Below are 72089 nucleotides of genomic sequence, written 5' to 3' on the forward strand. Positions count from 1 at the left end.
AGTTCAAATCTCACTAACGGCTCAGAGTTGACTCAGCCTTCCATCCTTCCGAGGTGGGTAAAACGAGGACCCAGATTGTTGGGGGCAGGAGGCTGATTCTGTTAAACCACTTAGAGAGGGCTCTAAAAGCACTATGAAACAGTATATAAGTCTAAATGCTATTGCTGTTCATCTGGCTAGTATCCTTAGCCTGGTCAGCTTCGTTCGCTTGCTGGTTTTGGGGTTGGGAGTGATTGGGGCTATGCTTCTAAAGCACAGCTAATTATCGGCGGGAGCAGCAATTTGCACAAAAGGTCATTTAGCTCATCTGAAAAACAGCTTCAAAAGCACAACTGATCCTTGGAGGGAGTTCCAGGGACTAAAGTAGGCAAAGCATGTGTTCTGTCGGGCTCTCTGGTAGAATCCTCCCCAAAATTCACAGGTACAAATTTCAGACACACACACGTTTGAAAATTCAAAACAATGTTCTTTATAATGAAAATTCACTTAAACTAAGCCCTCTTTTTGTATAGCAAAGAGCCCTCGTCTCCAAACAAACTGGTAATTTGTACAAGTCCCTTATCAGTTCTGAGATACTTAGCTTGCAGCTGGGAGGCAATTCACAGTCCTTGTTCTTTCACAAAGTGAAACACACTTTGCTCTGGTTTAGTTTCAAAGCAGGGAAAAATCAGCACATAAAAGGTCAAAGTCAGTAAAGCAGGCACGAAACACAACGATCAGATAATCCTCCACAATGGCCAAACCCACAGGCTGCTATTTATAGCAGCCTCACTAATGACCACAGCCCCACCCAACCACAGGTGGCCTCATTTTCTTTGATAATAATCTCTCAGTTGTTGCTGCCTATACATCGCTCTCCGCATGCGTGGCTGTATCATGAACTCTTGTTCTGAATCCAAGGAGGATCTAGATAATTGATCTCCTTCTGAGCTGTCTGCCACACTCTCCTCCTCCCTGTCACTCATGTCTTCTTGGTCAGAGGAGCCTTCATCAGCAGATTCCACCGGGGGCAAAACAGGCCTGCAGCATGTGGATGTCTCCCCCACATCCACAGTCCTTGGGGCAGGAGCTGGGCCAGAGCTAACCACAACAGCGTGGAAGTGGTAAGAGAAGGCAGCAGCTGTTCAGGGTAGCCATTTGGGGCACTGCGTGTCAAGCATTTTGGAGGCTGAAAATGCAACGTGCAGAGCCCCAAAACACAAACCCTTGTCGGTGGCAATCTCTGCAGCCAGGAAGAGGACAGGCAGAAGCCAAAGGATAGGGCCCAGCAAGTGGGCGGGGCTACATTCAGAGTATAGGATGCACCCAAATTTCCAGCCTCTTTTAGGAGGGAAAAAAGTCTGAAAAATATGGGAACTCTCGGCTGCCATCTGTCCTTGGTTCTGCAGGGAAGAGTGAGAAAAATGGTCAGAATCTCAACTAGAAAATCTCTTGAACCTACCGAAAAGGAATTGCTTCTGCCAAGCCATTGACCCAAAAGATATTGAAACATCTGCACTGTTGTGTTAATTGCTTTCTTATTTAGGATCTGCCAACAATTGCACATCTTTTTAAATTTGCAGAAGGACACAATTTAAGCAGGCTGTTAAGTTAATTTCTATTCTATTGTATCTTTGCCCTTTGACTTCAAGCACTGGCCATTGTTCCCTTTGTATTTTAAAAAGGATAAATGTACAATGCTGCCGAAAGCCTCCGTTTCCTGATGTGTGTCTTGAAAGTAATAGGAGCGGAACCTTCTTAGACCTTTAAGTTTGGAGAAAGAAAGAAGGCTTTAAAGGCCCAGTCTTCCCACCAGAATTAGAAGCAACATGCTGGTTTGAGTTTGCCTTGATGGAGCAAGAGTGGAGTTCTTCTCTGGAAACACACCTGCTGAACCTCAGAGGTGCTGTCCAGGGTGCTACTGGAGCGTTGCTTGGCAGACTCAACATCTCACGGGGTTTAGCCTGCTTCATGCAACCTTCAGACCTTCTGGAAGCCATGATTTCAAAAAGGGGAAGAAGCGGAGAGAACCAGGTCAGAGAAACTACATCTGACTTGGGTCCATTTCCGTTTTATTTCATGGACTTCCTGTTCACTAAATGCATCCAAGTAGGATCATCTCCAATATATTAAAGTTTTATTGGATTTTTATTTTTAAATAGATATCAATGTCAATACATGAAGAGTGTGCCCTCTGGGTATAGTTCATTTTGATACAAGCAGCAATAATGATGATGAAGAAGAAGAAGAGGAGGAGGAAGAGGAAGAAGAAGAAGAAGAAGAAGAAGAAGAAGAAGAAGAAGAAGAAGAAGAAGAAGAAGAAGAAGAAGAAGAAGTTACATTACTCAAATTTATGTTGACTGGTCCCTAATATGATTTGATTGCTTATTTGTACCCAGACTATCATTAAGTGTAGTACCTTATGATTCTTCACAAACATATCTTTATGTGTATTGAGAGCATATGCACCAAGACAAATTCCTTGTGTGTCCAATCACACTTGGCCAATAAAATCCTAGTCATACTTGTCTAATCCTAGTATTGATATACACAGATTAGGCTAGGCTAGGCAACTTTATCATGTGAAGCAACCACACTCCAAGCAACAGCTTCGACAGGCTGGCCAAACCAGGCTGAGAGTAGCCATTGGGTCATTGACCTTCGATGAGATAGGAACTTGTCTATCCGGAGCATGTGAAGGCAGATTCTGCTGGATTGAGAGGATGGAATCTACAATTATAGGACATCGGTCATGAAGGCAGTTTGTGCAAGAGATGAACATGGCAAGACACAAAAGACACCCTGGTCAACCCCTGCGCCCAGACCATTTCCAACTGTCCCGACTATTGTCCTGCTAGTTGGAGCAAGATGGAATCTGGGAAGAGAGAGTGAGGCTGTCTGTGCACACCTCTCTCTCACTTTAATTCAATTCACACGGAAGTCTTGACATGACCCCAACTCCTGTGAAAAGTCCTGTGGTGATGGGTGAGTGACGAAGTAGCAGGTGTGGATACACTAGGAGCTGCAGATCTAAACAAAGGCAACTCAGGTCTAATGGTGGTCTTCTTGCTGATCAAAGCAACAGCTGAATTCAGCATCTACCTAAGAATAGAATAGAATTTTTATTGGCCAAGTGTGATTGGACACACAAGGAATTTGTCTTGGTGCATATGCTCTCAGCGTACATAAAATAAAATATACATTTGTCAAGAATCATGTGGTACGACACTTAATGATTGTCATAGGGGTCAAATAAGCAATGAAGAAGCAATATTAATAAAAATCTTAGGATATAATAGAATAGAATAGAATTTTATTGGCCAAGTGTGATTGGACACACAAGGAATTTGTCTTGGTGCATATGCTCTCAGCGTACATAAAATAAAATATACATTTGTCAAGAATCATGTGGTACAACACTTAATGATTGTCATAGGGGTCAAATAAGCAATGAAGAAGCAATATTAATAAAAATCTTAGGATATAAGCAACAAGTTACAGTCATACAGTCAACATGGGAGGAAATGGGTGAAAGGAATGATGAGAAAAACTAGTAGAATAGAAGTGCAGATTTAGTAGAAAGTCTGACAGTGTTGAGGGAATTATTTGTTCAGTAGAGTGATGGCGTTCGGAAAAAATCTGTTCTTGTGTCTAGTTGTCTTGATGTGCAGCGCTCTGTAGCGACGTTTTGAGGGTAGGAGTTGAAACAATTTGTGTCCAGGATGTGAGGGGTCAGTAAATATTTTCCCCGCCCTCTTTTTGACTTGTGCAGTATACAGGTCCTCAATGGAAGGCAGGTTGGCAGCCATTGTTTTTTCTGCAGTTCTGATTCTCCTCTGAAGTCTGTGTCGGTCCTGTTGGGTTGCAGCACCAAACCAGACAGTTATAGAGGTGCAGATGACAGACTCAATGATTCCTCTGTAGAACTGGATCAGCAGCTCTATTTAGGACCACACTGTTCACCTCCATATTAGATGTCAAGATCCTCTTTGAATTCAATGGATGGACATCACTAGGGTTCCTTAACCTTGCGGACTTCAACTCCCAGAATTCCCCTGGCTTAAGATATGAACTCGGCCTATCTTGAAATCACCAAGGTTGAGAAACACTGCCCCCCAGTGGCAACAAGTCACAAGTTGCCAAGGAAGCAAAACTGCAATCTTACATCAGTCCTGCAGATGTCACTGTTTGCTCATTTTACTTGCTCTGGCCAGACACGGAGCTGCAAACAATGCGATAAGAGGATGTCAAACTGATCTGAAAGCAACTGGAGGATTCTGGGAGGTGTAGTTTTCCTCTTTCCTGTAAGTCCCTGGATAAGGAAGGCGGGTTCAGAAAACATGCAGCCTTTGCTGCAGACATCAAGCCTCCTGTGCTTGAAATCGGACATTGAAAAATACAAGCAGGAGGGCAGAATCTTAAAAATGATTGGGACAATTGCTCAGAGCAGGAATTCAAATTTATGCACCCCGAGATGCAGAATTTGCAGACTTTGGAAAATATCTGAAAAATAACTCACAATTCCAGAGGGGGGCATCATTCAAGGCATTTAGGCTTTGCAAAGTTAACTGAGTTTTATATACAGTATTTGTGCAGCTAGGTACAGAATGAAATCTCACTAGAATGTGAAAGTTAGTGTCTCAAAGGTATTTTTTTTATTCAAAAGGCATTGGAGGGGGGGTTTTTTTCCCTTGAGGAAGAAGAAGATGTTTCGCTTCTCATCCCAGAAGCTTCATTTATTATTTATTTATTAATCAAATTTGTATGCCACCCCTCTCTGCAGACTCAGGCGGCTAACAACTGTAATGAAACCCCAATTTAAGAGACCAATCATACATACAGACATACCATGCATACATTTTTTATAAGCCATGGGGAAGGGAATATCTCAATTCCCCCATGCCTGACGACAAGAGGTGGGTTTTAAGGAGCTTAAAAAAGGCAAGGAGGGTGGGGGCAACTCTGATACTGTATCTGGGGGGAGTTGGTTCCAGAGGGCCGGGGCCGCCATAGAGAAGGCTCTTCCCCTGGGTCCCGCCAAATGGCATTGTTTAGTCGACGGGACCCAGAGAAGGCCAGCTCTGTGGGACCTAACCGGTCGCTGGGATTCGTGCGACAGAAGACGGTCCCGGAGATATTCTGGTCCGATGCCATGAAGGGCTTTATAGGTCATAACCAACACATTGAATTGTGACCGGAAACCGATCAGCAACCAATGCAGACTGCGGAGTGTTGGTGTGACATGGGCATATTTAGGAAGGCCCATAATTGCTCTCGCAGCTGCATTCTGCACGATCTGGAGTTTCCAAACACTTTTCAAAGGTAGCCCCATGTAGAGAGCGTTACAGTAGTCGAGCCTTGAGGTGATGAGGGCATGAGTGACTGTGAGCAGTGAGTCCTGGTCCAAATAGGGCCGCAACTGGTGCACCAGGTTCACCTGGGCAAATGCCCCCCTCGCCACAGCTGAAAGATGGTTCTCTAATGTGAGCTGTGGGTCGAGGAGGACGCCCAAGTTGCGGACCCTCTCCGAGGGGGTCAGTGACTCCTCCCCAGGGTAATGGACGGACAGATGGAATTGTCCTTGGGAGGCAAAACCCAAAGCCTCTCCATCTTATCAGGGTTGAGTTTGAGTCTGTTGACACCCATCCAGACCCCAACACTTCCACTGCTTCACTGACTGGACATTCATTACTTCTGATGGATAGCCTTCCAATCCCCTCACTAGCAGAACGGATGAATCTTCTAGGATGAGAAGTGAAACATCTTCTTCCTCAAAGAAAAAGAGTCAAGTTGGCTTTTTTTAGGGGGGGGGAGTAGGGAAACACCCTTATGACAACTATGACCTGGGATGCCTGGGAATCTTCACAGGTGTCAAAGTGGGTGATTTTTGTTTCACAATTCTGGATGTTTAATTGCACTTGTAGCTTTTGCTCTTATTAATTTCTGTACGCAATCTGAAATTTAAGGACTTACCTACTGCAACAATCCAGAAGATCTGAAATTGCTAAAGAAAGGAGCCACGTAAGTTAAAAAGATGTCTGTCCCATTGCCAAATTCTGGGCCGGAGCATTATTACCATTAATTATTCTTTCAAAGTTGTGGTTGATTCTGGCTCCAGCCATAGGCTCATTGTAGCCAAACAGCTTAGTCATTGCCTGGAATGAGTTGGTTTTCCTCTCCTCTGGAAACACTTCTTTGAGGCATGAAATTGGACAATGAGAAGCCTTTAGGACAATTCCGGGAAACGATGCCCCATTTTATTGGACTTCTTGGAGGAGGGTAGAAAAGTTGATTGTCGGGTTCTTCATCCTGTTCGCCCAGCTTTCTCCTGGCTGGCATGAGTAAAAGGTCAGGGAACATGTCGGGAAAGAATTGGGAATTCGTGGAGAAGAATTTTGCCTTGATGACTGGAAACTTATGTTCAATTAGATCCTGGGGTCTCCAAACTTGTTATCTTTAAGACTTGTGGACTTCAACTCCCAGAATTCCCTGATGTCTGGGGAAGTCTACGGAGAGGGGCGACATACAAATCTAATGAATAAATAAATAAATAAATAATAAATAAATAAATTCTGAGAATTGAAGTCCACAAATCTTAAAGTTGATAAGTTTAGAGATTCCTGACTTAGTTAGATTTCTACTTGGGTGTGCAGTAGGGAAAGCAAGTAGGATGCTTGGCTGCATAGCTAGAGGTATAACAAGCAGGAAGAGGGAGATTCTGATCCCGCTATATAGAGTGCTGGTGAGACCCCATTTGGAATACTGTGTTCAGTTCTGGAGACCTCACCTACAAAAAGATATTGACAAAATTGAACGGGTCCAAAGACGGGCTACAAGAATGGTGGAAGGTCTTAAGCATAAAATGTATCAGGAAAGACTTCATGAACTCAATCTGCATAGTCTGGAGGACAGAAGGAAAAGGGGGGACATGATCGAAACATTTAAATATATTAAAGGGTTAAATAAGGTCCAGGAGGGAAGTGTTTTTAATAGGAAAGTGAACCCAAGAACAAGGGGACACAATCTGAGGTTAGTTGGGGGAAAGATCAAAAGTAACATGACAAAATATTATTTTACTGAAAGAGTAGTAGATCCTTGGAACAAACTTCCAGCCGACTTGGTAGATAAATCCACAGTAACTGAATTTAAACATGCCTGGGATAAACATATATCCATCGTAAGATAAAATACAGAAAATAGTATAAGGGCAGACTAGATGGACCATGAGGTCTTTTTCTGCCGTCAGACTTCTATGTTTCTATGTTTCCTTGACCAAGATTGCCAGGATGCAAAAAGGTTATTGAGACTCTTTTTAAAAAGTGCAGAGAAGAGCAATAAAGATGATTAGGGGACTGGAGGCTAAAACATATGAAGAACAGTTGTAGGATGCTGGGTATGTTCACTTTAATGAAAAGAAGGACCTGGGGAGACATGATAGCAGTCTTCCGATATCTCAGGGGTTTCCACAACGAAGAGGGAGTCAATCTATTCTCCAAAACACCTGAGGGTAGAACAAGAAGCAATGGGTGGAAACTAATCAAAGAGAGAAGCAATTTAGAACTAAGGAGGAATTTCCTGACAGAATCATTGATCAGTGGGACAGCTTGCCTCCACTTGAAGTTGTGAATGCTCCAACACTGGAAGTTTTTAAGAAGATGTTGGATAACCATCTGTCTGAAGTAGTGTAGGGTTTCCAGCCTAAGCAGGGGGTTGGACTAGAAGACCTCCAAGGTCCCTTCCAACTCTGTTATTTTACTCTATTTCCTCTCCTTCTTTCAAAATTAATTAATTGGATTAATTAGATCAATGACTATGTCTTGATTATGGAAAGGATAATCCCCCCCTTTCGATTTATTCCAACATTCACGCTTCTGGCAATAAAATAATAATGCCAACTATAAATAAGATATAATTAAGAGGCCCACAAAAATCAAAGCCAGTGTTAACATCGGTCATTAAGGTAATTAACAATGAAAGGCTTGGCAAAAGAGATGTACTTCGACCAAGTTCATAAATACTGGAAAGCCTTCGGGAGTGATAAAGACCGAGAGCCACACAGGAGAAGGACTGGTTAAACTTCTAGTAATGAGCTGTGAAAAAGTAATCAGGTGAGACTTCTCATCTCCTTACACACTTAGAGCAGTGCATAAAAGATGACGCAGCGACAGGAACAACACTCTTCCCTTCTAAATTAAGACATCAAAGAGGAAACAGATTAATTTGTTGCAATTTCAGTATCCCGGTGACCAGAAGTGGGTTCTTACCAGTTTGGACCAGTTCGTCCAAACCTGTAGCAAACCACTGGTAATGTTACAATGACATCACAGACCCGGTTTGGTTGGCGTTGATCCATGGACACCTCCATTTATTTATTTGTTTAAAATTCTTTCTGTTTTTTATTTTTGAATTTTTTCCCAGGGTTTTTCTTCTGTGCCTGTTTCTGGCACTACACATCAGTCACCATTTCGTTTTCAGCTTTTGGGGGATGTTGTGGTTAGCTCTGGCCCAGCTCCTGCCCCAAGGACTGTGGATGTGGGGGAGACATCCACATGCTGCAGGCCTGTTTTGCCCCTGGTGGAATCTGTAGACGAAGGCTCCTCTGACCAAGAAGACATGAGTGACAGGGAGGAGGAGAGTGTGGCAGACAGCTCAGAAGGAGATCAATTATCTAGCTCCTCCTTGGATTCAGAACAAGAGTTCATGATACAGCCACGCATGCGGAGAGCAATGCATAGGCAACAGCAACAACTGAGAAATTATTATCAAAGAAAATGAGGCCACCTGTGGTTGGGTGGGGCTGTGGTGATTAGTGAGTCTGCTATAAAGAGCAGCCTGTGGGTTCGGCCATTGTGGAGGATTATCTGAACATTGTGTTTCGTGACTGCTTTGCTGACTTTGACCTTTTGTGTGCTGATTTTTCCCTGCTTTGAAACTAAACCAGAGCAAAGTGTGTTTCACTTTGTGAAAGAAGAAGGACTGTGAATTGCCTCACAGCTGCAAACTAAGTATCACAGAACTGATAAGGGACTTGTACAAATCACCAGTTTGGTTGGAGACGAGTGCTCTTTGCTATACCAAAAGAGGGCTTGGTTTAAGTGAATTTTCATTATAAAGAACATTGTTTTGAATTTTCAAACGTGTGTGTGTCTGAAATTTGTACCTGTGAATTTTTGGGAGGAGTCTACCAGAGAGCCCGACAGAACAGGGGAGGGAGGATTTTTGGGGATTTCTTTCCAAGGCGCAGGAAGAAGGAGAAGTACAGTGGTACCTCTACCTAAGAATACCTTTACTTAAGAACTTTTCTACTTAAGAACCTGAGCCTGGAAAAATTTCCCAGGAAATATCAGAGCGGTACGAAGGCCCGGCCAGTTTCCTGCCATTCCCCCTGGGTTTCGCTCTCTGGCTCAGTGTATGGGAGGCAGCCTCGTGCCGGGTGTATGGGAGGCACATGCTCCTCCTCGCCACCTTAGAGTCCCTCTCTTTTTTTTTAAGCCTTAAAGTTTTGGATTTTTTTTATTCCCCTCACCTCACCTTTTTCCTTCGGCAGCGACTGTCCTCCTCCTCTTCCTCCTCCTCCTCCTCCTCCCACCCAAATTCCGAGCTTTTATTTATTTCCTAATGGGTTTGCACGCATTATTTGTTTTTACATTGATTCCTATGGGAAAAATTGCTTCTACTTACAAACTTGGCCTGTATGCACCTTTTCAGGAAGCGGTAAATAAATAAACAGGTGGAACCACTGTCCATCTACCCCATGCCATTATTGCACTTCTCAATTTTTGGAATGATTCATAGGAATAACAGTGTGGAACATTTGCAAGGCTACACCCAGCCCGCACATGGACAAACTCACTTATTTATTCTATCTGCAATCTCAAATGTGTGCCCTTCACACATAATTCTAGTGCTCGGATGACCATTGGCTACCCTTTGCAAGCTCCTCCCAACTCACTCAAGAAACTGGACACACACAAATAAGATCGGTTTTCTTCCTTTATTGGTAACACTGATGTTTGGTATGTACACTTTTCTTTTTCTTAAAAATCCTTTCCTAGGGACATCGCCCTTCCACCAGGGCCTACAGTGGAAGGCTTGCATTGCCTGATGCTTCAAATCTAACCGGGAAGAAATGGGTGGATGAGGAAGAGGAAAGAAGAGGAAGAAAAAAAGGAAGCCATCTCTGTACAACAAAAGAGAAGAAGAATAAAAACAGAAAGCATTCAAACTTGGCCTTATAACACGTCAACTTCAAATTCATCTGTGTTTCTTTTAAGATCTGAAGATGGCAAAGATGGTTTTAAGTAAAGATACGCCTTTCAATTTTTTTAAAGTCCTGGATTCCATTCATTTAGTAACTATTTAGTAACTATGAGAAGCAGGCGAGGGGTTGATGCTCCCAGCTCTACCGGCGCACTGCTGCGCACACAACTCTGTGACTCCGGCATGGGTGCGCACGTCCGCATGGAGCAAAATTTTGTAAGGGGACACACATGTGCGCGAGAGAGATTTTGGTGATTGTTTTGCCCCTGCGCAGGCGCGGAAGTCAAAAATTGCCAAAATCTCATGTGCGCATGTGTTTCTTTGTGGGATTTTGCTACCTGGGCATGCGCAGAAGCAAAATGTCACTTGGACATGTGCAACCATGCCAGAGATGTGCATGCGCTGAAGCAAATAAAAATAGCCAAAATATCATGCGCACACGTGTTTCTTCGTAGGATTTTTCTTCCTGCCCATGCGCAGAAGCAAAATCTCACTTGGACGTGCAGATGTGCGCACCAGAGCACGGAACTGTGCATGCAGCTCAGTTTTTGCTACCCGTACAATGGCGTTGACGGTATCGGTAGGACAGGAAGCTACGAAGGCACTGGAATAAAAAAAGTTTTATGACCCGTTGCAACAATTCCATGATCACGCGGTCCAAATTTGGCTTCATAGCAACTGGCATGTATTTATGACAACTGCAGTGTCCCGGGGTTGTGCGATGGAGTTATGTGACCTTCTGGAAGCCAGATTCATTTTACAACCAAGACTGCCGTGATTCCCTTAACAACAGTGTCAAAAAAGGACATAGAAGGGGAGAAAGCTCACTTCACAACGATCTTGCTTAGCAACGTAAATTTGAGACTTTTGTTCTGGTCATAATTTGAGGGCTACCTGTACTTTTAAAGCAAGTTTCTTCCCTGTGGCTTCATCGTGCTTCAGTGCTTAACATCTCCAGGCAACCTGTGCCTTGCACTGGCCTTTTTTCTGGGTTTTTTTTTTTTTGCAACATCGTGTAAAGAATCAGGAATCAAAAATGAGCCACTCAGGAACGGCAGAGTTTAAAGCTCTTCATGGGAAAAGAGAAGGACCCTTTGGGCGAATCTGAACTGCAACTGATAAGACCCCCAGTCCCCCATCTACAAGGAAACAGTGGAAAGTTCAGAGGGCAAATTTTAGAATATAAAGTTCTCCTTTCCGTAGCTGACTTACAGGTAGGTTGGAAGGCCTGAAGGCTTTTTCAAAGCTTCTGTAAATCGGGACTTTTTTCAAGATTCGGGATGCTGGTATAATTCCATTTCACGTTCCAACCTGGCTCAAAAGAACCAGATATTGTATATTGCTGGATTTGATTCTTCCAGGCAGTAAAATAAAAAAGTCTAAACCCTCAATTTTTCCTCTCTCTAAATTTAGAAGAGTGATGTGTTAAAGCCACCAACTTCCTGGCATGCTAACTTTCTACATGGAGGGGTATATTTTGATCTCCGCGTATGGTTTGCTAATGATTGCTTTCCAAAATGGGAACAAGGTTCCCATTACAGTATCTTAGAAGTAGCTGTGCCAATCTGAAACACCGAGCAATAATATCAGGCCTTTATAGCTTGAATTTTGAAATGATAGGAGAAGGAGATGTCAGATTTGGGGAGGCTTTGAGAAGGAAGGAAAGATTTGTTGGGACTTGCTTCCAAGTCATAGTGCTTTCTCAGATGAAACCGTTGTATCAAGTAGTGGTATTGAATAGGTTGGGCTAGTACCAGACAAGCCCCTGAATTAGGATATAACTCTATTTCTAAGGGCGGGGTAAGGCATAGGACTCTTACACGTCAAAACGGATATAAATGGTGGGTTAGGAAAGGGGGGCGCTTTGCTCAGCAAGCCAGCCAGTCTGTTTTTACATTGCCGACTTTCACAATCTTTAAGCTTTGGTCTTCCAGTTTCAGGTAGTACCAGTCCTTGAAAAAGTAACTGTAACCTGCAAAGAGAAAATAAACCCTTAATAAACATATATAAAAATTGACAGTTCTGGGACTCGCTAGAGCTGTTGTCTATATCAGTGTTTCCCAACCTTGGCAACTTGAAGATATTTGGACTTCAACTCCCAGAATTCCCCAGCCAGCATTCGCTGGCTGTGGAATTCTGGGAGTTGAAGTCCAAATATCTTCAAGTTGCCAAGATTGAGAAACACTGTTCTATATAACCTGGGAGTCAGTTCAGTGGTTGAGTTTGATTGGAGCAACACAAAAACCATCGTTCATGCTACCACCCACCATTCTCATATGTTCATCAAAGCCTGGCACTCCACAAGCATCAACAGATACATTGACCTACAACCAGTTTATGAACCCTCCCCGAATCCAAATCAACCACACAGCCTCAACCAATCCATGCAAATTTCCGCCTCCCAGCAGTTCACCTCCCAATGTAGTTTAAAAAATGCTTTTAAAAAGTTTGAGCAGCTATGCCAACCTTTTGAAAGCATCTTTTTACTACTGGTTTGAGTGAATAGGTAGTTTAAAAAAATGCTTTAAAAGGGGGCTTTTTTTTAATGGTTCTGACAATTGCGGGCATAACTGATTTTCACAGCTGACCATTGGAACTTTAAAAAAACTTTTAAAAAGCATTTTTAAACTATCACTCGGGATTCGAACCACCAAACTGCCGACCTTTTGATCAACAATCTCAGCATCTTAGCCACTGAGCCACAAAAGATATAAAAGCTGCGTCTTTTATTAGTTGTGCCCCAGGGAGGGACAAATGGAAGATTTTTTGCTATGAAGGATGGCTAGGCCACACATAAATCCTTTGGGACCATCTTCTGCCGCACAAATCTCAGCAATCGATAAGGTCCCACAGAGTTGGCCTTCTCCGGGTCCCGTCAACTAAACAATGTCATCTGGCAGGACCCAGGGGAAGAGCCTTCTCTGTGGTGGCCCTGGCCCTCTGGAATCAGCTCCCCCCAGAGATCTGAATTGCCCCCACCCTCCTCAGCTTTTGTAAGTTATTAAAACTCGTCTTTGTAGGCAGGCATGGGGAAACTGACATATCTCCAACTATCTTGTATTGTGCATGGTTTGAATGGATTGTGAGTTGGCCTTCTCCAGGTCCCGTCGACTAAACAATGTTGTTTGGCAGGCCCCAGGGGAAGAGCCTTCTCTGGAACCAACTCCCCCCAGAGATTAGAATTGCCCCCACCTTCCCTGTCTTTCGTAAACTACTCAAGACTCATTTATACCGCCAGGCATGGGGGAGTTGAGATATTCCTTCCCCCTAGGCCATTACAAGTTATGCATGGCACGTTTGCGTGTATGTTTGGTTTTATAATAAGGGTTTTTAGTTGTTTTATTATTGGATTGTCACATGCTATTTTTATCATTGTTGTTAGCCGCCCCGAGTCTACAGAGAGGGGCGGCATACAAATCCAATAAATTATTATTATTATTATTATTATTATTATTATTATTATTATTATTATTAATTATTTTACTATAAGGGTTTTTAAATTGTTTTTTTAAAATATTGGATTTGTAGACTGTTTATTATTGTTGTGAGCCGCCCTGAGTCTTTGGAGAGGGGCGGCATACAAATCTAATAAATTATTATTATTATTATTTATGAATTACTGTATAAATGAAGGTTTAGTCATTGCAACTGTTTTACATTGTATTGTGTTGCTGTGAGCCGCCCCGAGTCTGCGGAGAGGGGCGGCATACAAATCTGATTAAACTCAAACTCAACTCAAAAACTTGACTGAGTGAAGGCTCTTTTTTCAAGAGGCCACTTAGAATCATGTTACTGGAAATATTGGTTTTTTTCTCCTTCCCTTCTCCTTTTTCAAGCAGGCCATTTTTTTAAAAAAGGAAAAGATGGATGGAGACCGAGGGTTAAAAGCTTGAATTTGAGCTTCCATCCTTCTTTCCCAACTCCACCCCTGTGAAAAGTTCTCAGCCTGTTTAGGAGATTCAGTTCAAAGGAGGTTTTTCTCCCCACCCCCCTTAAGGCAGGATTCCTTGAGCAGAATCTGGCCTGCATTAAAAAAAAGAGGGGGGGGCATAGGATTACTTTTCTGGAGACAAGTTATTCAGACAGCCCGGCAAAGTTCAGCAAAGATCACCCTTCCTAAATTTCTTTGCAGCAGTGGGAGGTTTTTACCGAAGAGAGGAATTTACTGTGGTAGCCGGCAGATTGCCAAAGCCGTCGGCCTCTTCACGACATCAGACAACGTCTCCAAAAATAATGCAGTAGCAGGCTGAAGTACAGTAATCAATCTCCCTCCCCCTTCCAGATTATATTTATATATAAATATATAAAATCTTAGAAAACAAATAGCAGCTTACCACTTCCGCTCACTCCCAAGGCAGCGTCTAAATTGTCTGGGACGCCATTCCAAGCATCTGCAATTAATTTAGGGAAACCAGGATCCATTTTCTTCTTCACTTCGTTGTATCTGTAAAATACACAGGAGCAAGAAAGACATATTCCTTCCTCACTTGTCATCCTTCTCAACTTTCCTATTATCTATTTCCTTAGCTTCTCGTGGCTGTCTTTGTTGCTTGTATCTCGTGGTTTGTGTCGATTGCCTTTATTTATTATCCTGTTGTGATTCATGTTTATTTATTTATTTGTCTGACTTGTATGTTGCCCAATTCTTGAAAGACTCTGGGCGGCTTCCAGCAAGCAAAAAACCCCAAACAATATTTTAAAAATTAAAACAATTTAACCCTGCTGTTCTGTTCGGGTCTGTGAGGCCCGAAAGCAAAGTTTGAGACCCTGTAAAAAAATTTCCCTGTATATCTGAAACTTGAAATTTCATGACTTTTCATCATTTCAGGGGTTCTCTATATGAGAATTTTTTGGGGGTGGGGGTGGGGGGTTTCTTTGTTGCTAAAAAAAAAGTCACACTTGTTCTGTTCCCGGGTCACCCTGACCCGGACCGAAAACTCTTCATTTGAAGTGCTTATGTTTGGTCAATTTGAAAACCTTTTTCACTTGGAAAGTAGTCTGAACATTTCTGCACACAATGATATGAAAATTGAACTGAAAAAAATTATGCATATTGCTTTATTTTGATTATAAAAAGCAGACCCCCCGTTTTTGTGATTTTTTTTTCCAATTTATAGATAGTTTAGCTTGCAAAATGTGTTCAATTTTACTAAAGTTGGTGTGGGATTGGTAGTTTGAACATTTCTGAATATAAGAAAAATATAAATGAACTGAAAGAAATGATTCTTATTGGTTTTTAAAAATCAGAAATAAGCCCTCCCCACCCCCCCTTGGCTGCTTGCAAACATTTTAAAATTGTTTTAAAGGCCCTCCTGGTGTTTCGTAAATCTTTGAAAACTCATCTCTGCCGACAGGCTTGGGGCCGTTATCGGTTATCAGCACAGTTAATAACTAGCATCCAAAATAAGATAATAAGTTCAAGTCATTATTTCTCAGGTATTCATAAATGCCTTCAAAAACCAGAATTTCAGGATTGCAGAAGGATTTAAGAGATACTCTTTGGTTGCTAGTTTTCTCTCTCTCCATATAGCAACATTGAACTTCTGCACTTTCCCATAATCCTCCCTTTTATACTATCAGTGATGACAAGCTGTGCATAGAAGTCTTCAATGCCTACTATTTATTTTATTTTATTTGATTTTCTTCTGTACTTACTATTGTGTTTTATTTTTAAAAAGTGGAAATTTAATAAAAATATTTTAAAAAGAAAAGAAGTATTCAATGCCTAGATCTACGTTGCTGGGGATATTCTTTTCTCCCTCGCATTCTTCTTACCCTAGCATCTAATATTGGGTCCACAATATCCCCCTCCTCATCTGATGCAAACATTACCACAGCTGGGGGTTCTGCAGTCTCTGGAGGTTCCCCAGGCCCTAACTCTTCTTCACTCTCTGTTTCCTCTAGTAAACACACTGGCCCATGATACCCATTTGGACGTGGTTCATTCTCCTCAAAGTCTGTGATCAAAGGAGCCAGATGTGAGCCAACCACAACACCTTCGACCTTCTGAACTTATGTGGACATTCCAATGGGGGTTAGGAGTGTGTGAATCCGTGCAAGGTTCCTAACTGTCTAGCACTTGTGGTATACCAACATTGGGGTTGCACAATTCCATACCTCCAAAATTTGTCCCCGGCAAAAATGTAAGTCTTCTTGTTTCTGTTCCAGTTAAATACAGCATTGACCCGTTCCACATCAGGAGGCAGCCCAAGAGTAGTAAGTCTTTTGGGATACCCCCTATCCAAGGTGCTGGCTGAATAACTCCAGTATTCATTTCCTAGGGAAATTAAAACATCAAGTTCTAATGGCCTCTGTTGAAAATTTGTATACAGAGGGCGTTCCAAAAGTAATGCAATTATTTTTTTTTAAAGTAATTTATTGAACAGATTTGCACAAACACTTAAAATTCTTCAAAGTATTGTCCTTGGGCCTCTACACTTTTTTTCCAGCGACTCTGCCATGACCAGTAGGTGCCCTAGAAGGCGTCTTCGGGGACCTCTTGCAAGGTCTTCATCACAGCTAATTGGATATCTTCTATGGATGAAAAAAGTACCTGGCCACAACACGCTATGAGTCTGCAAGTTCCTGGCCAAACACCAGGTGCCAATGCTGCCCCCCTCCCCATATTCCTGACGTCACCCCAGCAGACTTCTTTTTGTTCCCAGCCCTGAAAGGAACCCGTTTTTCATCCATAGAAGAGATCCAATCAGCCGTGATGAAGACCTTGCGAGAGGTCCCCAAAGATGCCTTCCAGGGTACATACTGGTCATGGCAGAGTCACTGGGAAAAATGTGTAGAGGCCCAAGGACAGTACATTTGAAGAATTTTAAGTGTTTGTGCAAATCTGTTCAATAAATTACTTTTTAAAAAACAATTTCATTACTTTTGGAACGCACCCTGTATGTGTGTTTAGATTATTTCAGCCCAAATCTTACCTGAAAAAAATACCGACTTCTCTTCTTGAGGGGCTTCATAGACAGCGTCGATTTTTTCGGGAAGATCAGACCAAAAAACAGCTGTGAGCAAAGGTCCTGTTGGTCGGCTCCGTTCATTAGCTGTTCTCCAGAAGAATCTAGCCGAAAAAAAGACGAGTGATTTTATTGGCAGATGTGTTTGGCAACAATGCTCGCATTCTACTAGTAACATAAACATTAAATTTTGGGTGGCTTGGTTATTACTCAGTGTATCAATCTTTTTATTGGTGGGGGTTGTCCTACATTTTTTTTTTTTTAATGTGTTATGCCCAGACGTTTGCCATTTATAACAATTTTCTCCGGCACTCACATTAATTCTTAGCAAAGAACAACAAATAGAGCAAGGGAAAAAAGACAGAATAGCGGGTGCTTCAATTATCCCAACAAATGAACTGATTTACAAGGCACTTAAAAACTCTTTCAGCCTTCTCTCCTGCGCTGTACGCTGAACAGATGGATACGCGTTCGGCAAAAGCCAACCTTTGTATTGTATTCCATTACTCTGGAAGATTATGATCGCAGCAACTAAACTAAAAAAAAGATCAGATCTAATAATCATCGATCAAACAGCTTGGCTGTAAATGAAACCTGGGAACATTAAAAAGTGTTCATCAGAGGGGAATGAAAGGAGCAATTTGGAAGCTGTTGAGCTAATATCCTCTTTCGATTTATGAACATTGCAAGGGGAAAAAAACAACCCGCACACCGAAAACAGTGGCAGTATGTAGGAAATTATGGGACAGGGTGTTAATAAAAACTTTATTGTGTAATCTTTTTTGCTCCCTCCCTTCCTCTCTGATGAGCAGTTTGTTTTGTTTAAAGAACTGCAAAACTAATAGCTGAAACCAGCTGGCCCATTTTCCCAAGCAACAAGTCTGTATAAACGGCGTATAATAAGACAGACAAGGCTGCCATTTGATGGATGTTGAGCAAATGGCTTGTCAGATTAAGCTTTTTAGTTGCATTATCTTTCTTCCATACACCACCCACCACTTTTTAAATGAGAGATGACTCTCCGGTTGTGTGAAGGGGGAAAAAAACACCACCCAGCTTTATAGCTGGTAACAGGGACACCAGCTCAGTTGTCATTTTCAACCGGTCAATTCACACGTTAAGCTTGGTTGGTTTTTTATGAGGTTTATTTTTTTTGGGGGGGGGGTGTTTCTAGATTCTTAATTAGTAAATTAATGTTTAATTAATTAATTAGTTAATTAATGTTTCCAAATGTAAAATAATGCACTTTGGGAAAAGGAATCCTCAATCTGAGTATTGTATCGGCAATTCTGTGTTAGCAAAAACGGCAGAAGAAAAGGATTTAGGGGTAGTGATTTCTGACAGTCTCAAAATGGGTGAACAGTGCAGTCAGGCGGTAGGGAAAGGAAGCAGGATGCTTGGCTGCATAGCTAGAGGTATAACAAGCAGGAAGAGGGAGATTATGATCCCGCTATATAGAGTGATGGTGAGACCCAATTTGGAATCCTGTGTCCTGTTCTGGAGACCTCACCTATAAAAAGATATTGACAAAATTGAACGGGTCCAAAGACGGGCTACAAGAATGGTGGAAGGTCTTAAGCATAAAACGTATCAGGAAAGACTGAATGAACTCAATCTGTATAGTCTGGAGGACAGAAGGAAAAGGGGGGACATGATCTAAACATTTAAATATGTTCAAGGGTTAAATAATGTCCAGGAGGGAAGTGTTTTTAATAGGAAAGTGAACACAAGAACAAGGGGACACAATCTGAAGTTAGTTGGGGGAAAGATCAAAAGCAACATGAGAAAATATTATTTTACTGAAAGAGTAGCAGATCCTTGGAACAAACTTCCAGCAGACGTGGTAGATAAATCCACAGTCACTGAATTTAAACATGCCTGGGATAAACATATATCCATCCTAAGGTAAAATACAGGAAATAGTATAAGGGCAGACTAGATGGACCATGAGGTCTTTTTCTGCCGTCAGACTTCTATGTTCTATGTTCTATGTTAATTGGATTATATTATGTATGCCATACGTTCACCATCACGGAAATAGACCCTTCTCTACTCACCTGCCTTTGAAGAAAAAGATCTCGCCCCTCATTTGAGCAACAGCATCAAAGACAAGATCTTGGCCACAAAGTTCAGGAGTGACAGGTCCAAGGGTTGGTTTTGGTCCTGGTCCAACATCAGTAGAGCCTCCTAAAAATCAAGAAAAAGTCAACAAAGATCTGGACGTTTTTCTTTGAAACCAGATGTTTGCAAACTTGACAACTTTAAGACTCATGGACTTCAACTCCCAGAATTCTCCACCCAGCATAGCTCTAACTCAGAGGTTTGCAAACTTGGTAACTTTAAGACTCATGGACTTCAATACTGAGAGTTGGAGTCCACAAGTTTTAAATTTGACAAGTTCTGTTTTAAACTATGAAATCAGAAAGAGAAGTAATATCAGAATCCTTCATTCTGCCTTTTCTTTTCCTGGTAATGCAAAAAGAAGTGTTAGATAAAAGAGGAAAAGAAAGTGAACAGGGTATAAGATGCAGCGGAATATAAGACATAATGTCGTTTTGGGGGAGGAAAACAAGGGGAAGAATCTGCCTCCCAGCAATTTGCCAAACAGCAAACAGCACAGAAGATACACACTGTTTGCTGTGTAGTTCTGTGCTTGTGTGTCTGATTCATAGAAATAGCAAAGAATTGGAGAAATGTACAACATGGCAGTACATTAATGCCATAAAGTTTTATTAAATGTAGTCAAACTCCTCCCCATTATTTGAATCAATTTTCTCCAAACATGACTAAATCAGGGTTTAACTCAGCTGCCTTATTTTAATACCAAACAGGACACTGTTACATTTCAGATTATACTTGTACAGATGTTGTTAAAAATTGATGTGGCTTTCTTGAAGTATACATTATTCTCTGCTATTTAAAAGTACAATAGCACTGGGCCTCGTCAGATCAAGCATTTATTTTAAAAAAAGCTTCTTCATTTTGTTAATGAAACAATAATATTATTAATAGAACAATAATAAAGTGGTCTTTAAAAAATAAGTCTAATAATTTGAACATTCTATAAGCATTTATAGTCATTGACTTACCTCCTTGCATCTGGTTTCGGCAACTGATTAGCAGAAGAAAATAAAATTCTGCCTCTGCCTCTACCTCCAGAAATTTGCCCCCTTGCAGATTTAGTTTCACTTTTGTTTTAGCACGTGGGCCTGCCTGCAGCTTCAATCAGCTGCTGGTTGGTAGGCCCATAATCAATTGCTTGTGCTAATCAGGCTCTGCTCTGTTTGCTGCAAGGAGGTAAATTCCTGGGAGGCAGAGACCAAAGGGTAGGGGGTCACTGAGTGAGTAGGGCTACATTCGGTGTATATGACACATCCAAGTTTCACCCTCTTTTTTGGGCAGTGGGGTAAAAAGGTGCATCTTATACTCCAAAAAATATGGTTATAATGATGTGGACTCTGATGTTTGAGATATGTTTGAACCAACTGGAAACTTCACCATAAAGTTCTTGGATCCCTTGAATGTCGTCTTGAGAAAGACGGAAGTGCTTGGTATAGGTGTAGATGGGGGCCATGAGGGCGCCAGGATCTTCTGAATGTTCGAGCCCCATTGCGTGGCCAAATTCATGAGCAGCAACCAAGAAGAGACTGTACCCTGGAAAAAAAACAAATCAGCTTTTTACGGTGGCTCGATAGCATTATTATTATTATTATTATTATTATTATTATTATTATTATTATCATTATCATTATTATTATTATTAATTAGATTTGCATGCTGCCCTTCTCCAAAGACTCGGGGCAGCTCAAGGGGTACAAAAGCCACACAACAACAGATCTGATTAATTAAAAGTTACTACTAAAATCCCATATATAATAAAAACAGTCAATCAATTCATTCACAGCCACACATCTCGTAAACAGAGGAAGGGAGCTTGATCTAATCGCCCCAGGCCTGGCGACATAAATGAATTTTGAGGTTCTTGCGAAAGGCGAGGAGGGTGGGGGCAGTGTGAATCTCTGGAGCTGATTCCAGAGGGCCGGGGCCACCACAGAGAAGGCTCTTCCCCTGGGCCCCGCCAGACGACATTGGTCGACAGGACATGGAAAAGGCCAACTCTGTGGGACCTAACCAGTCACTGGGATTCATGCGGCAGAAGGCAGTCCCGTAAGTAATCTGGTCCGATGCCATGTAGGGCTTTATAGGTCATCACCAACCATATATATCACTGTGTGAAGTCAATCTAACCATGTTACAAAAGCACTTTCTGGGGCTTTGAAGAGATCTACGGCAGAAGAAGTAACAATTAAAGATTCCATTCCATTTTATTCTATAAGCCATAGTTGGCTTGTGTAGAAAGTCACAAGCCTAGACGTGACTAAAGCAGGGTTCATGAAATAAAATGAGCACTGTAAAATCTAAATTAACCACAAAGATAAAAGGCACGTGGTATCTAGTCCTATGGGATTGGGCGGCATAGCAGTCGAATAAACAGAATTAAATTGAATTAAATCTAAACTCTACTTTTCAGTCACATTCAAACAGCCCCGATCCAGCTGTTGGGGAAGTTCAGTGAGAAGGAATGATTTATGGTTAACTTCACAGTTGACTCATTTGTGAGTTTTTCAGGATGTTTTTTGGGAGAGATATTTTTGCAATCATTTCTGGACATCTGATGATCTCATCTATACTTCTGAGAATGGAGGAATCTTGTAAGAGAGATGTTTTGATTCACCAAGGACATCTTGATAATGCAATCTACAACTTTAGCTTATTTTGCTAGCTTTGAAACATGACGGATGCAAAAGTGAGCTGTTTCGTAAGAACAATGTTTTTTAATACTTTGACCTTTATTGTGGTCCATTAAAACCATGGCGTATTCCTGGAAGAAATGCTGCAACATTTACAAGGAGGAGGAGGAGGAAGAAGAGGAGAAAAATCTCTACCTTCATCTGGACAAAATCCCCATTTACGATCTTCATCATAATTACTAGTTGTAGAGCACCACATTTTCCCATCTTGCCGTCCGGAAGTTGTACAAGAATCATACGTATTCCCAAGGAATATAAATGGAAAAACACACGGCTGTCCTTCAGAATTGCCACCCATAGTAGACATTGCTGCATTTGGGGGGGGGGGAAATTAGAATTAGAATAACAGAGTTGGATGGGACCTTGGAAGTCTTCTAGTCCAACCCCCTGCTTAGGCAGAGGACCCTACACCACTTCAGACAATCTCTTGTTAAAAACTTCCAGTGTTGGAACATTCACAACTTCTGAAGGCAAGCTGTTCCACTGATTAATTGTTCTAACTATCTGGAAATTTCTTAGTTCTAAGTTGCTTCTCTCCTTGTTTAGTTTCCACCCATTGCTTCTTGTTCTACCCTCAGGTGCTTTGGATAATAGGTTGATTGCTTCTTCTTTGTGGCAACCCCTGAGATATTGGAAGACTGTGATCCTGTCTCCCCTAGTCCTTCTTTTCAGTAGACTAGACATACCCAGTTCTGCAACTGTTCTTTATATGTTTTAGCCTCCAGTCCCCTAATAATCTTTGTTGCTCTTCTCTGCACTCTTTCTAAATCAATAAAAGCAGGAGCAGTTAATTGTATACTATCAAATTCTCACTTGGTCACTTAGAAGCTTTTTTTTTTGTAATTATCATGAATATCACTTTGATTTCTGGAAGCCTGTAATTTGGGTCTGATGACACTGAAGAAAAAGGTATTAGATGGTTTTTCCTCCAAACAAACCCATGCTGATAGGAGCAGAGATCTTCTTACCTGTCTCTGGACAAAATCCAAATTTCTTATCCCGGTCATAATCTTCAGTAGTGCCACACCATCTATATCCATCTTGTCTTCCTTCTGTTGTGCAGCTGTCGTAGGATTTTTTCTCAAACACGAAGGGGAATTTGCACGGTTGCCCATCGGAGTTACCACCCATGGTGAAAAGAGCTATGGGGTAAGAGGCACACAATTAAAACCTTGGGTGATATTTTTCCAAGTTGGCAACTGGATACTAGAGACAAGACATTTTATGAAGTATAGAAACATAGAAGATTGACGGCAGAAAAAGACCTCATGGTCCATCTAGTCTGCCCTTATACTATTTCCTGTATTTTATCTTACAATGGATATAGGTTTATCCCAGGAATGTTTAAATTCAGTGACTGTGGATTTACCAACCACGTCTGCTGGAAGTTTGTTCCAAGGATCTACTACTCTTTCAGTAAAATAATATTTTCTCATGTTGCTTTTGATCTTTCCCCCAACTAACTTCAGATTGTGTCCCCTTGTTCTTGTATTCACTTTCCTATTAAAAACACTTCCCTCCTGAACCTTATTTAACCCTTTAACATATTTAAATGTTTCGATCATGTCCCCCCTTTTCCTTCTGTCCTCCAGACTATACAGATTGAGTTCATTAAGTCTTTCCTGATACGTTTTATGCTTAAGACCTTCCACCATTCTTGTAGCCCGTCTTTGTCAATATCTTTTTGTCAATTTTGTCAATATCTTTTTGTAGGTGAGGTCTCCAGAACTGAAGTTAAAATGCATGTCTGAATGTCGCCAGCATTGGAGTTCCAAGGCTGCCTTTAAAACACCTTTTCTTTGGAGGACAAAAAAGGGAACAGAGACTGCTAAGACTGACATATGCATTTGCTAAGGGAGGATCTTTCAACTATAAACTCGGCCAGGGTTCGCTTTTAACAACCTATCTTATTAGTTTAACCACTAACAATTTAGGAGGACAAAAAACTAGTATGGAAAGTTGATATAATGTTGCTGGAAATAATCATTGCCTCCATGTCCAATTTTTTTTTTTTTTTTTTTTTGCTTGGTGAGCACAGCCACCAAAAGTTTCCAAATCCTCTAGTGTCCTCCACTCCCCCGATTCTCTTTAGCAGCTTCTGCAGCTTAGATAGCAGAGACAACATTTAGTACTGGAATAACAATAATTAAAAAAGAGAATTCAATAGGGGAAAGCAGGATCCCGAGTCCCCAAAGACAGAGGGCCTCCAGGTTTTGTTTGCAGAATGTCCCTGTTTCTCTGTTCCCAAGGGGCAGCGAGGTTGTTAGGAGGTTCTCCAAAATATTGATCCAGAAAAGAAAAATCTTTTATCTTTCTTCTTTCCCTGCTTAACAATCATTTCTGAGTTTAGTTCTGAAGTAAAGCACACAAAAGGCAGACCATTGCACAGCCACAAGATGTAACACAAAATAGGCAAGGAAAGAACAATACAGATTCAAGTAAGGATTCTTCCTTCCTGGTGAATGTCAAGAGTCCAGGAATCCCCAAACTTAGCAACTTTAAGACTTGTGGACTTTAACTCCCAGAATTCCCCAGCCAGCATAGCTCCACAAGTCTTAAAGTTTCCAACTTTGAAGACCTCTGCTGGCTCGAGAATTCTGGGAGTTGAAGTCCACAAGTCTTAAAATTGCCACTTTCTCAAGGATGTGTGTATTTATAAGATTTGCAGAGAGATAGTTCTTGTTTTCCTTTATGCCAATAACATCTAATTATCTACTTTTACATTCAGCCCAGTTGCTGTTTCCATGTCTTTTATTATATCCCCTTCTCAAGAGCTATGTCAAAAATCGGAGGGAGGTTGGGGAAATATTGGGACACACGGGTTTGTTTTTATATGCGATGGATAGTACTTAAACTCTAGCTGAGACGCTAGAATTGTAACCAGTAATACATTACGAGTGATAACGACACCATCATTCATGTGAATTAACCATGGTAGATGGGACTGGTGAGTGTTGCAGTAGAAAAAAAAAATCTGATTTATTGATACATTTACGGTTTAAAAAAGGAATTGACGAAGAAGGGAAGGGATCACTGAAGATGGGCTGGGTAGGGTAGTATAGGGTATGGAAAGACAGAAAAAGAGGGAAGAAAGAAAGGAGAGATTGAGAGAGAAGGGAGGGAGGGAGGAGGATGAATGGAGGGATGGAGAATAGATAGGGAGGGAGGGACGAAGGAAGGAGGGAGGGGGGAGGGAAGGAAGGAAGGAAGGAAGGCTTCAAATAAAAGAGCACTTCCTGAGGTAGTTTTGGGTTTTACGTCTTCATCAAATCCATATAACCTTGGAGAAGAGAGACTGTATGCAGTGTTGATTACAGATTTTTGGGTGAGAAGAACTAACCCATTGACATTTATAAGACTTGTTCTTGTCTGCTCTCATAACATCTGCATTTATTAGGCAGCTTTTAGGGAACAATGTTTTGGAATAATAATGTGAACAAGGCCACTATTTGTCTAACAAGGACCATCTGTGAGTTTGTTGTTATTCAGTGAGTCTGACAAAAACGAAAGGCATTGCAAAAGCCCTCGAATCTGCTGACAAAATCCCAGCCCTGGTGTTTCTTCGTGAAATGCAAATATCTGCCAAGCCTTGATGCAATCTTCTGATTTTATAAACTCATTGCAAAATATATAATCCTCATTCCCAGCAACAAGGGAAAACCTCTATTTTTAATAGAAAATTGCTCTCATGCTTTGCTCTAGTGTACAGAGGGGGTTAATATTTATTGTTTTTGTGTTTTATCTTGTTGCTTTTACTGATTGTAAGGTTGTTTAGAGTTGCCTTTAGAAAAGGTGGATGGCATATAAGTTTTATTTGGCTTGGCTTGGCTTGGCTTGGCTTGGCTTGGCTTGGCTTGGCTTGGCTTGGCTTGGCTTGGCTTGGCTTGGCTTGGCTTGGCTTGGCTTGGCTTGGCTTGGCTTGGCTTGGCTTGGCTTGGCTTGGCTTGGCTTGGCTTGGCTTGGCTTGGCTTGGCTTGGCTTGCTTAACTCAACTCAGCTCAGCACAGCACAGCTCAGCTCAATTCAGCTCAGCTCAACTCAACTCAACTCAACTCAACTTAACTCACTCAACCAATCAACCAACCAATTGTGTGAGTGTGGAACTATAGTTAAAATAACATTTCTTTCTCTGAGAGTCAAGGTCACTCTACTCTGTACCTGGAGAGGTGTTCATGTGGGGCATCTCCAGTTGGGATGGTGCATTGATTGGACAATATAATGGACATGTGTGTGCTGGGCAAGGATTTGAACTTTCTTTTGGCTGTGGAAAACTGGAAGTTTTCAGATTCGGGTTTTCCCAGATGTGCCAATATGACATCTCTACTAAAATGGAACTTTGAAGAAACTCAAGCCTCAGAGTTTTCTTTCGTTGTGGGTGTTACTTGAAAACCTGACAACTTTGTCCCTTGAGGGATCAAATTAACTTATGGAAACCAGCACACAGATTGAGAAGATTCAATGGTTCACATCTACCCTGTCATGAGACCACAAGCCAATACCCAATTAAAGCAGCCTTCTTAAAGCCCCACAGTCACCCTTCAACTTACATTCATGGGGGCAGAATCCATATTTGCCATCTGTATCAAAGTTGTAGGTGGTTGAACACCACAGAAATCCATCACTTCGTCCTTCATTGGTGCAGGTGTTGTATTCCTTCTCGCCAAACAGGAAGGGGAATTTGCAAAACTCTCCATCTGCGTTGCCATATTTCACCCTGACCACTAGAAGGAGAGGAGAGAAGATTTATTAGCAGAACAAAAATGACCACAGTGGGCAATGAACCTTCAGTAGACTCTGAAGCAAAAGTGATTGTTGGAAATGCAAAAAAAGAGAAGGGCACCTACTTACACATACTGTGGATGTAAAAAATATTGGAGGTAAATTCATAAATGGTTGCAGGAAATGACTGATGCAATAATTGAATATTCACCGAATTTTTGTTATTAGATATTGTAAAGAAATCATACCCCAAAAACATTAAGTACACATAGGGACAGTGGCTAGAATCACCTATGTGCAATGGTGGAAAGATCGCCAGATACCTCTGGAGAAGGAGATTATTTAAATTTATGATTGCGCAGAAATGGACAAGCTAATGATGGAGTTGAACAATCAAATTATTTAAAAAATCTACGATTGCGTGGAAATGGACAAGCTAACGATGGAGTTGAACGATCAAAAAGACTCAGACTGCTATAACATTTGGACTAAATGGTATGAATGGATAAAGACAAAAAGAAAGGCAAAAAAACCAGTAAGAGATGGATGAGAAAAAAGAAAAGACAACAAAAGTAAAATGGAGTATACATTGAACAAATTATACAATGTATTAGCAAATCATGCAAATATGTAGATGTTGATCTACCTCCAAATATTAAGATGTAAAAATAAGAAAATCAATAAAAATTATTGCAAGGGGAAAAAAGAAAGACAATGGGTGTCTTACCTTGGCCTTCACCCAAAGTCCAAAATTCATCATCATCAAAATGAGAATCACCTCCAACCCCGGGTCCAGGAGCAAAAGCATGAGCCAGAAGACCATCCTTGCCATCAAAAGGATACCCATCCCCATGTTCTGCAGAAGAAGGAATGAAAGCAAAATAGCATCAGGACACCTTTGGGGCAGGAGGACCAATTTAAGCATTATTTCCACTGTTGGGTGAAACCTGAGACTTTGATCTGAGTGAGAGAGGAGTAAAATGAAATCTTGCTACCACAAACGGTCATGGATCAGCAATTTATTTATTTATTCATTCATTTGTCCAATACGCAAATACATAGGAAGAAAGATAGACATGTGATAATATAAATGAAGGTGAAAGTGAACTTAGAGGAGAGGATATATGAAAGGAAGAGAATATATAAGATAGGTGAAAGAAAGGAAAGACAATTGGACAGGGGACGAAAGGCACACCAGTGCACTTATGTACGCCCCTTACTGGCCTCTTAGGAACCTGGAGAGGTCAATCGTGGAGAGTCTGAGGGAGAAGTGTTGGGGGTTAGGGGTTGACACAATTGAGTCTGGTAATGAGTTCCACGCTTCGACAACTCGATTGTTGAAATCATATTTTGTACAGTCAAGTTTGGAGCAGTTCGTATTAAGTTTGAATCTGTTACGTGCTCTTGTGTTGTTGCGGTTGAAGCTGAAGTAGTCATTGACTGATAGGACATTGCAGCATATGATTTTATGGGCAATACTCAAATCGTGTTTTAGGCGCCTTAGTTCTAGGCTTTCTAGGCCCAGGATTGTTAGTCTATTTTCGTAGGATATTCTGTTTCGAGTGGAGGAGTGAAGGGCTCTTCTGGTGAAATATCTTTGGACGTTTTCAAGGGTGTTGATGTCTGAGATGTGGTATGGGTTCCAGACAGATGAGCAGTAGTCTAGGATGGGTCTGGCAAAAGTTTTGTAGGCTCTTGTGAGTAGTGTGAGATTGCCTGAGCAGAAGCTGCGTAGGATCAGGTTAACAACTCTAGAAGCTTTTTTGGCGATATTGTTGCAGTGGGCTTTCGCACTTAGGTCATTCGATATTAGTATTCCAAGGTCTTTTACTGAGTGTGGGTTGGCTGTGAGAGTTTGTTTATTCAGTTCGTATGTGCGGTTTGGATCTGCACACTCTGCACAATCTGCACACCCTTGAGCTCTTGAGTAGAAGGGTAAATGTCTATGGAGATTCCCAGGCATTCAATCCATGGTTGTCCCAAAGGAGGTCTTTCAAGAAGCAACTGGACTTTCTGGTTTAGTTTTGAAGACGTTTCACTTCTCATCCTAGAAATTTCTTCAACACTTGCCCTTCATTCAGTCAGAGCTGAAGAAGCTTCTGGGGTGAGAAGCAAAATGTCTTCAAAGAAGAAGAAGAAAATCCCGTTGCTTCTGGGAAAAAAGTAGAAGGAGAAGGTCAGATTTGACAAACTGGATTCGGAAGGATTCGGCCAAATGTCCTTTAAACCAGGCTGAAGTTTAGCTTCCCAAGATCTTAAGCAGGACCTAACAGACTTCCTTATTTTGGATGTTATTTCATTTATTTTTATTTATTTCTTTATTTATTTTGTCCAATACACAATGAGGGTTTTAGTGGGTATATATCTATATACACATAGTGAAATACATGATGAAGGTTATAGAGCAGATACTCATAGTAAAATATATCTAAGAAATAATAGAAAAGAAGGTATAGTAATAGAACATATCAATGAAAGAATAGAAGAAGAAATAGAGGAATAGAGGAAAGGTATAGGAGATATAAGAGAGCAATAGGACAGGGGACGGAAGGCACTCTAGTGCACTTGTACTCGCCCCTTACTGACCTCTTAGGAATCTGGATAGGTCAACCGTAGATAATCTAAGGGTAAAGTGTTGGGGGTTTGGGGATGACACTATGGAGTCCGGTAATGAGTTCCATGCTTCGACAACTCGGTTACTGAAGTCATATATTTTACAGTCAAGTTTGGAGCGGTTAATATTAAGTTTAAATCTGTTGTGTGCTCTTGTGTTGTTGTGGTTGAAGCTGAAGTAGTCGCCGACAGGCAGGACGTTACAGCATATGATCTTGTGGGCAATACTTAGATCTTGTTTAAGGCATCTTAGTTCTAAACTTTCTAGGCCCAGGATTGAAAGTCTAGTCTCGTAGGGTATTTCCTTCTAGGATTAAGAGAAGCCATCCCTTCCTGTGGTTATCGGCGATAAAAGAATCCAGTTGTCAAAAATCTCAATTTCCTCCTTGGACACAGAACCCTTTTTGAGATTTCTTCTATTTTACAGATTCCCCCCCCCCTTTAATAAGAGTGGTCCTCGTAATTTTCACCACTTTTCCATGGCTGTCATGGCTCTTGAGGCTGCCTGTGGCTTTGTTGACACCATCCAAGATTTGATTTGGAGCCATTTGAAACACACATTAGAGGCAATTGCTCTTTATTCTGGGCTTCTTATTCACCATGATAAAACCCAGGTGAAACTCAATCAATTCAACTCAACCAAAAAACCAAAGTAGGAGTCGACATGCCGTATTACAGGCCCCCCCAAACTTGGCAATTTTAAGACTTGTGGACTTCAACTCCTGGCTACGCTGGCTGGAAAAATCCAGGAGTTGAAGTCCACAAGTCTTAAAGTTGCCAGGTTTGAACTCCACCGCCGTATTATTATTATTATGTGCCTACCCCATCGTCCAAAGTTGATCATGATATCTGCCTCTCCATCATGAATTCGGGAGAATTGCAGTGGTGTGACATCACTCCAGACTTTGAAGGCTCTGGCAAACGCCTCATCCACCGTTTCAGAATCCAAATCTGGGGTATAGCCTAGAATTCTGAAGATGAAAATAATGACAGTGATGATTGTCGGCAAAGATATAGAGCTCTGACTCAAGTCTCTCTCATCTGGGCTGGACAAAAAGTGGGACAGCCTCTTGCTTACTATGTCATAGAAACATAGAAGATTGATGGCAGAAAAAGACCTCATGGTCCATCTCGTCTGCCCTTATACTATTTCCTGTATTTTGTCTTAGGATGGATCTATGTTTATACTAGGCATGTTTCAATTCAGTGACTGTGGATTTACCAACCACGTCTGCTGGAAGTTTGTTCCAAGCATCTACTACTCTTTCAGTAAAATAATATTTTCTCACGTTGCTTCTGATCTTTCCCCCAACTCACCTCAGATTGTGCCCATTTTCCTTCCTTCCTTCCCTGCCTCCCTCCCTCCCATCCTCCCCTTCTCTTCTCCATCACCTTTACCTTCACTCTCCTCTTCTCTTCCTTCCTTCCGTCCTTCCTTCCTTGCTTCTTTCCTCCCTTCCTTCGCTTCCTCCCTCCTCCTTCTCTTTTCCATTTCCTTTCCCTTCACTCTTCTCTTCCTTCCTGCCTCCATTTTCCTTCCCCCTTCCTCCCTCCCTTCTTTCCTTCCTTCCATCTTCCTCCTCTCCACCTCTTTTCCCTACTTCCCTTCTTCTCCATTTCCCTTTCCTTCCTTCCTTCCCTCCCACCCACCTTCCCTCCCTCCCTCCCATCTAACTAACTATCTATCTATCTATCTATCTATCTATCTATCTATCTATCTATCTATCTATCTATCTATCTATCTAATTATCTAATTATCTAATTCTATCTATCTATCTATCTATCTATCTAATTATCTAATTCTATCTATCTATCTATCTATCTATCTATCTATCTATCTATCATCTATCCACCTATTTAATTTGACTTCTATGCCACCCAATCCTGAAAGACTCAGGAGGGCGGCTCACAACAGTCCTCCTCCCTTTCTTTGTCTCCTTCCCCTTCACCCCTTCACCCCTTGCTCCTTGTTTTATTCCCTTCTCCTCCTCCCCATTATCTCTCCCCTTTTCCTCCTTATGTTTTACTTTAAAAAAAAAAACTTCCAATGGTCAATGGAATCATTTACCACACTTCCTTTTTGAGAGGGTGGGGAGAGGGGAGAAATTTTTCATTCTTGCAAACTTCTAACTCTCCTATACCTGCGCTTGCAAATTTATCTTGCTGAATCATCCTATCTTGGCTAAGTTCTGCCAAGTTTGACAAGTCAGCTTGGAATAACTTTATGGATCTTAAAATTTAACCCTCTTTTCAAGCCAACGCAGGAAAAACCCTTGCAAAGCCAACCCTTGTTGGCTGTGTGTTATATACGAAACTCCCTTTTGTTGGATTCACTCCCAAACCAGCTAAGCCAATTTGCTTTTGGTTCTGTAGCTAATGCCTGGCCAAGCGAAGTCATCTGAATGAGGTGCAGAAAAGGAGGACGCTTGTAAACAACTAATCTCTGGGCTGAAACCCAGAGATGGGAATTTTAAAAAGAAGAAAGAAAGAAGAAGAAGTATATTTCTTCTGCCTAAATCTTATGCAAGCCACAGTCTACGACGAGCCATTTCAAATCTCGCCTGTCCTAGTCACCCAGTAATTTCTGCCCAGCTTTGTTGCTGTAGACACAACACGGCTGTGGGATTAATATCATCTCCAGCTCAAAGTGCCAAATCAAAAGTGCTGAGAAGAGGAAGGCAGACATGCAGGAGCCTGTGGTGTGTTGTTCCATAGAGTTCCATGGAATGCATGTTTTAGGAGTTTGGCTTGTTTTTTTCCCCCTCTCCTTAAACATAGAAACACAGAAGATTGACGGCAGAAAAAGACCTCATGGTCCATCTCGTCTGCCCTTATACTATTTCCTGTATTTTATCTTAGGATGGATATATGTTTATCCTGGGCATGTTTAAATTCAGTGACTGTGGATTTACCAACCACGTCTGCTGGAAGTTTGTTCCAAGCATCTACTACTCTTTCAGTCAAATAATATTTTCTCATATTGCTTCTGATCTTTCCCCCAACTAACTTCAGATTGTGTCCCCTTGTTCTTGTGTTCAGTTTCCTATTAAAAACACTTCCCTCCTGAACCTTATTTAACCCTTGAACATATTTAAATGTTTCGATCATGTCCCCCCTTCTGTCCTCCAGACGATACAGGTCGAGTTCATGAAGTCTTTCCTGAAACGTTTTATGCTTAAGACCTTCCACCATTCTTGTAGCCCGTCTTTGGACCCATTCAATTTTATCCATCTGCGTGCTATTGCACATGTGTGAGTACCTACACTCATGATTCAATGCCTGGGTAGGGTAAAAATGGCCTCCTCTCCCCCAGAGGTGGGTTTTAAGAAGCTTACAAAAGGCAAGGAGGGTGGGGGCAATTCTAATCTCTGGGGGGAGTTGGTTCCAGAGGGTCGGGGCCGCCACAGAGGAGGCTCTTCCCTTGGGTCCCACCATGTGGCCCCATGGCAAAATTAATTGCCCACCCCTGCTCTAGAGGCTTCCTTGGAGCCTGGAGAAGACAGAAATGCCCCCCCCCCCCATTCCCCTGGAGGTCCTCTATAAGCGAAAATGCCCTACCATAGCCTCTGTTTGAGCCGATAATCAATTGACCGGCATGCACGTACATATTAAAGCTGAGCTAGGGCAATGGCTTTGGTGCCAGCCGATATGGCTCCACATGCCATCTGTGGCACCCATGCCATAGGTTCACCATCACTGCAGTAGACAATACAAACATTCCTGTGTTCAGTTCTGGTGACCTCACCTACAAAAAGATAATTTTGAGAAGACACTGTACCAGTTGGTACCTACCTGTATGTGATCTGGTTTTTCTCCCATTTTGGTTTCCTGGGGAAGAAATTATAATTGGCCACATCCGGGTTGCCACACCTGGGTTTTTTCATGGTATCTATAGTGTTTTGGTCCAGTTCTCCAGTCTGAGGAAGGCCAAAGAACTTCTGCATGTGCTTCAAAGTGTCCTTCAGGACCAGTAGGTTGCAATTGTCTCTGGGACATCCATAAAACCTGTCGAGGTATTGCTTTGGGAGAGAAGAAAAAAAGATGGGCAGTGAACATGGAAAGAAAGGAATGGATTGTCTAAACGTCTACCTTTCATTGAAAAAAACAAATTTTCTTCTTCCAAAGGATGGCCCCAAAGCAAAGGTCAACCCTACAGTTGCCTAATCCTGCTTTTGTTGGCTGGGCAAGAATCAAGTTAGAAATAATCCGCATGTTTCATGTTAAGTTCACGCTCTCTACATGGGGCTACCTTTGAAACGTGTTCGGAAACTTCAGATCGTGCAGAATGCAGCTGCGAGAGCAATTATGGGCTTCTCTAAGTATGCCCATATTACTCCAACACTCCGCCGATAAGTTTCCGGTCACAATTCAAAGTGTTGGTTATGACCTATAAAGCCCTTCATGGCACCGGACCAGAATATCTCCGAGACCGCCTCCTGCCGCACGAATCCCAGCGACTGGTTAGGTCCCACAGAGTCGGCCTTCTTCGGGTCCCGTCGACTGAACAATGTTGTCTGGCGGGACCCAGGGGAAGAGCCTTCTCTGTGGAGGCTCCGACCCTCTGGAACCAGCTCCCCCCTGAGATTAGGATTGCCCCCACCCTCCCTGCCTTTCGTAAACTCCTTAAAACCCACCTCTGTTTTCACGCATGGGGGAACTAAAACATCTCCTCCTTGCCCATGTTGTTTTGCCGTCTGATTGATTGACTGTGTGTCTGTTTTTTATATATATTGGGATTGTTTTATGAATTTTTTAATTTAAAATTGTAATTAGATTGGTGGGAATTTGATTTGTTACTATGTACTGTTTTTGCCATGGTTGTGAGCCGCCCCGAGTTTCTGGAGAGGGGCGGCATATAAATCCAATAAATCTAATCTAATCTAATCTAAGTACATCACTGTTTATCCATCTCTGAATCTGACGTCAACATCAAGACTAGGATGGACAATGCCACCATTGCTTCATATCACAATATGGGGTACGAGGTGTCCTAGAGCAGTGTTTTTCAACCAGTGTGCCGTGGCACACTAGTGTGCCGCGAGACATGGTCAGGTGTGCCGCGAAGCTCAGAGAGAGAAAGAAAACAAGAGAAAGAAAGAGCAAGAGAGAGAGAAAGAAAACAAGAGAGAGAAAGAAAGCAAGCAAGAGAGAGAAAGAAAGCAAGAGAGAGAGAAAGAACAAGAGAGAAAGAAAGCAAGAGAGAGAAAGAGAGAGAAAGAAAGCAAGAGAGAGAGAGAGAAAGACATAGAGGGGAGTATGGAGGGAGAGAGAAAGAGCAAAAAAGAGGAAAGAAGGAAAAGAGAAAGAAAGAGGGATGGAGGGAGAGAAAAAAGAGGGAGAGAAAGAGGAAGAGAGAAATATAGCGAAAGGGAGGAAGAGAGAGAATTTTTTTGTCCAAACTTTTTTTAGCCGCCCCCCCCCTCAATGTGCCCCATGGTTTTGTAAATGTAAAAAATGTGCCGCGGCTCAAAAAAGGTTGAAAATCACTGTCCTAGAGGATGGTCAAATAGTTAAGAGGGAAGCCAATGTGAATTCAAAACTCAAACCAAACAGGCAGAGCTTCAGTCGTTCTGTCACAGCTGCCATCTTGACTTTTTTGACCATACCTTGATGTCAGTTAGAGTTGGAATAACAGCCAGATCAAAGGTTTTGAATCTGGTACCCAGAGAACAAGGACAGAAGGAGTAGGAGAGGAGCTCACATCAACCCTGTCTTGAGTTAGTCTTTCATCTCTCATGATTTGAGGAATTCTTGGTAGTCTCTGAGCTTGGTTGTTTTCTTGTAGAGATTTCATAACCCAACGAAGTTACATCATCAGTGCTAGAAGGATGTGTTGGAGGAGGAAGAGGAGGAGGAGGAGGAGGAAGAGGGGAGGCAGCTGTGGCCTGCTTGGTGCTCTATGAGCTTGTTTTCTTGCAGACATTTCATTACGTAGCTAGGTAACATCATCAATGCTAAAAGGGAGTGATGGAGGAGGAGGAGAGGAGGAGGAGACTGTTGGGTCTTTGGTGCTCTTTGAGCTTCTCTTCCTGCAGGCATTTCGTTACCCAACTAGATAACATGCTCAGTGCTAAAAGGGAGTGTTGGAAGAGGAGGAGAAGGAGGAGGAGGTGGTGGTGGTGAAGGAGGAGGAGGAGGAAGAAGAGGGGAGGCAGCTGTGGCCTGCTTGGTGCTCTCTGAGCTTGTTTTCCTGAAGACATTTCATTACCTAACTAGGTATCATCATCAATGCTAAAAGGGAGTGATGGAGGAGGAGGAGGAGACTGTTGGGTCCTTAATGCTCTTTGAGCCTGGTCGGTTTTTTGCAGATGTTTCATTACACAAACTAAATAACATCATTGCTGCTAGTATATTACCTAGGAGTTCTCCCTGAGCTATAAATATTCTCCTTTATTGATACTTGAATTTGAATTCTGCAGTTTGGCCGCAGTGTTGGATCACGATGAAGCTCAAGAGAAAAAAGAGGAATTTATATGACAAAGCCAACCACTCTTTGTTGCCTGTCGATTGTTTCTATTTTGTTTTTTATTTTTATTTTTTTTAAAAATTGTTTGCAAGCCACCCATGTATCACAGAGTGATACAGACATAGAAATCTTCTAAATAAATAAATAAACTCTCAGCTACTACCGTGAAATTCACTGGACTGTGTTCCTCCCAGCCTGTTTTCTCAATAATCAACTTTTAAAGATTCACTGAGCAGGCAGATGAGGAATCGTAATTATAATAACCAACATTTTATAGCCCCCCTTAGATTTGCTACAAATCTAACTCTGGTGGAGCCCTAAGGGGCAATTATTGCCTTTCAAGATGAGAGTTAAGACTCGTTAGTAAGTTGGCTGAAAAATTAAGCTTTAAGTAGTAAGGGGGCCTCTCTGACTATGCATAAGTCATATGTTAAGAAAAAAACAGAGTAAGAAAATCGTCCAAAGGGAAGTCCCAGGATTATATTAAAGCTTATATTTTATATACACATAAAAGAAAAAACAAAAACTTAGATGCAAATTGTCACCCTGAAAGAAACCAATAGGTGCTTGCTTCAGATTTGTTTATTCAAGGCTCAGAAATCCGAAGATTTCTTACTCTGGAGAAAATACAAAAATACACTGTTCTGACTTGAAGGAAGGAAGGAAGGAAGGAAGGAAGGAAGGAAGGAAGGAAGGAAAGAAGGAAGGAAGAAAGAACAAAAGAAAGAAAGAAAGAAAGAAGAGAGAAAGAAAAGACAGAAAGAAAGAAGAGAAAGAAGAGAGAAAGAAAAAAGAAAGAAAAAGAAAGTAAGGCTGAGAAAGAAAGACAGACAGAAAGAAAGAGACAGAAAGAAGGAAAAGAAGAGAGAAAGAAGGGAAGAAAGAAAAAAGAAAGAGACAGAAAGAAAGAAAGAAAGAAAGAAAGAAAGAAGAAAAGAGAGAGGAGAGAGACAAAGAAAATAGGGTGGGAGAGAAAAAAGAAAGAAGAAAGAGAGAGAGGAGAGAAGAGAGAAGGATGGAAGGAGAAAGAAGGAAAAAAGGAAGGAGAGAAGGAAGGAAAGAAGAGAGGAAAGAAAGAAAGAAAGAAAGAAAGAAAGAAAGAAAGAAAGAAAGACCTTTCTAAGACCAGAAGGTTAGTCAATCTGCTAACAATTTTTCGGTCCCTGGTCAGCAACTTTGGAAGGAGATATGGACCCAGATCTTGCACAAACATTGCAAGACTATTTCAACAACAACAACAACAAGAAGAAGCTCAACTTACAAATGCAATTTCTTTGTTTGTCTTGGGGGAAATGTCACCTGGAAACTGAATGTTGCGTGGTGGGATAATGTCCCTGCCAGTGACTTCTTCCGTGAGCCGGGCGGTGGGCGGTGGAGGTGCAAAAGTTGGATTTAAAATGGAGAGCAGCAGCAGGAGGATTTTGAAAACGCAGTCCACAATCCTGAAAGCCCCCTTCGCCTTCATCTTCTCCACTTTTTCTTCTCCCCTTGCAGTCCTCCTCCGTCCAAGATAGAGAGAGAGAGAGAGTTGAGTTGTACAACTTCTTTGTTCCTCCTTTTCTTTCTATGAGCACATCTTCACTTTCTTCTTGAGCGGTTTTTTTTTCTTTCACTTCTGCTTGCTCCAGCAATTCCTTTGTATGCTTTCAAACATCCCCAGATGCGCAGGCAGGCGGCTGCCAGAGGAAGTCTGAAAGTAAGAAAAAAACCAGATGTGGCCTTAAGTCAGGCTGGATATGGTTTTTTTTAAGGTTTTTAAGGTAGCTTGCGCAAGATTGTTATCTTTAATGGAAAGCCAAGAATTAGGAGAGGGGCATTAATTAAAATTAACTGGGAATGAATGAATGTCAGGGGCGGGGGAAAGTTGGTCTATTTCTGAAATTATATGTTAAATAAGGAAGCCAGATGGGCCTCAAAGAATCTTAGAAACTGTTAAGAAGTAGTTTTAGTCCAACACCAAACTACAGGAGAGTTTTTCCTTCACTTTTGACTTGGGACAAATGGACTGAAACTATCTCAGATCAAAGGAACCAACTCCACGTTCTTGAAATAGACATTATAGTAAAGGATAGCTGGATCAATAATTCATTTGAATTGGCTTTGTAACTTCTTTGCAAATGCCTTCTCCTCTTGCTAGTAAAGAGCCCAAAGGGTTTTGTTTTGTGGTAGGACAGGGGCCCAGTGGCTCAAGGGATAAAGAGGCTGAACTTGTCAGTGGAAAGCTGATAGCCCAGGTTTGAGACCCGAGCGCTCCCAGCTCCTGCCTGCCCAGCAGTTCAAAAACATGCAAATGTGAGCAGATAAATAGCTAGAACTTCACTGGAAGATAACGGTTCTTTCTTTGGAAGGTAATGGTGTTATATGGACCTCAGTGCATAGTCATGCTGGCTTCATGACTATGTCTTTGGACAATGCTGGGTCCCGTGGCTAAAAGACAAAGATGGCCATTGCTCCTTATCTTTCCTTCCTTCCTTCCTTCCTTCCGTCCTTCTCTTTCTTCTTCCTTCCTTCCTTCTTTCCGTCCTTCCTTCTTTCCCTCCTTCCTTCCTTCTCTTTCTTCTTCCTTCCTTTATTTCCTTCCTTCCCTTTCTTCCTCCTTCCTTTCTTCCTTACTTCCCTTTCTTCTTCCTTCCGTTCTTCCTTCCGTCCTTCCTTCCGTCCTTCCTTCCGTCCTTCCTTCCGTCCTTCCTTCCGTCCTTCCTTCCTTCCCTTTCTTCTTCCTTCCTTCTTTCCCTCCTTCCTTCCTTCTTTTTCTTCTTCCTTCCTTCCTTAATTTCCTTCCTTCCCTTCCTTCCTCTTTCCTTCCTTCCTTCCCTTTCTTCTTCTTTCCTTCCTTCCTTCCCTTCCCTTCCCATCCCATCCCATCAATTCTCCAACCTCTTACAATTCTGCTATTTAATTTGCAAGATCAAGACATTGTACCAGCCTCTTGATTTAGTTCACCACCTTCTCATTGAGTTATGCTATGTGGCTTTGGCAAGTGAGCTAACCAGGTCAGCATTTAATTGCTTGCTACATGCCTTCTCCCCAAGAAACTATCCAGATCTCCATCTGATTTTAACTGGACTATCTGAAAACTTCCTGACTTTCACAGAATTCTGTTTCTATTGCAATATTAATAAAACAGAACTTAAAGTCTGGATAGAGTAGGGAAGGGAAGGAGGGAGGGAGGGGGGTAATGAAACTATTACATTTTTTGCTTCTTAAGCTCTGACAGTCTTTCATTTTCCTTTTTAATTACTGTTTCACTGTTTAAAAAGGACATGCCCTTATCAACATAGTCAGGAAGAAAGAAGGTGAAGATTATATCAGTGACAGAAAATAGTTTTTATTCCCAAGAGTTGTCATCTGGATTTTGTGACCCGGGGTCACAATGGTTAGTCTAAATGCTTTGCATTTCCCAGATGACCACATCTGCTTAAATCAACAACAAAGTGTGATGCATTATGGACCGAGTAATCTACAGGACATGTTATCTTGAAATAAGAGATGGCTGTCACTTGGGGCATAAAAAAGCTGGAGGATTCCAAGCTACCATTGTCATTTCCCACCATGCTTTCAACCATGAAAGCAATTTCACCAGAGGTTCCTGGGAATTTACGCAATGGTTTAACTCGGGTTGCTTCAGTTCCGTCTTGCTGTGGTTAATAGCTGGCTCATCATGGTTGAAATCATAGAAACATAGAAGATTGACGGCAGAAAAAGACCTCATGGTCCATCCAGTCTGCCCTTATACTATTTCCTGTATTTTGTCTTCGGATGGATCTATGTTTATCCCAGGCATGTTTAAATTCAATTCCTGTAGATTTACCGACCACGTCTGGTGGAAGTTTGTTCCAAGCATCTACTACACTCTCTTCTTCTTTCTCTCCTCTCTCTCTCTCTCTCTTATCTCTCTTCTCCCTTTTCTCTCTCTCTCTCTCTTTCTCTCTCTTCTCTCTCTTTTTCTCTCTTGTCTCTCTCTTCTCTTTTTCTCTCTCTTCTCTCTCTCTTTCTTTTTTCTCTCTCTTCTCTCTCTCTTCTCTCTCTCTTTTCCCTCTCTCTCTTCTCTTTCTCTCTCTTTTCTCTCTTTCTCTCTCTTTTCCCTCTCTCTTCTCTCTTTCTCTTTCTTTTCTCTCTCTTTTCCCTCTCTCTCTCTTTTCTCTTCTCTCTCTCTTTTTTCTCTCTCTCCTCTCTTTTTCTCTCTTGTCTCTCTCTATCTTTCCCCCCCTCTTCTCTCTTTCTCTCTCTTTTCTCTCTCTCCTCTCTCTCTTTTATCTCTCTCTCTCTTCTCTCTCTTTATTTATTGTCTCTCTTCTCTCTCTCTCTCTCCACCCCTCTCTTTTTCACTCTGACCAGTGGTATATTGTCTGTGATTAAATTAAATAAGTCCTTGGATATATTGGCCGGGTAGAGAAGCCAGCACACACAACTTTTTCAGGCTTTTGAAAAATTTAGACCGCATCTGGGGAAAAGGGGTAGAAATCCAAAACTGATAAAAACTTTTTTTCCCCAGAGCAACGAACAGTGAAGTTCCACCTACTTCTCTTCTTTTTTTTTCTTCTTCAACATCCTGAATACTAATCGCAAATTTAGATGAAAAAAAAGTCATGGATTTGGCACATCAAACACCATCGTTATGCCCAAGAATTTATGTATTTTAAGGAGAAAGAATCCCCAAACTCTTGTGTATTTTAAGGAGAAAATGGCCTTTAAATTCAATAACCAGGAAATTGGTTTCAAAAATACAATCTACATGTTCTCCTCTCTATGTTTATGGTTAATTAGCTAATACTGCTAACTGCTTTCCTAAGCAAAACAGGCTAAATATGGAAAAAAAAGCACACAACCAGATCTTCCTCCTTCCGCTTCTCTGCTTGCACTTGAACATCTGATTTTAATTAAAGAACAAAAAATAAGTCTGTTCCTTTACCAGGCAGATATCTTACCACACAGCAGTGAAATTCAAGAACTAAGTTTGCATGTAATCCTACGTTAGACGGGGCTGTTTCTCAAGCTGGGATCTTTTCACTGCTTGAAGGAAACCAACTTGGAGGAAAGAGTGACGGAGGGACAAAGGCTCAAGCAAAGTTAGGTAGGTTTGGATACATTCCAAAAAATCTGGAGGTCAAAGCTTTTGATGGAGGAAAGGATAAGTCTGCTCATCACGCAAAAAATAAGTTTGGAAGGAACATACAATTGAGAGAGGATTCCGAGAATAAAGAAGCTACCTTGATGTATCTTCATGAGTGAAGCAGCTATAAAAAGAGAGGTGAAAGTGAAATGAATATCTATCTATCTATCTATCTATCTATCTATCTATCATCTGTCTATCCATCCATCTATCATCTATCTATCTATCTATCTATCTATCTATCTTCTATCTATCTTCTATCTCTATCTCTCTCTCCCCCCTCTCTCTTTCTCTCTCTCTGTCCATCCATCCATCCATCCATCTTCTATCTATCTATCTATCTATCTATCTATCTATCTATCTATCTATCTATCTTCTGTCTGTCTATTTTCTATCTATCTATCTATCTATCTATCTATCTATCTATCTATCTATCTTCTGTCTGTCTATCTATTTTCTATCTATCTATCTATCTATCTATCTATCTATCTATCTTCTGTCTGTCTGTCTATCTATTTTCTATCTATCTATCTATCTATCATCTATCTATCTATCTTCTGTCTATCTATTTTCTATCTATCTATCTATCTATCTATCTATCTATCTATCTATCTTCTGTCTGTCTGTCTGTCTATCTATTTTCTATCTATCTATCTATCTATCTATCTATCTATCTATCTTCTGTCTGTCTATCTATTTTCTATCTATCTATCTATCTATCTATCTATCTTCTGTCTGTCTATCTATTTTCTATCTATCTATCTATCTACCTATCTATCTATCTATCTATCTATCTTCTGTCTGTCTATCTATTTTCTATCTATCTATCTATCTATCTATCTATCTATCTATCTATCTATCTATCTATCTATCTATCTAAACATAGAGGATTGACGGCAGAAAAAGACCTCGTGGTCCATCTAGTCTGCCCTTATACTATTTCCTGTATTTTATCTCAGGATGGATCTATGTTTATCCCAGGCACGTTTAAATTCCGTTGTTGTGGATTTACCAACCACATCTGCTGGAAGTTTGTTCCATGCATCTACTGCTCTTTCAGTAAAATAATATTTTCTCATGTTGCTTCAGTTGGACTCCATCTGTCTGAAATGGTGTAGGGACTCCTGCTTTGGGGGTTGGGGGACTAGATGACCTACACGGTCCCTTCCAACTCTACTAATCGGTAAATCTGTAAACTCTGGCTAGAAGTTGAATTAGCTCCGCTGCTCTCCCAGCTGTAATAAACATTACTGTGAAAGTTGACGGAAAAGAAAAGCTGTGTTACTGCTCCTCTTTCCAGATCACGTGTTCCCCGTCTGGGTTTGTTTGTTCTTTCCCTCCTTCTTCTTCAAAGATTGTTTGGAAAAGCCAAATTCTGAGATCTGATCCTTTCTTTCACTTTCAAGAATGAATTTGAAATCTGAAGCGCCATCTGGCGGCAGCTGATAAATTTGTTAGTGGTTGTAGAGTTGAGTTAGTGCCATTCACAGCGATACAGTCTCAATATTTATTAGGACAACAGTTATTCAATATTTATAGTAAAGGAGGGCATGCCAATACCATTAAATAAACAATTATGGGATCACAAAACTAGCCGACTCCTGCAGAAGAAATCCATAGAGACTCTTGATTACTTAATGATTTTTTTCTAAAGCCAAAGTATCAGGAAAACTCATCCTTGATTAAGCTCCAAGGCCAGGGAAGTCTTAATACCACTCTACTATGCCCTGGTCCGACCACACCTGGAGTACTGTATTCAGTTCTGGTCACCACACTTCAAAAGCGCACCGAGGGCACCGAGTCTGCGGAGAGGGGCGGCATACAAATCCAATAAATAATAATAAATAATAATAAAAGAGACATTGAAAATCTGGAGGAGGTGCAGAAAAGAGCAACCAAGATGATTAAGGGATTGGAAACCAAGACTTACGAAGAGAGACTGGGGGAACTGGGCATGGATAGCCTAGAGAAAAGGAGGGCCAGAGCGGACATGATAGCAGTCCACAAGTATACGAGGTGATGTCACAGAGAGGAGAGGATCACTTTATTCTTCAGGGCACCAGAGGGCCGGACGAGGAACAACAGCTGGAAGCTGACCAAGGAGAGATTCAACATGGAGATAAGGAGGAACTTCCTGATGGTCAGAGCGATCAACCAATGGAACAACCTACCAGCGGACGTTGTGAACTCCAACACTCTGGACATTTTTTAGAGAAGATTGAACTGCCACTTGACTGGTGTACTATAGGGTTCCTGCTTGGGCAGGGGGTTGAACTTGATGGCCTTCATGGTCCCTTTCAACTCTAACAATCAATCAATCAATAAATAAAATGGAATCTTGAAATGATCTATTGGGTGTCTTCTTCAAGAGCAAAGCAAGTTTCAGATTTCGACCATCACATAGTTCCTACCTTGTCCCCCAAAAAAGTTGAGTTTCTAGAAACCTGTCTGGCAAATTCGGAAATGCTTCCAAGGGACTTTCTCCTGGAAATGGGCTAACCCCTTGGTTTATTTTGGGTCATATCCATGCACAGGTGCCAGAGAGAATTCCCACTACTGTGTATTAGAAGACTCACTTGGCTTGGTCAAGTGAGTTGATGAAAGGGAAATAAAGAAACAAAACTTTTCCAATTTTTCATAAATCTCACTGACCAAAGGCATGCCCATGTTACACCAACACTCCGCAGTCTGCATTGGTTGCCAATCAATTTCCGGTCACAATTCAAAGTGTTGGTTATGACCTATAAAGCCCTCCATGGCACCGGACCAGATTATCTCAGGGACCGCCGGGGCTCAGGGGAAGAGCCTTCTCTGTGGTGGCCCCAGCCCTCTGGAACCAGTTCCCCCCAGATATCAGAGTTGCCCCCACCCTCCTTGCCTTTTGCAAGCTCCTTAAAACCCACCTCTGTCATCAGGCATGGGGGAATTGAAATTTTTCCCTTCCCGCTAGGCTTATAGAATTTATACATGGTATGCTTGTTTGTATGATTGGTCTCTTAAATTGGGGGGTTTTTACATTATTTTTTAATATTAGATTTGTTACATTGTCTTCTTTATTGTTGTTAGCCGCCCCGAGTCTTCGGAGAGGGGCGGCATACAAATCTAATAAATAAATAAATAAATAAATTTGTAAAGCCATTTGAAAAAGATTGGGGTTTCGCCTGGTCCTAAGTGGGATGATTTAGAAACCTAGAATATTGATGGCAGAAAAAGACCTCATGGTCCATCTAGTCTGCCCTTATGCTATGTCCTATATGTTTAAATTCAGTTACTGTGGATTTACCAACCACATCTGCTGGAAGTTTGTTCCAAGCATCTCCTACTCTTTTAGTAAAATAATATTTTCTCATGTTGCTTCTGATCTAACCTCAGATTGTGCCCCCTTGTTCTTGTGCTCACTTTCCCATTAAAAACACTTCCCTCCTGGACTTTATTCAACCCTTTAACATATGAGTTAGGTGTGTTTGTGTGTTTGTGCCAGTGGGTGTTTTAAGAGTTCACTTTGCAAAAAAGTAGAAGATGATTGTATACCTCCATCTGGCGGACAAATGTTGCAATCCACTTTTTACTCATTTAACTCTTGTTTCATTTGATCCCATGCCACTGTAGGGATTTCAGAATTCCTTTTAAAATGAGCATTTAAGCAAGAGCACTGAATTAAAAAGGCAGAGGAGGCTCTATTCTAAGCCAGTAACGGGAAGAAGTAACAAGTAATGGGAGCTCACTCCGTTATGCGATGCTAGGGATTCAAACCACCAAACTGCCAACCCTTTCGATCAACAACCTCAGCATCTTAGCCACTGAGCCACCACGTCCCTCTAGTAATTTCTTAGGAACGGGGAAAATAGAGAAATTTGTTTGGTTTTACCTTGATGGGGATTGAAACTCAGTTCTACAGCCAAATCTGTGCTACTTTGGATTTTTCACAGAAGGTGTCTCCCTCTATAGAAACCAAGAATAACTCAACGTTATTCCCAACCCCCAACATTTCTCCCTTAAACTCTCCACAATTGACCTCTCCAGGTTCCTAAGAGGCCAGTAAGGGGCGTATATAAGTGCACTGATGTGCCTATCGTCCCCCGTCCAATTGTCTTCCCTTACCTTATCTATCTATCTATCTATCTATCTATCTATCTATCTATCTATCTATCTATCTATCTATCTATCTATCTACATATATCTATCTATCCACATATATCTATCTATCTACATATATATACATACATATATCATATATATTCTCTCCTTATTTCTTATATCATATATATCCTCTTTTTCCTTCTATCTTTATATATATTACTTAATGCCTACTCTCTTCCATATGTATTGTATATTGGACAAAGAATAAATAATAAAAATAAATAAAAAATAAAAAAACCTTGGAAGATCTGAGATGTTTTGAAAGAATGTTCTTTCTGCACCAACTCAGGAAGCTCAAGGAGCTGCTGACACAGAGGAATCATTGAATCTGTCATCTGCACCTCTACAACTGTCTGGTTTGGTTCTGCAACCCAACAAGACCGACACAGACTTCAGAGGAGAATCAGAACTGCAGAAAAAACAGTTGCTGCCTACCTACCTTCCATTGAGGACCTGTATACTGCACGAGTCAAAAAGAGGACGGGGAAAATATTTACTGACCCCTCGCATCCTGGACACAAACTGTTTCAACTCCTACCCTCAAAACGTTGCTACAGAGCACAGCACACTAAGACAACTAGACACAAGGACAATTTCCCCCCAACGCCATCACTCTTAGTAAACAATTCCCCCAACACTGTCAAACTATTTACTAAGTCTGCGCTACTATTACTACTAGCTTTTTCTCATAATTCCTTTCACCCAACTCCTCTCACTTATGACTGTATGACTGTAACTTGTTACTTGTATCCTTAAGATTTTTATTAATATTTATTGTTTCTTCATTGCTTATTTGACCCCTATCATAATCGTTAAGTGTTGTACCTCATGATTCTTGGCAAATGTATATTTTCTTTTATGTACACTGAGAGCATCTGTACCAAAGATAAATTCCTTGTGTGTCCAATCACACTTGGCCAATAAAGAATTCTATTCTGTGCTGTGCTGTGCTGTTCTATGATCTGAGTATATTCAGATCCCCAATCTGAGTATTGCACTGGCAGTTCTGTGTTAGCAAAAACTTCAGAAGAGAAGGATTTAGGGGTAGTGATTTCTGACAGTCTCAAAATGGGTGAGCAGTGTGGTCGGGTGGTAGGGAAAGCAAGTAGGATGCTTGGCTGCATATCTAGAGGTATAACAAGCAGGAAGAGGGAGATTGTGATCCCCTTATATAGAGCGCTGGTGAGACCCCATTTGGAATAATACTGTGTTCAGTTCTGGAGACCTCACCTACAAAAAGATATTGACAAAATTGAAGGGGTCCAAAGACGGGCTACAAGAATGGTGGAAGGTCTTAAGCATCAAACGTATCAGGAAAGACTTCATGAACTCAATCTGTATAGTCTGGAGGACAGAAGGAAAAGCGGGGACATGATCGAAACATTTAAATATGTTAAAGGGTTAAATTAGGTTCAGGAGGGAAGTGTTTTTAATAGGAAAGTGAACACAAGAACAAGGGGACACAATCTGAAGTTAGTTGGGGGAAAGATCAAAAGCAACGTGAGAAAATATTATTTTACTGAAAGAGTAGTAGATCCTTGGAACAAACTTCCAGCAGACGTGGTTGGTAAATCCACAGTAACTGAATTTAAACATGCCTGGGATAAACATATATCCATTGTAAGATAAAATACAGAAAAGAGAATAAGGGCAGACTAGATAGACCATGAGGTCTTTTTCTGCCGTCAGTCTTCTATGTTTCTATGAGAGCATCTGCACCAAAGACAAATTCCTTGTGTGTCCAATCACACTTGGCCAATAAAGAATTCTATGCTATTCTATTCTGTTCTATGATGATAGCTGCTGCCATGTTCAAAGTCCAGGTTCTTCTTCCTGTTTTGAAACCCATCCCTTATTTTCCAAGCTGCTCTCATTTTCTTTGGGAGGTTCCATTTCAGACGTCCTTTATGGAAGCACTTTTGCACAGCTTCCTTTTCTTGGCACTTCGAACCCAAACCATGCCCGGAGTTACTTAAGTGACTTCTGACTTAGGAAGGCTTGTCTCCACCACTGGGGGGGTAGAAGCCTCCAGTCAAGACTCTATCTCTCTGCCCCGATGGCAAGAAGAACATCAAGGAGAGACGCCACTAGATTAGCCTTGCACGAAAGTCCCTTCCAAATCATGCAAACAATGGAGGAATTGGATCGGTGTCATCTCTGGTAGGGCTGAGCTTTCGTTCTGGCGGTGTCCCTTTGTAATAGTACAAGATGTTCAATGCTCTGGCATGGAAATTATTAAGGCAGGGTGCCTGTTGGGAGGCAAGAGGCTGATAGAGCGAAGGCACCATCTGTTTGAAGGGGATAAGCAGTCTATGGAAAAGGCCTAGGAGGTATCAGCCTGCTTTGAATTGGCTGCCATGGAAGGGATCTTCTTAAAGTCAAACCAACCATTAGACGCAACCTGGCTCATGTTTGTGGCTTGCTGACAATACAGAAGAACATATCAGCTTTTCTGACGTCTAAAGCCAAATACTAATGTTTGAACACTTCTTCTGGGTTTATATTATATATATAATATTTATAATAAAAATCCCAGTGAGAGTATGGCTAGCTGATGACATACTCTCAAGGCCAAAATAGATCTATACTAGTCCCTTCATTTTCAAATTCAGCACAAATATGTTACATGCAGGTACGCACATATATTATTATTATTATTATTATTATTATTATTATTATTATTAGATTTGTATGCCGCCCCTTTCCGTAGACTCGGGGCGGCTCACAACACAATAAAAGAGTTCATGACAAATCTAATAATTTACAATTAAAAATATTTTAAAACCCCATTATTTAAGCAAACAAACATACAAGCATACCATACATAAATTGAATTGAATAGGTCCGGGGGAGATGTCTCAGTTCCCCCATGCCTGACGACAAAGGTGGGTTTTAAGGAGTTTACGAAAGGCAAGGAGGGTAGGGGCAGTTCTAATCTCTGGGGGGAGCTGGTTCCAGACAGTCGGGGCCACCACAGAGAAGGCTCTTCCCCTGGGGTCCGCCAACCGACATTGTTTAGTTGATGGGACCTGGAGAAGGCCCACTCTGTGGGACCTAATCAGTCGCTGGGATTCGTGCAGCGGAAGGCGGTCTCAGAGATATATCTTTACAATGGTGTGTGTGTTTGTACAGCATTTTGTCCAAGGACAGGAGGACACACCGTTGGTAATGATAGATGTATTTTACCGGTGAATGAATAGCCCATTGTAGATACTTATTATTTATATTTATTATTTACTTATTGGGATTCTGATTTTTTTTAAATGTTTCATTATAAAGGATATAACTTACCTTTGAGGAGGATGTTTGCGATTACCCAAAAATACTGAATGGGAGAAAAAATTATAAGAATAATCAAATACAGTATTGACCTGTTTGCTATAAGCCACCTGGGATCACTGTGTGAGATAAAATTGCCATCCAAGTCAGTTTGAATAAATCGATTGATTGAATGAATGAATGAATGAATGAATGATTGAATGAATGATTGATTGACTGATCAAATATGTATAACTGCCCATTTGTTGAAAGTGACTCTGGGCAGCGTACAACGATGAACTGGATTTCTTTTCCTTTCTTTAAACTGAATGAAATGTTGTCAGTATGATTTTCCTTTAAGTGACCTCATTATTATTATTATTATTATTATTATTATTATTATTATTATTATTTATTAGATTTGTATGCCGCTCCTCTCCGTAGACTCGGGGCGGCTCACAACAATAACAAAGACAATGTAAGGAGGAGGTCAATCATCTGTATCTTCCTTGGATTCTGAACAAGAATTAATGACACATCCACGCATGCGCAGAGTGATGCATAGGAGACAACAACTGAAGGATTATTACAAGAGTAAATGAGGCCACCTGGGGTTGGGTGGGGCTGCTGTAATTAGTGCTACAGATAAAAGTGCAACCTGGTGTTTTAGCCTCATGGCAGTTTATCTGATTCATTGTTTCGTCAAGATTGTGGTTTTTGTGCTGTTCAAGATTGTGTGTGTGGACTCTCTGGACTTTAGAATTGGACTCAATTTCCCAGTTATTGGGTGAGCAATTGGATTGCATTTAACCTGTGCCTTGTGTGTACCAGAAAATCCCTTTGACATTTAAAAAGGGAGCTGTTTCTGTTTTTCTGTTTATAAAAACTTTCGGGGTTTCCTTTTATCGTGTGGTGTGTGTCTTCCTGGACTAATTATCCTGTAATTACAGCCGGTTGAAACATGCCGGCAGAACACCATCAATCAAATCAAATCTACAATAGACCTCTCCTCCTTTCTAAGAGGTCTGTAAGGGGCGTGCATAAGCGCACCATTGTGCCTACTGTCCCTGTCCTATTGTCTTCTTTTGTTACTTTTTATCATTACCTATCTAATGTTTTATTTGTACAAATTACCACCTTAAAATTGTTTGACAAAATATAGATAGATAGATAGATAGATAGATAGATAGATAGATAGATAGATAGATAGAAAAGTAGAGATAAAACACGCTTACCTACCCTTCAAAAGAGACTATTTCAAAAGCTAAGAAGGAACCAAAAAAGGATCAGAGCCCATCCTCTCCAGCTCCCAGGTAAGCAGAGATTATACCAGACAAACCATCAAGCAGAAAACAATACCCAAATCGAGGAATTATTGAGGAGATAGCTTAACGCTCACTCTCAATATGATATCTAGTGAAATTCTGCAAGTTCAAAGAGCCCCAAAGACTACTTTTACTGCCCCAGGGTTTCCAAAATGAATACATACCCATCTCTGCTTCCAGAGCTATGGAAAACAATCCTGCAGCATATTATCCCTTTACTTGTTCTCCTTCTTCTTATCTCCCAAGAGATAAGGTACAGAAACATTTTTATGCCTAAAAATTCACATTCTTTCCCTAGATGGAGCCCATCAGAATACAATGTTCACATTAGGCCATGGAAAAAATATGGAGAGAGGGAATGCATTCATCGGTTCCAAAAATGGGTCAAATTTTGCATGCATCTGCTTGGAACGATACTTTCTGTTGTGACTGTTCCTGTTTGTTTGTTTGTTTATTTGTTTGAAAAACTCCTGTTACAACAGCTGCTGAGGATGTTCAAAGGCCTGGCCCATGGTTACATTTGCAATCCAGCCTGCCTTTGTGACTCCGACTCCATTGTCAATAACAATAAGGGCGACAAAAAGGAAGTTGGAGGCAATTCAAGCCCTGATTTGGTCTTTAAGCTCTGAAAAGTACACTGGCAGCTGGGTGATCTTTGCCGAATTCCAAAAATGCAAACACTGTAGCTGGTTCCTGCAAATCAGATGAGACGATGGAGGCAGATGCTCGGTAGAATGACAGCCCCCCACTCCATGTAAATGGAGCCCCCTCCTCCTTCCACTCTTGTTCAAATATTATATTGAACAGAGATACTTAGTCCCTGGGCAGTTTAATTAAATTGGGATTCATCCTTGTTATATAAATGTGACATTGCAGAAATCCTTGGAGAATAAACCTGAATGATGGGCTGTTGTTGTTGTTGTTTTTTCTCGAACCCAAAGGGGAGTGAATCTCTCCCCCACACTTTTCAACAAACACACCCAAACACAACTCTCTTTTGAAATCAAAGCGCGTGGTTGATAAATACCATTCTAACAGACTCTGGTGGGGTTAATCTTTCTGGAAAATGAATGGGGTTTCTGAATGTCGTTTAGCCTCTTGGGAAATTGGGTTGCGGGTTGGTTTCAGTTAATTAGACTCACTACATTTCTACCAGGATCTCATGCTATGCTTTCCCCGGAGAGTTTAAAAATCAAGGTTGGCCTATGCAGCTGGGATGCTGGTCCCCAGAGCATTTTCAAAGAGTTGCCAACAAATGGCAATTCCCTACCCCTCGCCACCACTGCAAAACACTCAGAGCTTAATTTTATTCAGTGTTTTCATTTCTTCTTAGTTCATGAGGACAATGCCATGGATTCAAATTTCAGTTCCAGTGGGTCACTTACAGAATATCAGACTTGGAAGAGACTTTATTTGTTGTATATCGTACTACTATTGTACACTGCCCAGAGTCCGTCAGGAGGTGGGCGGCCTATAAATTTCATAAAATTTAAACTTAAACCTTGGTGGTCTTCTAGTCCAAATTTCTTCCTAAACAGGAGATCCTACAGTATACTACTCTGGACAAATCACTGTCCAATCTCTTCTTAATGCTGTTCTGTTTGCGTTTACTATACTACTTCAGCTTCAACCTCAACAACACAAGAGCACACAACGGATTCAAACTTAATATTAACCACTCCAACCTTGACTGTAAAAAATACGACTTTAGCAATCGAGTTGTCAAAGTGTGGAACTCATTACCAGACTCCGTAGTGTCAACCCCTAACCTCCAACATTTTTCCCTTAGACTATCCACGATTGACCTCTCCAGATTCCTAAGAGGCCAGTAAAGTGCGTGCATAAGTGCACCAGTGTGCCTCTGGTCCCCCATCCAATTGTCTCTCTTATATCTCATATATCTTTTCTTCCATTCATATATCTTTTCCTCTATTCTCCATTGACATATTTTATTCTTATATCTTTTCTCCTATTCTTTCTTTGATATATTTTACTATGTGTATATTCTCTATAACCTTCATTGTGTATTGGAATAGATAGATAGATAGATAGATAGATAGATAGATAGATAGATAGATAGATAGATAGATGATAGATAGATAGATAGATAGATAGATAGATAGATAGATATGTAGATAGATAGATAGATAGATAGATAGATAGATAGATAGATAGATATGTAGATAGATAGATAGATAGATTGATAGATAGATAGATAGATAGATAGATGATAGATAGATAGATAGATAGATAGATAGATAGATAGATAGATATGTAGATAGATAGGTATGTAGATAGATAGATATGTAGATAGATAGATAGATAGATAGATAGATAGATAGATAGATAGATAGATAGATAGATAGATAGATAGATAGATAATATATATAATAAAACTTTCAACTTTAGTGACAGTGAGGTCAACCTTCTCTTCCTTGGCTTCGACTTCTGGTTCAACCTTTGCATGCACGTCTAAGGCTAAACAAAAATTTGAGTTAAAATAATGATCGCTCCTGCAAGATCAGATTTTTTTTTTATTGTAATAGCTCTGGTTATAATCTCCTTGGAAGATAAAACATATTTTTTTCCAGTGCACCAGAAGAGTATAATATAATTCTTTTCTTTCATATTTGCCTAATTTTTTTTCCGGCCTGACCATCTGTACTATTATGTCTTAGCAAGATTTAATCTTATGGTATTGGAAATCCAGACAGGATGTTTTCAGCTGAAAATACGTATAAATAACTTGAATTTTGTATCAAGTTATAATCCAGAGCGGTACATTATAACAATTTAACAGAATCCCTCTTTAATTTACAGGAGACACGCTTTGTAATGTATAACAATGGCAAAGACGGAGGTTGTAAGCAGCCAGATGAAAACGAGACACTGGATTCTTGTCAGTGAGATTTATTTTCCTTTTTTACTCTTTCACTTATTTCGTTATTTTCAGCACAAAGTCCTAAATCATTGAAGAATTGGTACCTATCCAAAATGCATCTGTTGACCCAGATTCATCCCTCCATTAACAAGAATAAAGCTCTTGTTTTTCATAGAATCAAATAGATCTTATCCACACCAGCACGCTTGCCAATAAATACTTGGGACTTCAGAAGACAATCTCCGAGTTCAGTAACATGAACCAATTCCACCCACAAATTACCCGTGAAAGCTACACCGTTTTGAGAGCTCTCCTTGGTCAAATTGTCCACCATCCCTCAAGTATGAACTGCGCAAGCCATAAAGTTGGATTCGGTGACTCCCCACGGCTTTGATTCTATGGACTTCATCTCTAAGTGGTTTATTCACACTTGCACCCATGCCAAATGGAACAACCAATGTTCTTTGGTCTGGTGCCTCCCAAATATGTCGAGACTAAAACCTCAGCATTCCCTTGGGCCATATTGGAATTCAAGAAGCTATTACGTTGGGTTCAAAGTTTCCAAGCAACTCGTGAAAAGTACAAGGGTCCATATAACTGATCTAGTCTTTACGGAAAAAAATTCAACCCAATGAGTTGGATAGAGACGGGAGTTAAGAACGTAATTTCCTTTTTCAACTGGGTGGCTGCTTATTATATTCAGTGGAGCCTAAATGAAAGTGAATGGGTATCTGTCACCCCGCAGTTCTCTGCAGGAACTGATGAATGAAAGGAAGTTGAGTACCTAGATAAATATGCCTTTATGTCCTCCGTTGCAATGTACAAAGAACAGGATGTTGGGACATTTTGCTTTTTCCACATATGGAAATAGAGTTGTACTCCCAGGACATGTTCTGAGTAAATGAGAAGGCCAGATGTTTTCCCTTTTACATAAAATTTACACTCTGCTGGCTTCTAGGTTGCCAATGAGTGTGGAGTCCTGTGGTGGGTTATTTCCGCAGTTGAGAGAGAGAAAGAGAAAGGGGAGAAACAGACAGACAAAGTGAGACAGAGAGAGAGGGAGAGAGTGGGAGACACAGACACAGACAGATGCAGAGAGGGAGAGATAGCAGGGAAGAGAGAGACAGAGAGACAGAGAGAGAGGGCGGGAGGGGAGAGAGAGACAGAAACACAGAATGAGAGAGAGAGAAGAGGGAGAAAAAGAGGGAGGAAGGGAGAGAGAGAGACAGAAAGAGCAAGAGAGAAGAAAGAAAGGAAGGAAAGAAGGAAAGAGAGAGAGAGAGAGAGAAAGAAAGAAAGAAAGAAAGAAACACGCAAACAGAGAGAAGGAAATGGGACAGCTTGCCTTATTAAGATTCCATTCATCTCCTATTATCAACTATGAGTTGTAATCACTCAACCATGAATTAATGAAGGAACACCATGCTCTATGTTCCTGCCAATAAAAACATCATTGCAAGTGCAAAAGTCAGGCAAGAAACCATCCATGGCTACCAACTAGAACCACTTCCAATCTGCCTTCCCCACAAAAAAGTACTAAGAATAAGCCACGTTCACCAAACTAATGTACCCAAGAAAGCCTTTTAAAAATCAAATTGCAAATCAGGGAGAGCTTTATTTTGCCCGTTGACCAATCAAAATACCATCAGTAAAATGAACGAAACTTATCCCCTAATAACAAGACCCATTAGCAACCATTTCTGGTCATGTGGCAAAATGTTGCTACTTCTAGAACATGCTCACATTTTTTATTCTGAACCGGTTGTTAAATTAGGGTTATGGTTGTCCCCAAAGTGCTTCTTGAAAAGGCAACTGGACTTCATTTGTCTTTCCTTGAAGATGTTGCACTTCTCATCCAAGAGGCTTTTTCGGTTCTCAAGGAAGAACTGAAGAAGCTTCAGGGATGAGGAGCGAAACATCTTCAAGGAAAAACAAAGAAAATCCAGCTGCATTTTGCAAAAAGCACTTTTGGGACCATCTATATTTTGGATTTATTTTATGGAGCATGAAAAAGCATCTCACATTTTTTTGAGGGTGGCGAATGAGATTTGAGTTTATTATTATTATTATTATTATTATTATTATTATTATTATTATTATTATTATTATTATTTATTAGATTTGTATGCCGCCCCTCTCAGCAGACTCGGAGTCATTTCCAACTGACAGCCTAAGTATTAAGTTAATTCATTTTGTTTTTGTTTTTTAATATCTGAAAGATTGTCTGTATGTCTTGTTTTGTTTGTTCATTATTAAAATAAATTTTTAAAAAATAAAAAAAAACAACTGACAGCCTAAGCACCTTAAACTTGTATCAACCCGTTGTTTAATATTTGCAATATAGGTCTGCTTTATTGGTTTATTGACATGACATTGATACGTCATGTCATTTTCTCTTTAAAGATTTCTTAACGACCAGGGATTTAGGTTCTTTTCCTTTTTTTAATAAATCATGTTCTGACGATGGCTTTCTAAAAAAAAAAAAAAAGCTACAATCTGTAATCTGTTTCCTAAATTATCAACAATCTTTTCTCATGTCAGAAAATAATCTTGCAAGAATCCCTAAGAAACAAAACAGCTTTCAAATTTATGGCAAACTGCCCTGGGTTCTTGCGAATATACACAAGCCATAACCAAATCCTATTTTAATAGGAGATGCTAATACTAAAGCCGGGGGATTTTTCTTGCAAAACATGTGTTCTGCCACTCAACAGTAATAGTTGATTCTCAAGCTGATAGAAATTCAGGGGTCTTTTGTGTCAACAGCCAGCTTTAAGCTTCTTTGCTAATGATGAAAAGATCTGCCTTCTTACGGATCCTCAGGAAGATTGTTAGAAAAGAAAATTGCAACTCTCGTGCAGACAAGAAATATTAGTTCTAAATGGCAAATACTGTAGTTGCTATAATTCTCATAACCCTTCTCTTCTGATGATATTACCTACGGGGGTGGACAAAAAAATGGAAACATTCGACTTTTTGCCAGCATAAGGTTTGAACATGTTCAAATCTATCAATACTTGACATATTTTAAGGGTTTTTTTAAAAAAAAATCCTGTTATTTGAAATGTTTTTTTAAACTAGCTTTTTTTTTTACAGAAATTTAAGGAAATGGGTTATAACCTTCTAGAAACGGCAGACCTCTCAGTCTTTCAAAGAGGCCAAATTGTTGCTGCTCGAATGGCAGGCACTAGTGCAATAGAAAGTGCCCGAATGTTTGGCCTTTCAAGAGGTCATGTCTCAAAAGTCATGACTGCTTTTGAAAGAGAAGGGAAAACGTCCTCAGCCAAGCACAGGTCTGGTCAAAAGTCGAAGTTGTCTGAGAGAGACTGTCGGACTCTAAAGCAAAGTGTTAGAGCGGATCGCAAGACCGCAGCTCCTAAAATCATTGCAGAGCTCAATAGACACGTACAGAATGCAGTTTCCACAAAAACTGTTTGAAGGGAGCTTCACAAATCTGGATTCCACGGAAGAGCTACAAGATGTTTCCATTTTTTGGTCCACCCCCTGTACTTTGGGTAATGCAATGTCTACAAGAATGCAATGGGTACAATCTCCTTCTTCTTCTCCTCCTCCTCCTTCTCCTCTTCTTCCTCCTCCTCCTCCTCTTCCTCCTCTTCCTTCTCCTTCTCCTCCTTCTCCTCCTCCTTTTCCTCCTCCTCCTCTTCGTCTACTTCCTCCTCCTCCTCCTCTTCCTCCTCCTCTTCCTCTTCCTCCACTTCCTCCTCCTCCTCCTCCTCTTCCTCCTCCTCCTCTTCCTCTTCCTTCTCTTCCTTCTCCTCCTCCTCCTCTTCCTCTTCCTCCTCTTCCTTCTCCTCCTCCTCCTCCTGCAAACCCCTTCCACTCCCTTCTAATACTGATGATGTTACCTCATTGGGTAATGAAATATCTTCAAGAAAACAACCAAGCTCAGAGAATACCAAAGACCACATAATAAATGTTGCTAAAGAAAAGTTGGTGAGAAGCATGCTTGGAAAGGAATCTGTGACTCCTAGACAAGAGTTTAAACTCCCATTATCATTAAGCATTTCCTAGTGGAAATACTTTGGAAAATGTTGATCCTTGCAAACATCTTCATGCACTAAGATTGGGCCACACTCAGTGTCCAGAGCAGCTTAATTTTGGGAGGGATAGAAACATAGAAACATAGAAGACTGACGGCAGAAAAAGACCTCATGGTCCATCTTGTCTGCTCTTATACTATTTCCTGTATTTTATCTTAGGATGGATATACGTTTATCCCAGGCATGTTTAAATTCAGTTACTGTGGATTTACCAACCACGTCTGCTGGAAGTTTGTTCCAAGGATCTACTACTGTTTCAATTTTGTCAATATCTTTTTGTAGGTGAGGTCTCCAGAACTGAACACAGTACTCCAAATGGGGTCTCACCAGCGCTCTATATAAGGGGATGGTAGCTGTATCGGACCATGAAATTTGATAACGATCTCAAGATACTCCAGACATCATAATGGGTTGGGCCATGGCAAAACATTGACCTAAAATATGACCTTTAAGCCACTCCCCGGTCACATGATCATCAAGCCACCCCCACCTGGTCACATGGCTGGCAAGTCACACCCACAGCATAAGCCACACCCACAATGTGGTAGTAAAAAAAATTGTGGCTGTTGCTATTTTACTGTGGTTAGCAGAAATCAGAACTGCTATGTCCCGGCTGACCACTTTTTCAGATAGGAAGAGGGACATTTTTTCTTTTTATTAATATAAAACCACAATGTCATTATGTCACCCATGCATCCAGTGTGTAATTACCCCATTTTAAAGATAAATCCATTGTCTGGGGGACATCCATCACCGTTGTCACCTTTAGCACTGAAGGTGAGACACTAAATGGACACCTTTTACTAATATTAATTTCTATATAGTTATAAATTGTGAATAGACTATCCATTGTTCCCTCTGACAGAGACAGGCCAATGACAGAGATTAAATTATCTATCTTCGTGGAAGCAGCGAGGCTGCTTGCAAAATATTCGTACAGATCTCAGTTTTCTTTCTATTGAGGGGTGGGGATGTGGGGAGGTCTCCATTATGCTTATCCTTGAAGTCTCTTTCCAAAATTCTGAAGGTTTCCAAGAAGACAATGAGACTCTTTCTCAAGAAGCAATGAGAAAAAGCATCAATGATAGGCATTCCCAACAATTTGATTTGAATTAAAAGCTAGGCTGAAATAAAAGTGCAGCTCGAGATTTGGCAATTTGAAGCAAAGTTCTTAGTGAAACCACCTATTCTGTCTGTCTGTCCGTCCGTCTGTCTGTCTGTCTGTCTGTCTGTCTATCTATCTACCTATCTATCATCTATCGTCTCTATCTACCTATCCATCCATCTATATATTTATCTCTACCTACCTATCCATCCATCCATAAATCCATATCTATCTTTCTATCTATCTTTCTATCTATCTTTCTATCTATCTTTCTATCTATCTATCTTTCTTTCTATCTATCTATCTATCTATCTATCTATCTATCTATCTATCTATCATCTATCTATCTATCTATCTATCTATCTATCTATCTATCTATCATCTATCGTCTCTATCTACCTATCCATCCACCCTCCTACCTATCTATCTATCTATATTTACCTCTACCTACCTATCCATCCATCCATTAATCCATATCTATCTATCTATCTATCTATCTATCTATCTATCTATCTATCTATCTATCTATCTATCTATATATATATCTATATATATATATCCACCTACGTACCTACCTACTTACCTACCTATCCATCCATCCACCTATCTACCTACCTACCTATCTATATTTACCTCTAACTACCTACCCATCCATCCATTCATATCTGCCTATCTACCTGTCTACCTGTCTACCTGTCTACCTGTCTACCTGTCTACCTGTCTACCTATCTACCTACCTATCTGCCTATCTACCTATCTACCTATCTACCTATCTACCTATCTACCCATCCATCCACCTACCTACTTATATTTACCTCTACCTCAACCTCTACCCATCCATCTCTGTCTGACTGTCTGTCTATCTGTCTACCCATCCCTCCCTACCTCTCTCCATCCATCTATCAGAACATGAAATGTAAATACAAGAATTAAAATATTTTAAATAATTGAATTGAATGGTTGAATTGTCCCACAGCAGGCTAGCCTTCTTGAATTGGCCATGGTGAGCTGACCCATTCCAGAGAAAGAGATAATAACTAGAAACTCATTTTTTTTTAGAAGAAAACTTTGAAGAAGCCAGGAGAAATGTCATCCTTTGCCTGAGGACACTCATTCTTTCATGGTCACTTGATGTACAGTGGACAAGAACTCCAGAAGGACGTGTGTTATAAACTCACTTGGGCCACCCTTGTGTGTGTGTGTGAGAGAGAGAGAGAGAGAGAGAGAAAGAGAGAGAGAGAGAGGGAGAAGATCTTGTCTTTAGTCCTAATTAGGAGCGCTATCCATCATGCCAGGAAGTTTCCATTCATTTTGGTGATTTCAGACATGACAAATGGATCTTCGAATAAATGGGATGTCGGGGTGAGCCAGAGACGGATGCGTTATGCATGGGATGAGTGTAATAAGTACAGTTAATGTTGGCATTCAGCCAACGCCATCGCCCGGTGCTTTGGAGGGGGTCGCCCCAAGTTTCTGACCGAGGCCAAAACACCAATAAATGACTCCTCGTCTTTCCCATTTGTTACAAAATGAACACCTTGTCGGGGGCCATGTTCTTTGTTTTCTGATCTGTCACTTTGCGGTCTGGATGGCAACTAATTGAGTATTAGCTTAATTGTCCCTCGTAAAATACCCGATCGTATCACTTTTTGTGAGTGTACGTCCGCTTTCAGTCTCTCTGGCTTTTAATTCCAGTCCCCTCTCCCCCCGTCAAGATTGATTATCTCCATTCAGAAGGGCCAAAATGGCAAGTTCATTGAAGATTAATTTAAGGGAGGGGAGGGAAATCATTTGCCATTGGAATGTATCCGTGTGTGTGTGTGTGCGTTTTAATCCTCCTCTCTTAAATTGAATTTAGTTTTAATTTTAAAGTGTTCACGGATGTGCGGTGTCAAAGGTTCTTTGGGGATAATTTGCAATGTACCAACCAATGAGCATCAGTGTGCTTCCTGGTGGGCAGATAATACCTGTGGGGGAGAAGAAAGGTTAGGTATTTGCAAATTAATCATTCTATTATCATCATCAATACAGAGTTAGCACGGGATGGTCAGTAGCAATTTGGACACCTGGGGCCGACCTGGTTGTTTACTCCATGCACACCTCTGGGCTCTGGCAAGAAGGTGGATGGTGTATCTCACCTCTGAAGGTGCTACAGGTGAAAAGCAAATAAATTGCTTGCTGTAAGGATCAATTACTTCTGGGTTGTTGTTTTTTTGGCTCTTCTCTAAGGCGCCACATCAAGAGCATACATGATGAAGCCAAACCCAGCTCCTTTTTGATAGATACCGTATTTTTTGGAGTATAAGCATGAATCCCAGTGACCGATAAGGTCCCACAGAGTTGGCCTTCTCTGGGTCCCGTCGACTAAGCAATGTCGTCTGGCGGGCCCCAGGGGAAGAGCCTTCTCTGTGGCGGCCCCGGCCCTCTGGAATCGGCTCTCCCTGGAGATCAGAATAGCCCCCACCCTCCTTGCCTTTTGCAAGTTACTTAAGACCCACCTTTGCTGCCAAGCATGGAGTAACTGAGATACCCCTGAGCACATATAGTTTTATGAATGGTATGATTGTATTGAATGGTTCTTAATGATGGGTATATTTGTATATTGTTGTGATTGTTGTGAGCCGCTCCGAGTCTCTGGAGAGGGGCGGCATACAAATCTAATGAATTATTATTATTATTATTATTATTATTATTATTATTATTATGTCAGTACAACAGAGCAAACAAGATCACTATGCTGGATTTCGTATTTCATCATCAGTCGGGCACTTCCCAAGCACCTAGGACTGCGTGATGTAGCGGCGAATTATGTTTGCCGATCCCATTAAAGCGGCCTTTTGCAATTGACAGATGGAGATTTTGTCAATTCCAATGGTTTTCAAATGTCCGCTGAGATCCTTTGCCACTGCGCCCAGCGTGCCAAGTACCACTGGGGCCACTTTCCCTGGCTTATGCCAGAGTCGTTGCAGCTCAATTTTTAGATCTTCGTATTTCACTAATTTCTTTAGCTGCTTCTCCTCAATTCTGCTGTCTCCTGGGATTGCGATGTCGATGATCCATACTTTCTTTTTCTCCACGATCACAATGTCTGGTGTGTTATGCTTCAGAATTCGGTTAGTCTGAAGTCTGAAGTCCCACAATAGTTTTGCTTGCTCATTTTCGACCACTTTTTCGGGCTTATGATCCCACCAGTTCTTTGCCACTGGAAAACGGTAGTTCCGGCACAAGTTCCAGTGGATCATCTGTGCCACAGCATCATGTCTATGCTTGTAGTCAGTCTGTGCGATCTTTTGGCAGCAGCTGAGTATGTGATCGATTGTTTCATCTGTTGTTGTTGTTGTTGTTGTTGTTGTTGTTGTTGTTATTATTATTATTATTATTATTATTATTATTATTATCTACCAGGTATTCATCTGGTTAGCATCCTTGGGGTCAGCTCCAGCACATTATTTTATCCCATGGTTAGGGCTGAAAAAAACCATATTCGGAGCAATGAAAAAAAGCCTGCAGACTTAGGGCTGGAAAAAACCTTCTTCAGAAAGAGTAGCAATAAAAACAAGCCTGCAAACTGGTAAGAGCAGGGAAGATTGCTAGCGCCTTGTTAGGGCTGTAAAACGAAAAACTTCAAAAAAGCTACATTCACACAAAATTTTATGCAAAAGGTAGTCTTTTAAAAGGGAATCTGCTCTTCCTTTTAATGTTTTGGGGATTTGCATACAAATCCAAATAATAAATAAATAAATAAATAAAATATGTCCTGTTTAGGACCGGGGACCAAGGACAATGACTAAAAGAACAACAATATTTTATTATTATTTTTTTAGCTAAATTGAACATATAAACTTCATTTCATTAGCTTCATTCATAATCACAACAAAGATGATTAGAGGACTGGAGGCTAAAACATATGAAGAATGGTTGCACAACCTGGGTGGGTCTAGTTTAATGAAGAGAAGGACCAGGGGAGACATGATAACAGTCCTCCAATATCTCAGGGGTTTCCACAAAGAAGAGGGAGTCAACCTATTTTCCAAAGCACCAGAGGGTAGGACAAGAAGCAATGGGTGGAAACTAACCGAGGAGAGAAGCAACTTAGAACTAAGGAGAAATTTCTTGACAGTTAGAACAATTAATCAGTGGAACAACTTGCCTCCAGAAGTTTTAAATGCTTCAGCATTGGAAGTTTTTAAGAAGATGTTGTCTGAAGTGGTGTAGGGTTTCCTGCCTGTTCTGTCTGGGTCACTCCGGAAGCTATGACCAACCCAAATAGATAAGCCAGACACACAGGTAGAATCCAAACACAGTTTTATAATGGTAAAGAGAAAAGAAGCCAACAGAAAATGTCCTTACAAATCAGGAAAACACTGGAACTCCAAATAGATACATGAAGGCAATTGTTCATACAGAAACACAGGATCCTTACTGCCAAGACGAGGCTGTTGAGATAACAGACATACACCTCCCACGGGTCTTCAAGACTGCTGGGCCATGAGCCAGGAACAGAAACGCTGAGAGACAATGCAGATAACAGCAACTCCACTCTGATAACACTCCACGCTGCCGAAAGAGTTTGCCTGCCTTATAAACCCTTCCCTGCTAATGAGGAACTCCCCCCCCCCCGGTGTTCCTCATTCAACGCTAATAATATTTCTTCAATTGATCCCTCCTTTGATCTATGCGTCTCTGTCGCATACTAATGATAGCTTGTGCTTCGTCATCCAATGACTCCAGGGACTCCAAGCTACTGGCTTGAGAGAGCCCCTCCCCAGGGCTCCCAGGCCTTTCTTCCTCGTCACTTTCCTCTCCGCTCTCATCCTCCCCCGGGCATGGAGCCAGCAGAGACACAGCTGGTCTTTCATCTGACTCAGGCTGAACCACAACACTGCCTAAGGAGGGGGTTGGACTAGAAGACCTCCAAGGTCCCTTCCAACTCTAATGCTAATTTCTGGCTTGGTTACTTCAGCCCAAAATTGATAAATAGCAAAACCTCTGATACTTTTCTAGTTTTAACATTTATTTATTTATTTATTTATTTATTTATTTAACATCATAGGAGAAAATGTAAGGTCCGTTCAATGGAATCTGCCTTCCTTCCATATGCTATTGTTAAGTAAGGAAGGACATTAAGCAGCCAAAAAATTGCAAACACTAAGTGATAACTTGATATTTATGGGACTCGTACATATTCCTTAACTATTTTGCAGGAGAAACTAAATATAAGTTGAATAAAGTATATTTCTATTACTAAAAAATAGATTTGGGAGGTCTGAACAAAGATTGTTGTAAACGAATGTAAACAAATTAACACAGTGTCACTTCCATACAAATCTCTCTTTTTTATGCCACGAGGATTAAACTTGTTAAATCCAGCAAGAATACACTATAATCATATTTTTTTTAAAAAAAGCAAAGCCACAATAATCAGACATTTACAACTAATAAATTACTGCTGTAATTCCTTTGCAATAAGGCTTTGAAATATAATCTGTCATTTCAGATTTACAGAACATGACTCTTCATAATTATAATTCTCAGACACACATTACCGGTTATAATTAAATTCAGTTTTCAAAAAAAATTCTGATGTATTTCTATGGATTATCTGTTCATATTATGTTCTAATAGTGAAATTAATGTATAATCTGTTGAATAAATTTAGTGAGTCCTTGAATATACCTTCACAAGCCGCTGTTGATGAAATGCTAGGAAGTTAGATAAGAACAAAAATGTATACAGTTTTTCCTACGAAGACTTAACAAAACCAGTCTGAACTCAATTACAGGCAGAAATGATGAACTTTCTTGAATAAAGCCAGGCTCTGAAAAGCTTTCACACCCCTTCAAAGAGTATCAAAAATGTTAAATTATAGCCAGTGTGACAAAGATCTTTGAAAATGGACTTGCTAAGAATGTAACAAGGGATTAAATTGCAAACTCTTTCAAGCAAAAAATTATCCCTTAAAGTCCTGGAAACAAGTCTATTTACTTATATGAACTTGCACTGTCATCAGATATTTTTTTTAGAAAAAGCAATTCTTAATCTCAAATTATGCATAGGAACGGTACAACGGAGAAGAAAGAGAGAAGGAAGGAGGGAGGGAGAGAAGGAAAAAAGAAAGGAGAAATAAAGAAAAAAGAAGGAAAGAAAGAAAGAAAGAAAGAAAGAAAGAAAGGAGAGAGAGAGTGAGAGAAAGAAAGAAAGAAAGAAAGAAAGAAAGAGGCAGGCAGGCAGGCAGGAAGGAAGGAAGGAAGGAAGGAAGGAAGGAAGGAAGGAAGGAAAAACAATGCTTTGGTTTCATGCACCCAATGTTTGCTTCCTTCCTCCTTCCTTGTTTTTGCATCCATTAGTTGTATAAACAGGGTGACAAGTTGCCATGTTTAAGTGTGTTAGAGCTTTTGTTTCTTGCTCATATCAATTGTAATGTACAACTAAAAGAACATAGGGTCGGTAGGAACCTTGGAGGTCATCTAGTCCAACCACCTGCTCAAGTAGGAGATCTTATACATTCTGGACAAATGGTTATCAAGTCTCTTCTCGAAACGCTCCAAGGATGGAGCGCTCACAGCTTCTGAAGGCAAATTGTTCCACTGATTATTTGTTCTCACTGTCAGGACATGTCTTCTTAATTCTGTCCTGGCTTTCCCTTTGATAATCTTCTACTGGTTATTTCTTGTCTTCTATTTTTATTTATTTATTTTATTTGTTTGTTTTGTCTAGTACAGAGGTCTTCAAACTTGGCAACTTTAAGGTTTGTGGACTTCAAATCCCAGAACTCTCCAGCCAGCTATGAAGTCCACAAGTCTTAAAGTTGCCAAGTTTGGGGACCCCTGGTCTAGTACATAATGGAGGTATGTGAAGATATAATAATATTCACATACATGAATAAAGGATTAGAAAAACATTAGAAATAATAATATTCATATACATGATGCTAGTAAAAACATAAAGAGATATTAGGACAGGGGACGGAAGGCATGCTGGTGTACTTATGCACGCCCCTTACTGACCTCTTAGGAATCTGGAGAGGTCAACAGGGGACAGTCTAAGGGTAAAATGTTGGGGATTAGGAGATGACAACACAGAATCTGTAGTGAGTTCTATGCTTCAACCACTCGATTACTAAAGTTGTATTTCTTGCAGTCGAGTTCTCCTCAAAAGTGGTTGAAATCAGAGCTACAAGAAGAGTGGAGGAACTCTACTTATTTACTCTTTCCCCGCTTCTTAAAAGTGTCTTAAAAATTGCATTCTCTTTCCTTTCTATGTATCTTTTTCTTTTATGTACGCTGAGAGCATATGCCCCAAGATAAATTCCTTGTGTGTCCAATCACACTTGGCCAATAAAATTCTATTCTATTCTATTCTATTCTATTCCATTCCATTCTATTCTATTCAACTGCCAAAGGTAAATCCATTTTGACAGCCGTGTGAACTGATCTCTTGAAGAGAGCTTTGGACCAAGCCAAGAACCATCTTCTCAGCTCTTCTTTTAAAGCTTTTATTCTATCCGCTGTTCTTATACTGCATGATGGTGGCATCCATTTCCCTCTAGAGGGAGCACAGATTCTCTTAATCCAGGTGGCCTCCAGGAAAAGATTTATTCTGTGTGGCTGGATAGAACTATCTTCACAACACAATTACACACTCTCTTTGAATCGCACACACGCCTAATCCAAGTTCCATCTAAAACCAGTGATATACTGTACATGCATATACAGGGTGCGTTCCAAAGGTAATGCAATTATTTTAAGTAATGGATTGAACAGATTTGCAGAAACACTTAAAATTATTCAAAGTACTGTCCTTGGGCCTCTATGCATTTTTTCCAGGGACTCTGCCATGACCCGTACGCGCCCTGGAAGGCGTCTTCGGGGACCTCTCGCAAGGTCTTCATCATGGCTGATTGGATCTCCTCTATGGACGAAAAACGGGTTCCTTTCAGGGCTGGGAACAAAAAGAAGTCTGCTGGGGTGACGTCAGGACTATAGGGGCGGTGGGGCAGCGTTGGCACCTGGTGTTTGGCCAGGAACTCGCAGAATCGTAGCATGTTGTGGCAAGGGGCGTTGTCATGATGGAGTTGACAGGTAGCGGATATGTTTTTTCTCATCCTGATGACCCTTTTTGGCAGTCTTTCCAGCTCATCCACATAGTACGCAGCGTTAACTGTCTGTCCTTGAGGAACAAACTCCTTATGGACCCCTCCTTTACTGTCGAAAAAGACAATGAGCATTGTTTTCACTTTTGATTTGCTCATTCTCGCCTTTTGGGGCTTGGGGGGACTGGTCGGTGTGCCACTCAGAGCTTTGGCATTTTGTTTCCGGGTCGTATTCAAAAACCCAGGTTTCATCACCAGTGATGACATTGTCCAAATAATCAGGTTCAATGTCTATACGTTGCAAAAGTTCACTTGAAATTTCCATTCCATTTTTTTTGTGACACGCAGAGGTTTACAAAACTGATGTCCTGTCGCTGCCACAGCTTGGAGAGCACTGAGACCGGTTTCGCAGCAAAGCTTAGCATCCCCCCCACCTACTCCAAGTGCTTCGGTCCCATTCCGACCAATAGGAGCAGCGCGGGAAATTCAGTTGCATTACTTTTGGAACACACCCTGTATATGTGTGTGTGTATATATGTATGTATGTGTTGTGTTTAGCTCTGGCCCTGCTCCTGCCCCAAGGACTGTGGATGTGGGGCAGACATCCACATGCTGCAGGCCTGTTTTGGCCCCGCTGGAATCTGATGATGAAGGCTCCTCTGACCAAGAAGACATGAGTGACAGGGAGGAGGAGAGTGTGGCAGACAGCTCAGAAGGAGATCAATTATCTAGCTCCTCCTTGGATTCGGAACAAGAGTTAATGATACAGCCACGCATGCGGAGAGCGATACATAAGAAGCAACAACTGAGAGATTATTATCAAAGAAAATGAGGCCACCTGTGGTTGGGTGGGGCTGTGGTCATTAGTGAAGCTGCTATAAAGAGCAGCCTGTGGGTTTGGCCATTGTGGAGGATTATCTGATCGTTGTGTTTCGTGACTGCTTTACTGACTTTGACTTTTTGTGTGCTGCTTTTTCCCACTTTGAAACTAAACCAGAGCAAAGTGTGTGTCACTTTGTGAAAGAAAAAGGATTGTGAATTGCCTCACAGCTGCAAGCTAAGTATCACAGAACTGATAAGGGACTTGTACAAATTACCAGTTTGTTTGGAGACGAGTGCTCTTTGCTATCCCAAAAGAGGGCTTGGTTTAAGTGAATTTTCATGCTAAAGAACATTGTTTTGAATTTTCAAACGTGTGTGTGTCTGAAATTTGTACCTGTGAATTTTTGGGAGGATTCTACCAGAGAGCCCGATAGAACATGTATGTATGTATATATGTGTGCATGCATTATTTGATGTGTTTGGTTGTTTTCTCATGTATCGAGACTGTTTTTGCAATGTTTCGATGAGATCACATGTATCATCTTCAAGTATACGTCATCGCTTTATAGGTGTGTCAGGTGAAAAAGATCAGGTCTACACACACACAAAAAGTCAAATTAAATTGATTTATTGTTAAACAGATTAAGGGCTGGAATCTACCCAAATAATGGTTAGCACTCACTTGGAGTTAAATAGGGGTCAATGAAATTCAAGGGCTGTTGGACTTTGTTCACTCATGGCTATGTAGGGATTCTAGGCTGTTTCCTCTTTTAACTCCATCCCCAAGTTCTGCCAGTTTTTCTTCTATAAAATGCCAAGTTACCTTTCCCCTTTCTGCAGATTCCTATTTTTGTGGAGTCTTAGTGGAGTTGTCAGTTATCTCAATCTTATACAGATGTCATCTCTTATTTACTTTCACAGTTAGATCCCACTCCGATGCAAAAAACTTTTTAAAAAAGGATAGCTACATGGACTCAAATGTCCCCAAAATTGAAAATGGAATTAATGAGTTAAGAAAGAGCTGTCTGGAAGAGTTCTTCTCCTTTATTCCCCCTTTTTTTAAATGAAGTCCCTGGTGGACTTCTGCCTCCCCCTCCCCCCCTTCTATTACTGACATTTTAATTAAGACCGGAATATTCCTCAGGGAACGTTGCACTTAAATAGAAATCATTTTAATATGCGGCACTGGAAGTGTGTAATAGAGACACACCGACCCATATTCCCACATGGTTTATGGTACTTAGTGATTCTTTTGTACAATGTATTATGATGTTAAGACATTTTATGAGTTTCTATTGGCCAAAGCTGAGCCATATCAAATTATAATTTTGCTCAGTGGATTTCTGCATAAGGAGATTATATAAGGCGTATATTCCATATTGATTTTGCACTTCGGAGTAGGCCGACTCTGGTTTTACTCACTCGCTCCGAAGGCCTCGAGCTACAAAGGGGACTGAACGGGAACTCTGGAGTTTGCTTTTTGTTCTATCTAGGGCATATAAACACACTTCTGTAACTCCAATGTAAGGCACAGACAAAGGATTCACTTCCTTTCCATGAAATTTGATGCATTTAACTGTATTAAAATGGAACAAACTTCCAGCAGACGTGGTTGGTAAATCCACAGTCACTGAATTGAAACATGCCTGGGATAAACATAGATCCATTCTAAGGTAAAATACAGGAAATAGCATAAGGACAGACTAGATGGACCATGAGGTCTTTTTCTGCCGTCAATCTTCTATGTTTCTATGTTAAAATGAGGATGCGGCTGTGATTTACCCAATGCAATTCAGTTGGAAAGTCTACCGGACTTGGAGAAAATTATCCTTTAAAGGTTTTTCTTTCACTAAAAAACCCAAAAAACCCCCAAAACCAAAACAAAACTGGTCAGGCTTGCCATTATGTGCCACTAAATATCTTCTGTTTTCCTGCAACTTTCAATAGTGGTAGCTTCCCAATTAATGCTGATAACTGTAGTCTTTCTAAGTTGTCTTACTAAAAATGCATTGGGTCTGCCTACGAGCTTTCCTTCCTTCCTTCCTTCCTTCCTTCCCTCCCTCCCTCCCTCCTTCCTTCCTTCCTTCATCTCTCCCTCCATTCCTCTCTTCCTCCCTCCCTCCCTCCCTTCTTCTCTTTCCTTTTTTCTTCATTCTTTCCTCTTTTCCACCTTCCCTCTCATCTATTCATTTTCCATCCATTCATCTCTCCATTAGTCCTTCTATCCATCCATCTATCCTTCTCTCCCGGTATCTACTACTCTTCTTATCTTGAAAGCAAACTGATCATATATATTCCCATTTCAATTCTTGTTACGATCTAGTCTCAGGGGGCTAAACATATAGAAAGTTCCTTCCAGAATCACTGCAAGCATTATTATTATTATTATTATTATTATTATTATTATTATTATTATTATTAATTAGATTTGTATGCCGCCCCTCTCCGAAGACGGGGCGGCTCACAACAGTAATAAGAAATCTAATAATAAAAAATATATAAAAAGCATATACAATATGTAATTAAAATTCAACTTTACAGGATGTTCTGCTTTCCCCAATTCCAGATAATAGAATTCACTTGTGAGGAGGATGGGAGAAACCCATTGCTTTGTTTTATTGCCTTGCAGTCCAAGACCAAACCACATCCCTTGTTTAAATAGCCCTGAAAATAATATAAAACAACATAAGGCTTTTGGCTTTCGAAAGAGACATCTGCAAGAGACAATTGCAGTTCTTAAGAGAGGGGATGTTTTTATTCCAATCCAGATCTATTTTATTTTCTGGAGAGGAAAAGATGACTAAATTATGAGGGGAGGAGTGAAAGAGGGAAAGGGGGAGGGGGAAGGAAGGAAGGAAAGGAGATGAATAAAGGAAAATGGAGAAAGAATGTAGGAAGGAAATTGGATGGAGAGAAAGCAAGAAAGGTGGAGGAGGTGAATAAAGGAAAAGAGAGGAAAAGAAAGTAAGAAGGAAACGAGATGGAGAAAGTCAGAATGGAGGGAGAGAAGGAAGGAAGGAAGGAGATGAATAAATGGAAAACAGAAGGAAAAGAGGTAGAAATGAAAATATGGAGAGAAAGTGATTAGAGAGGGAGGGAGGGAGGAAAGCAACCTTGAATATTGTAAACTTTTTATCTTTTCCTTACTCTTGAATAGTTCAGGATTCTTTTAAAAATCTTCATTTTTTTTTTACTTTAACTGTCCCATGTTTCTTATTAACAGAAATAACAGCATTCTTTTGAAAGGGGAGGGATGTTTGTTTATTATACCCAGCAATGACAATTTGGATGCCTTAACAGAAAGCTGACTTTTAAATTCTACTAACTTCAGAAAGATGGATGAGAAGAAAAGAAAGTGCTTTTACTCCAGAGCAATAACTCCCTCGGTCATATTGTAAAGCAATGAAGTTTTAAAACTAATCAGGGTCTTTTGGTGTGTGTGTGTGTGTGTGTGTGTTTTCCAGAGGAACCAAATTGTGAAGACATCTGTTATGTTATTAATTTCACATAAATCTTAAGCTCCTCAAGGCCCAAAATGAGGTTTCGCTCAAGCTGAATTAATGAAACATGATTGTAAGTCCCTTGCATGAAAATGCTGTCATACAGTATTGAGTTACTTATAATCACTGAATAATCTTTGAGCTTGCCAAGAGAGATCTACTTTTAAATCCCTCTATAAAACAATATCTGAAAAATATCAGAACACTAACTACATCCTGAAAGATTAATAGCTGGGGAGAAATTCTATGGAATGAATTATTCTTTCTCAGGAAAAAGAGACAAGGCGCTTTCCATAGCAGCTGCCGCAGCTGTTGTTGTTATAATCATAATTATTATTATTAATAATAATAACAATACAAGACACAATTCTCCATCCAGATGTAAGAGGTGTTTAAGCCTCAGGATTCATGTGAAAGGCCATGTTTTCTAAAAGCCAAGCTAGCTTTCTATGTAATTGAGAAAGGGTTGCATGCTATATAGGCTTCCTAATCCAATATGTTTCAAATCCAAGTAAATTGGCTAAGTTCCAAATCTACTACCAATCACAGACCGTGGTTCCTTTGAAAACTTCCATCCCAGCGGCCGATTAGGTCCCACAGAGTTGGTCTTCTCTGGGTCCCATCGACTAAACAATGCTGTCTGGCGGGACCCAGGGGAATAGCCTTCTCTGTGATGGCCCCGGGCTCTGAAATCAACTCCCCCTGGAGATTAGAAGAGCCCCCACCATCCTCGCCTTTTGTAACTTATTAAAAACTCATCTTTGTAGGCAGGCATGGGGAAACTGACATATCTCCAACTATCTTGGTTTGTGCATGGTTTGAATGGATTGTGTAATTATTTTACTATAAGGGTTTTTAAGTTGTTTTTTTAAATATTGGATTTGTAGACTCTTTATTATTGTTGTGAGCTGCCCTGAGTCTTCAGAGAGGGGCGGCATACAAATCTAATAAATTATTGTTATTATTTATTAATTATAAATGAAGGTTTAACCGAATCGATCCGTTGCAACTGGAAAAACTTGACTGAGTGAAGGCTCTTTTTTCAAGAGGCCAGTTAGAATCATGTTACTGGAAATATTGGTTTTTTCCCTTCCCTTCTCCTTTTTCAAGCAGGCAATTTTTTTAAAAAGGAAAAGATGTGGACCGAGGGTTAAAATCTTGAATTTGAACACAAAAAACTGCAAGGACATATAAAGCCTAAAATGTAATAACGAAGACTGAAAAAGTTGGGGAAATGCTTAGTTCCCAAGTTTGATAGGTCTTGAGTGAAACAAACATGGAGGGAAAAAAAGTAGATTTTCAGGGACTGAAACTTAAACCAAAAAACCCCAAGTAGTCCTGATTTGCATTGTGATTACTCCCAATAACCCAAGATAAGATTACACGCTTAGATTTCTTTCATCTTCTTCTGGTCAGTTGTTAATTTAGGAATGTTTATTCATCGCTCTTCAAGCATTCTGAGGAACAATCTAGCTTGGCATACTTCCTCTTCTGTATTTTTATATTTAGAATTCTTTCAGGTCGGACCCAAATCTGCTTCATGTGTGATGTTTCGTGGTTTTGACGTTTTCCCATGTAACCCAAAGGATCACTTGTGACAAGGTCAGCAACATTGCAAAATTCTACTTTCTTGCTGTCTTTTTCCATAAACATGTTACCACCCTTTTCAAGTCTTACTCCAGGGTAGACGGCTTCAGCTCTATGGAACTGGTTATTAAAACTTATTGAAGATTGTTGAATGTCTTGAAATGCTCAGTATGTGAATGGTCTATTATTATTATTATTTTTAAAATGTCCATTGTAAGGCCTCAGTTCATACAGTCTAATAAACCATATTTGCTCTGCTAGGTTCAGGGTTCCTAACCGCTAGGGTTTGTAAACCAAGGCTGTTATGTGAACCCAACAAACTTTGATTTACTAAAAGCTGTAATTAATAGCATTAGCATTTAGCGCTTACACTTACTTAGAGAAGTGCT

General features: G+C 40.7%; 1 protein-coding gene across 1 annotated transcript; it reads right to left on the reverse strand.

Annotated features, from left to right (window-relative positions):
• Nucleotides 1-9959: 9959 nt before the first annotated feature.
• MMP2 (matrix metallopeptidase 2) lies at nt 9960-37536 on the reverse strand. Its single transcript, XM_070761901.1, has 13 exons — nt 37078-37536; nt 33143-33369; nt 30173-30321; nt 27465-27593; nt 26566-26739; nt 22987-23160; nt 22154-22327; nt 20706-20861; nt 19265-19394; nt 17175-17311; nt 16357-16516; nt 14574-14683; nt 9960-12211 (listed from the first exon to the last, which is right to left on the reverse strand). The coding sequence occupies exons 1-13, from the start codon at nt 37279-37281 to the stop codon at nt 12108-12110; spliced, it is 2028 nt and encodes a 675-aa protein (XP_070618002.1). The 5' UTR covers nt 37282-37536; the 3' UTR covers nt 9960-12107.
• Between the last annotated feature and the right edge of the window lie 34553 nt (nt 37537-72089).

Source organism: Erythrolamprus reginae, chromosome 9 (genome assembly GCF_031021105.1).
Source record: "Erythrolamprus reginae isolate rEryReg1 chromosome 9, rEryReg1.hap1, whole genome shotgun sequence".
Taxonomy (NCBI): Eukaryota; Metazoa; Chordata; class Lepidosauria; order Squamata; family Dipsadidae; genus Erythrolamprus; species Erythrolamprus reginae.

Excerpts from the sequence above, each read along its gene's own strand:
- MMP2 (XM_070761901.1), bottom strand. The coding sequence starts at position 37,281 with ATGAAGGCGAAGGGGGCTTTCAGGATTGTGGACTGCGTTTTCAAAATC. Across the intron at positions 33,370-37,077 it reads CAAACAAAGAAATTGCATTT|CAATACCTCGACAGGTTTTA; the intron begins GTAAGTTGAGCT and ends TCTCTCCCAAAG. Across the intron at positions 16,517-17,174 it reads GAAGTCGGTATTTTTTTCAG|GAAATGAATACTGGAGTTAT; the intron begins GTAAGATTTGGG and ends TAATTTCCCTAG.